The sequence below is a fragment of the Enhydra lutris genome, unplaced genomic scaffold (assembly GCF_002288905.1).
Source record: "Enhydra lutris kenyoni isolate GAN:26980312 unplaced genomic scaffold, ASM228890v2 scaffoldscaffold14, whole genome shotgun sequence".
Lineage (NCBI taxonomy): Eukaryota > Metazoa > Chordata > Mammalia > Carnivora > Mustelidae > Enhydra > Enhydra lutris.
This window is the reverse complement of record NW_019154098.1, coordinates 13149211-13221299: the sequence shown is the minus strand read 5'-3', so window position 1 is coordinate 13221299 and position 72089 is coordinate 13149211. Positions and strand designations below refer to the sequence as shown.

At 42.1% G+C, this 72089-nt stretch overlaps 1 protein-coding gene across 1 annotated transcript; it reads right to left on the bottom strand.

Moving 5' to 3' along the window:
- Nucleotides 1-33976: 33976 nt before the first annotated feature.
- LOC111146463 (general transcription factor 3C polypeptide 6-like) lies at nucleotides 33977-43613 on the bottom strand. Its single transcript, XM_022502015.1, has 2 exons — nucleotides 43597-43613; nucleotides 33977-34490 (listed from the first exon to the last, which is right to left on the bottom strand). The coding sequence occupies exons 1-2, from the start codon at nucleotides 43611-43613 to the stop codon at nucleotides 33977-33979; spliced, it is 531 nt and encodes a 176-aa protein (XP_022357723.1).
- Nucleotides 43614-72089: the final 28476 nt, after the last annotated feature.

Sequence of the window (72089 nt, the reverse complement as noted above, 5' to 3'; positions counted from 1 at the left end):
GTCACTTAAATTGTTTGCAAAAATGCAATGAATAACTTTGTGCATACATCATTTCCCCCAGTTTTGTTCTAACTTTGTTAAGAAAATGTGAGGGTGGAGGTGCTATAAGCTAGCTCAGGGAGCACAAACACCTGGAATTCCTGGAATGTTCCCCTCCAGCTTTGCTTGTCCTTCTGGGGAACTCTCACTCTCCTTAAGCCTCTCTAGACCAGCACCACCAGGGAAATTTGCTCCTACATGTTTTGGGTTTCTAGGCAGTGGCTCCCAAACTATAGCTATGGAAATCCGACCCTGAGGATTTGTTAAAACCCATATCATTGGGCTCTTCTTAGTCCCCATTTCTCATTTAGGAGGCTTCAGGTGGGCTCTAACAAATTACTGCTTTGGTGAGGGTTGCATTTGAAGAAGTACGGATTCAGTGACTTTCCTGTCCACTGCTTAGCACATTGCTTACTGACAACCCATGCCAAATGTCCCAGGCTGGTTTAGATCCTCTGAAATATTCACCTAGCATTCCTTTTGGGGCTGAAAGTTCATGAGGACAGGAAGTGGCCAAAAGTTTATTACACATTTGGTCTTCAGGGCTTGACAGAATATAATGGGTGAACAATCTTAGAACACAGTGGATGGACAGTCCATATGTGTCAAGTGAACCAATGCACTGGAATTATTAGTTTTTTGCACTTTTTCTTACAGTGCTAAATTCTCTAAGGCTATGGCTTCTAGGTCCCTAAATATCTCTCTTCTCCATCTTCACTGACACCAGCTGGTCTCAGTCATTGCTCTATTGTTCTAACTGGTCTTCCCATTTTGACTCTTACTCTTCTTCTAATCCTAGAGACAGACAGACTGATATTTTAATAATGTAGGTTGTAAAGATTAACAACTACCTTTATTTCCATCAATAGGGGTCTGGTTAAATAAATTATCATATATCCACGTGGGTACGTAAACGATTCCCTAATTTTTTCTGATAGTTACATGCACACACTCTCTCTTTTTTTAAGATTTTGTTTATTTTATTTTTAAAAATTTAATTCAATTTAATTTTTTCTCATACACTTTCTTACCATTGTCTTCAGTTACTTATGGCATTGGAGCAGCAGGAGAGTTTGTTAAAACTTCCAAATCGCTGTTGCATGAATCATATTCCTACTAAAGTTTTTTTTTTTTTTAATTAATAGCCTTTTATTGACATAAATTGTGTCTGGAAATTCAATAAAATATTTGAGGATTTTAGGGTACTCATTGGTGAGGTATTTCTTGTGGAAACTGATAAAGAGTCTGCAGAAACAGGTCAGGGAGGATTTTGCTGGCTCTGCTTTAGAGTGTGGGCCTTTTCTACAGGCAAGAGGAGATGTGAGATGTACAAAGTGAGAGAACTGTGGTTGCCTTGCATTTAGAGAAATTCCTCTGGCTAGAACGGGAGCTTGGATTTAAAGGAAGGGAAAAGAACAGTCAGGAAACTGTCAGTAGTCGGGTGAGCAATGACTAGGGACTTAGCTCAAGAACAATGGTAGCAGGGTTGGAAAGGAGGGGAGGACATGGTGGCAAAATTCACAGGGTTTGGTCTTTGCCTATGGTATATGTGTGTGTCTGTGTGTGTGTGTAAAGTGTGTAAGAGAGAAAGCAGGTATGCAGTTGTGCATCTGTGTGCACTCACATGTATGTAAGAGAGAAAGCATGTGTGTGCTGTGGGTTTGTGGTACGTGTGTATGTTATGGAGGTGATGCTTCTGAGATTTGGCATTGTGCAAAACACCTCCTTAGTTCCTGGTGTGTGTAACTGGATAATGCAGTGTGTAACTGGTTAATGCGGTGTGGTGTGTCTACTCTAAAACTATTGAAAAAGCAGCTTTTGGAGAGGTGAAGGTGCATTCAGTTTGGGCCATGTGGCGTTTGAAATACTTGTAAGAGAAGTTCTGCAAAGAGTTGGATATTCCAGTCTGAAGCTCAAAAAGAACTCAGAGCAGGACTGATACACACTTGAGATAATGGGATGCTCCGATGGGTCATCCCGAAGAGTACGGGCTGAGATCCAAAGGATTGGGAGATCACCAATGGTCAGGAGCCAGAAAAAGGGCATGGACTCCACAAGGAGACAGGGAAGGAATCATGAGAAAGGAAAACACAAGAGCGAAGGACAGAGGAGGACTATAATCCAGGGGACTGTGGATGAGGCGGTTGCTGATAATCGCTGGAGAGAAACCACAGTGAAATGGAGCAAAGCCTGAACAGAGTATAGGCAGGAAGGTGAAGCCAGGGAGGAGGTCAACCCTCTCAGTAAATTCAGACTCAGAAAGACAGAGAGCAATGAGGCTACGTACCCACACTGGGTTAATTGAACTTCACTCAGTCTTTGCTCCGAAAACTGAAGGATTATGTAAGTATTTTTATAATACCATTTTATCACTTTATTGCTGAAAAAAAATCTTGAAATCATTTTTTAAAAATACACTGGACTTTGGGGCCCCTGGGTGGCTCAGTCCGTTAAGCGATCTCAGCTTAGCTCTTGATCTCATGGTCATGAGTTCAAACACCGTGTTGGGCTCCATGTGGGCATGGAGCCTACTTGAAAGAATTAACAGAAAATAAAAAATGTAACAAACCCCAGACTTCAAAAATTAGAAGGAAATATTTCAAGGTTGTCCTTTGATTTTTGTGGGATTTTCTTCTGAGCTGCTTGGCAATCATCGTGGGGAAACAAAACCAGTGATCAGTTTTAAATACTGTTTAAAGCATCTGCTAAAACCACCTGGCAGTCAGATTCATTAAGGGTTGGTGTTGAAAGGGGCTGCATAGATTCCCTCCCTCAACCTCACTCTGCAGCTGGGTGACCTTACACAGTCATTTTACCTCTGAGGAAGCTGGTGTGGTTTTTCTTTGGTACTAAGAGGCTCTAGCATGAGGGCACCTCTAACAAGGTTTATTATGCTTTGACAGCTGGGAAGGACTCCATTAGCTTGGCCCCAGTGAGGCACAGCTCAAGAAGGAAGTGATGAGAACACGGGAAATCCTCTCCCATCCACACCTTTGCACTTAATGCAGCAGCCTGTTGTTCTGTGCCAGGCTCCAACTGCCAGCATATCACAAGCTACACGGCTGATTAGATTTCTAAAAGTCTTCTGGCATCTTACTTTTGCAATGGATTTCTTCAAGGTCAAAATAAAATTGCTTTCAAAACCATCCATAATGTAAGGCAGCAAAAATTCTAAATATGTGGATTCACAACTGGATTTCGTTCTGAACTATGAGCTATAAACATCGGTAAAGCAGTAGTTCTCAATCTTTAGCTGCCTCAGAATCACAAAAAGAGCTTGTTAAAACCCAGAATGTGGGGCCCCAACACCAGAGTTTCTGATTCAGTGAGTCTGGGGTGCAACCTGAAAAATTTGCATTTCTCATGCGTTCGCAGGTAGCTGATGCTGATGCTGCTGGTCCTGGGACCACACTTTGAAAAATGCTGGTGTAGAGGAAAGAACCCCTGGTCTTCAGATCCCAGGTGACTCATTGTCCCTGAGCCTCAGTTTCCTGGCCTTGGAAATGAAGACAAAGTGGCTTGGCTAACCCAGAGCTTAGCTTTTTTTTTTTTTTTTTTTTAAAAAACCAGAAAGAGAGAGATTAAAAAAAAAAAAAAAGGAAAAAAAAAACCAAGGTCATCCCCCCCCCCCCCCCCTTTTCCCTTTGGCATTTTCTTCCAGGCTGTGCACAGGGGTCAGGGAGGATGATCATTGTAAGCGCACGCCCAGGTGTTTGCTAAATGATCTGGTAGTCACAATTCATTCAATCTCTGTGTTAGTAGGAGCTACAGGAATCACTTCTCCAGCCTCCAAGTACAGCCAGTAGCCTTGGGCAAGTCCTTCACTCCCCTGAAAATCTTTCCTTCTGGATCTCATTGTAGGTTTCTACCCCTACAACCAGCTCCACTTAAGGTCTGTCTTCTTCCTTAAGACTTCAAGGATGGCAGCGCTGGATGTATGAATTCATTGGGACCCAGTGTATTACTGATAAGGAAGTAGGACTACTACAATGGCTGTGGGGATTCAGTGAAATCAAGGATGCTGATGCTTGGTATGCTTTTAGACACATAATAAAGAATCAATAAATGGTATATTGAATACTCAGAAATGCTTGAAACAGTGAAGTAGCTGTGCAGTGAGTCCTGAACTGAATCGTGACCAAGTGGACAGTTGAAGGTATGACAGGGATAACCTAGACCCCAAGAAAAAGAACAAAAAGGAATCACTCCACATTTCCCTAGACAAAATCCCCTGAATGTTCCTTTGTGGGCAGCACCAGGTGGGTACACGCTGCCCCAGGAAGATGAGGAGAAACAGCTGGTACATGACAGGGAGGCACCTGAAAACCCGTCCCTCCACCTGCAGCACAGCTCCCCTTTGCCAGATCCTAGAGGCAAAGAAGAGTCAGAGGGGCCAAGGAGGGAGGGGGAACAAGGAGCGAGGGAAGGAGATTTCGCAATTATCTCCCTGAGACTGTTTAGAATGTAATGTTCCTCTCCGCCCCCTTTCCTTTCCAAGTTGTAATTTTCTTCACAGAAAGAACACAATGGAGGACGTATTCGAGACTGCAGAGAGTCTGCTACTAACTCCAACAATCCCAGACACGGGAACAGATAAGGAGAAGAGAAGAAAAACAGAGGCAATTTATTATTTTTTTCCCTGCAGAGATTTCGGAGATTGAAGCTAAGAAATCCAGTTCCATTTGAACATCGCATTACCCACCCACCTAATGGTTTCGGTATGATCTGTCCTCTGTGCTCAGTGCTCAGCGAGTTTCAATCCTTGTTTTCCCTGCCAGAGGGTCAGAGTTCTACCCTGGGCTTTGTGCTTTAACCCCGATCCACTTGAGAGAATGGGGCTAGCAGTCTGGGTTGCATGGTTTGCTCTCCCTGCATTCCCACGTAAGTGTTTGTCCAATTTTCTTTTTGCTCCTCTTCAGAAAGTGGGGAGGGACTCGTGGCTCAGTCCCAGGGCACCAAGTGTCCTCAGACTGCAGAACAGAAGTATAAGAGGGACTCTCACTTCTCTGTCTTCCTCACTGCCTATTCCCTCCATCCCTGCTCCCCTACCCTGCCCCACCCCACCACCCTCTACCCTTTTATTCCCTCCCCTGCCGCTCTGTGCCTAGCCTAATTTTTCCCAACCTTTTAATCTTAAGCCCAAATGAGCAGTCAGGCTGCATTTGGACACATATCACTGAGTCACTCTCCAGAAAGCTGGTGTATTTCCTCCAGCAGACCACAAAAGCATATAGAATCAGAACATCTGTTTTCTTATCTTCTTCTTTGTATCTGTCTGAAGGAGTGGCTTTCTTAGGATATCTCTTGGTGCCATTAAATAAGTTCAATGCTGTCCTCCTAAACCATTGTTTTCCAGAGGGTCCCATCACCTCCAAGAGACTGCATGAAACAAAACATAGTCACCTTAACTGAGGGTTTCCTAGACCAGCCAGACCCCAGCGGACCCACCAGCTCACCAGCAATGCATGTGAGTCCAGTCTTGTCCAGATGAGCTGAGCCAAGCCTACTTCAGGCCATCCAACTTGCTGGCTTCAGAGAAAAAAGAGATGCTTATTGTTGAAATCATTGACATTTACTGACCATATACAATGTGCCAACAATTGCTAAATGCAGAGAACACAAAGATGAACAAAATAGGATCCCTGCCCTTGAATGTGTTGGAAGCATTCACAATGAGATTAAGATGGGAAAATATTATAGTATCTAGTTCATGGAGTTGAAAAACTGCAACACTGTGGCTGTGCTAAAGGCAGATTCCCAGGCTTTGGTTATCCCTGATCCAATCATTTCTTCAGGGGAAAATTGGTAATCAGTGGAAAACCAGAAAAAAAACAAAACAAAACAAAACAAAGCCACTTCCTTTCTGATCTCCACTTTTCCCTTCAAATTCTTTTGTTAAAGAAGCATTTGCATGTGTTTGGCAATGTGGAAGTTTTGGAGGCAGGATAGAAATGCACAAGGTATCAATAACATTGCACAGGTTCAAGGTCAGTGCTCATCAATTAAAATGCAATTATAATTTCAATTTATAGTATCCCTCCTCAGATGATAATCTGATCCACTGGACTTTAAACTCCTGAGCTTTGAGACTGTGTTCTACTCAAGATTGTATTGCAGTACCTAGCACGTAAATGAGTAGTCTACACAATTAGGTATATAATTTGCTTTTGCTTTAAGAGAACCATTTCTAAAAGGTAATCCTTTGACATTTTCTTTTGTTTTATTTGTTTGTCTTGTTTTGACTTTATTTTATTTCTTAAAATATTTTATTTATTTGAGAGAGAGAGAGAGAGAGAGAGCAAGCATGAGTGGAGTGGGGGGCAGAGGGAGAAGCAAACTCCTCACTGAGTAGGGATCCTGACATGAGGCTCGATCCTGGTACTCCAAGATCATGACCTGAGCCAAAGGCAGATGTTTCACCTACTGAGCCACCCAGGTGCCCCTTGTTTTGACTTTAATAAGTAGGGTATTCATTTCATGTCTATAAAGGGGAGAAGAACTGACATTTGTCAAATGCTTGCCATCTTATAGGCACCATACTGGGTCTGTTCTGTTCCTAGTGATACTTAATCCTCACAGTGATCATAGGAGGCAGATTTTATTACTAACATTTACAGATGTAGATACTGGGGCTCAGAGAGGTTAAGTAACCTGCCAAAAATCACACAGTGAGTAAGTGGAATAGAGTTTTCCTGTATAAAACTTATTCTTCCCCCAAATCCCAATGTTAATATTCACCTAGATCAAGCCCTCCCTCAACAACTTGTAAATCTTAAATTTGGTAATGATTTGAAAAGGCTTTCAGTTCAGGGAGAGAGGAAGAACATCATAGTCCAGAAGAGGACTCACATTTTCAGCTAGAGAACAGTTAGATTTACAGAGTTTACAGAATCCCAGTGGGACAGATTGCCGTGTGGGGAATGTAATGATAGGGTCCGCAAACATTCCTAGATTGAAGAGTTTATGCATGTCTTCCTGCTCTCACCAGCTGTACTTGCCTCTGACTTAATTATATGCTCAGGGTACAAATGCCTCTAGAATTGCAGGCCAGATCTTGCTTCCCAGGAAGGCTTATTGGTTAGATGACACTCAGCTCACGGAATGCAGGGGGAAAAAAAAATGTTGGCTTGTCCCTTAGCAGTGGAGATATAGTTGAGCCATTATGAGTCAAGATTTATTCATTCACTCATTCAGAAATATTTATTGATTGCATATGGTGGGCATTTATTATCTTTGTTCATCTTAACAGAAAGATGGCCAATCAGAGTACTCCATTCTCCTAGACGGTGTAATTAGTCCATGGTTTGGCAGATAACATAAGAGAGCAAGAGTCCAATGTCTGGAATTAGCATGGATATTCAGAGAAAGTGTCTCTCAAATCTTGAACAGAATGGATCTTGAAAGTCCAAGATTGTCAGGGTTTGTTTTACCCACCGTGCTGAGACAGTCTGCCTGAGAAGGAAGCCCACATGGAGGAAAGCAGAGTTCAGACATGGAAAGAAAGGAAATAGTTGAACACCTGGATCCTACCATGTCTGAATCCTTAGATTGGAGCTTCATTGGGCAGATACCCTTACTGCATTCAGCATTAGAGTTGGGAGCTGGCAATATGAAGAATATGAGTTCCTTTTCTTTATCTGACTTTGAACTTGTGTAGGGAAGATTCAGAGTAGTCTATGGGAGGCATAGTTGATATAATAGAGCAGGCAGAGTGCTTGGAATCAGAGCTGTGAGTTTGAATCTTATTCATGGTATTTGTGCTTTATAATCTAGTTATATGATCTCTTAATCTGGTCCCAGGAGTTGGGACAAGAGGCCATCATCCCACAATGAGCTCCCAGTCTAGTGGGACATGAGGGTTTACTAACTGGTTGCACAATTTTGGAAAATTAATTGACCTTTTTGACTTCAATTTCCTTATTTGTAAGTGGAAGCTACTGAGAATGTCTTCCTCCAGGAGCTGGAGTTGGAAGAATCAAATGAACCAGTGGGTATGAAAGCACTTTGTAGATTGTGAAGGGACCACATCCCAAAGCTCTGCAGGGGCAGAATTGGCCTAGGTCCCCACTGACCAAGCACTCATGCAATGAAGTAAATACCAAGGGCCTAATGACCACATGCTTATGGAAAGACTAAAGTAATATATTATTTAGCAAATCCTCTTCAGCTGGGTACTCAAAAATTCTTTTTCTTAATATTCTTTTTCTTTATATTCTTTTCCTTTTTCTTTCTAATTCTCTTTTCTAAATGAATCATTGGAGAGGGTCCAACTTCCTTGGCCATGAGGAATGCTGATCTTGAATCCCCCATTTCAGGTAACAGTCTAACAAACCAGCACAACAGTTAAACTGAAAGCAAAGCAAACCAAACCAACTATTTATTGATTGATTGATCCTTAGTCTATGGGCTGGACAGTTCTGCTCATCTGGGCTGCTCTTGTCCAGTCTCATCCCTTCTCATCCAGCAAAGACCAGCTAGTGAGCCAGCTGGGGAATGGCTGGTATAGGATGCCATCAGATGGGATATCTCCCATTCTTCAACAGGCTAGCCTGGGCTTCTGTTCAAGGAGGTGGCATGTTTCCTTAAGACTACAGAATTGTTCAAGGTCTCTTGAAGTCTAGGCTCAGAACTGACCCAGTTCTTCCACATTTTGTTTTCCAAAGGAAGGTATAAGGCTAGCCCAGATTCAATGGGCACCTTCGCCTCTTCATGGGAGGAGCTGTAGAGTCAGGTTGCAGGTGGAGCAGAAACAGGGAAGATAGAAATCGGAGTATGTTTGCTATCAGTCTGTCAGATAGCCTTTGCACTAGGTTGGGAAAGTCATTTAATGCTTTAAATGAAGCATTTAAAGGAAATGAAAAAGGAAAGGAAAATTTGGCTTCTTTCATCTCTTTATCTGGCCCCTGACCATGTTCTTTCTGTCCCCTGACCATGCCCTGGGTGGGTGGGGGGGCTTTCTTGATCTCTGCTGCCTAGACAGTTGTGGTAGCTGCCAAGTGATGTACCTGCCTCCAAACCAATCTGACAAAGAAGAAACAGGTGTTCTAAGGATATAGGCCTTCTCTCCTGGACCTCAGCCCAGAAGAAAGTACAGACATATTCTACCTGTAAGGCATACCAACAAATGCATCTGTGCCTTCTCGCTGCAAATCACCTTCCACCCTATCACCGAGGTTATTTTAATAAAGTTCTTCATGTTACCTATGAAATAACAACCCCACTTCCTAGTCTGGCATTCTAGGCTTTCAGAGGTTGTTCCCAATCTCTCTTTCTCGGCTCTTGTCTTGCTACTTCTGGAAGAGGAGCCATACTTCCATTTCATCAGTGTTCAGTATTTCCCCCAGCTGTATTTCTTTACTCTGTAACATTTCCTCTGTCTGTACATGCTCACTTGCACCTCTGCCTCTTGCAATCCCACTCTTACTATTAAGATCCTGCTTGGATGGGGAGATGGAGAGGAGAAGGGAGTTGAGGGAAATTGGAGGGGGAGATGAACCATGAGAGACTATGGACTCTGAAAAACAATCTGACGGTTTTGAAGGGGCGGGGGGTGGGAGGTTGGGGAAGCCTGGTAGTGGGTATTGCGGAGGGCACATATTGCGTGGAGCACTGGGTGTGGTGCATAAACAATGAATTCTGTTACACTGAAAAGAAATTAAAAAAAAAATTAAAAATTAAAAAAAAAAAGATCCTACTTGGTTGCCAACCTCCTCCACTGAGTCCCCTTCCAATTACTTAAAATCAATCTCTTCTTTTTCTCTGCTTCCCTAATCAGATTTTCCCCTCTCTCCTCTCCTCTACTCTCTCTCTCTCTCTCTCTCTTTTGACTTTACTTGTTTGCCACAGGAAGTGAAAGAGGAAGGGATAGGACAACTCCCAATCCTGGGCAGCTCCAAAAACTCACTCCCTTGTCATCCTCCAAAGGTACATCATACCACATTCTTGTGCCACATATCACACTAGACTGTAGCCCCCTGAGACAGGCCTTGGTTCTCTCACCTATGTATCCACCATGTTACCTGGACTGTCTGCTTCATGGTACATGTGCAGTCCATGTCGTTTACCTGACTTGAATCTCTTCCTGCTACCCTCTGCCTGCTGTGAAACACGGCCTCAAATCCTGGAGCTGGCCAGAGTCACGGTCACTTTCCAGGACTCTGAAAGCTGCACTTAAATTGGGATATGCTCTAGGCCACTGAATTGGTAAGAGTTACAGGCCTAAAAAAGTCCTGCTCTATAGCAGGGGGTCAGTCACTAATTCCTCCTTTGGATGCTTTTTTGAGGCTTGAACTCACATTGCTTTGCTGATTTTATTTTTAGGTGTCTGGCAGTTTAAAAGGGTGCTACAACTATCTTGGGTTTATTATTATACTGTGAACGGTCCCTGGAAACCCAGTTCCCTGATTACCGTCACGTGGCCTGTTCAGATGAGGACTCCTCTTTACTCCAAGTTTGAAACCCCTTAGTTTCGATGAGTGGCTTTCAAACAGCCGTGTGAGTAAGAATCACACGGCCTTTGGAAGCATGTGAATTTCTGGGTGTTATATGCAGAGTTCCTGGATTCCTAGATCTGGGCAGGTCCAAGGACTGTGTAATTTTCTTGAGCTCCCAGGGGATTCCGCTGCTGGCTAACCCTACCTGGAGAAAAACTATAGAATTATAAGCATCCAACAATGAAGAAATTATTGGCTGCAGCTTGTTAGCTGATGTGATGCCAGAATTTACCATCACATCCTGGAGACCAGGGAGGCCTCCAGACACCTCTCCTTTCACCATGCCACTCCTTTGCTCAAGAACATGCAATGGCTCCATCTTTCCTCATCCACATACAGTCCAGACTTGTCCCTGGGTCATTCTAACCCCTGCTCAGCTACTCCTAGATGTTCTCTCCTTCTGCTTGCATTCTGTTTGCTTTGTACCCCCATCTCTTCTTCATAAAGAATCCCCAACAGTTCACTGAATACCTTCCATGTGTCAGGCACTGTCCCATAGTTCCTTCAGTCTTCAGACCAGTCCTGGGAGGAGGGCATTAGCATCATCCCCATTCCTGCTGAAGGGGAGTTTCTGTGAGTTGCCCAATGTCACCTGCTGTTAAGTGAACTTCAAACCCAGAGTGACTGATCTAAGTGCCATTGACTACTTATGACATATTGTGAAGCCTATTTAAATCCCACCAAGCACCCTTTTCTGAACTCAGACATAAACTCCCTTTCCCTCATCTGTGAGTTGGGTGTGTGTGTCTCACTCAAGGTCACTGTAAGAATCAAGGTGATAGTCTCTGCGTGGCAAAATCTGGGCGATTAAGTGGTACTGCTAGACACCCATGCCATGTCTCATCAAGCAGGAGAGATGGAGATCATGTGGTTTTTGAAAGATGATGAGATTTAATTATTAAAGTTTGTGGCATCAAACACAATTTACCCTTTTTCCTGCATGTCACATGTATCCTTCAAGGATAAAGATATTAAGAACCATCCTTTCTGCTGGAACAATTTTTATTTCCTCTTCAAAGTGTAATCTCAAGGCAGCCACAGCCATGGAAACAGAATGTGGCAGGTGTAGCTGTGCTCTGCATTAGGGCCCAGTTTTCCCCTGGCAGGGAGGAGAAAGGCTGCGGTCAGGGAAGATGAATGGATCTGGGTGGTTTTGTCACGGTCTGCAAAGAGCACATTCTCCCAGTGCCCCCATCAATCAGGCTCCAGTATTGAAGGCCCTCTGCTATCACTTTTGAGTGACTTGCAGCCCTTTTGTGTCACCAGCAAGGGACTTCTCATCTGCTTGGGTGACCCAGAAGTGTGATGTGGCTAGCAGTGGGGTCCGACCCACAATTAAGAGTACATCTCTTTGTTTCTTTGTTCCTGCGCATGTGGCTGGAAACAGAGGATATGTGCAGATCGCTCTAAGAAGACACAATGTCGCTAGTTTGGATGAAGCTGTTGCTACCCTCTCTCATGGGGAAGGGACGGGATGTGACACTGGGGGACGTCATGGCATTTCATTAGCCATTGCCTAGGTGGGAAGTGAGGAGGTGGGTTCCAGAAAAAGCAAATGCATAAACAACCCCCTGCCTCAGTTTCCCCAAAACATCAAATGAGAGTGACTGTGACTACCTCATACAGATGTGGGAAGGATTAAAAATTGGAGCACTGGGTGTGGTGTATAAACAATGAATCTTAGAACACTGAAAAAAATAAAATTAAATTAAAAAAAAATAGTCACATAAGGTGTCTGACATGTAGCGAGATGACAGTGAGTAGCAGCAAAGAACTCAAACCAGATTCAAATTCTATCAACCTTCACAGTGTAAGGTGGCTGTCCCTTTACTTCCGATGAGCAGTGTTTATTTACTGAGAACCTCGTGTGCATTAGGACCCTAGGTTAGCCTCTGAGGACAAAAATATGATGGAGATCTGGTTCCCAGGAGAAGGTCATAGTGAATCTACAGCCAGTGTTTGTAGAACACCTGTGTGGCTGCAGGACACCTGAGTCCAGACAATTTAAGGAACTCACATGAAGTCCCAGAGCTGTTATTTCCAGAATCCATAATAAGCCTTCATAATATTACACCCAGGGCTTTTCCCATGGACTAATAGGTCTTGTTTTTTTAATTTTTAAGAATTTAAAATTTTTTTTTAAAAATTTTTTTAGAGTTTATTAATTTATTTGACACAGAGAGACACAGCAAGAGTGGGAACACAAGCAGGGGGAGTGGAAGAGGGAGAAGCAGGCTTCCCATGGAGCAAGGAGCCCGGTGTGGGGCTCGATCCCAGAACCCTGAGATCATGACCTGAGTTGAAGGCAGACACTTAACGACAGCTGAGCCACCCAGGCACTCCTGATAGCTCTTGTTTTAAGAAAACAGGGCCAATTACATCATTCAGAACAAAGGCCCTGAAGGGCTGAGCTACCCAGAGACCAGACCAGATTAGTGAATATAACTAACCAAATAAAAGTGAGCTGGAGGATTAAATGTGATCACACTGGAGAATGGAGTCATCATTTGCCAGAACCGAATTTCTCATCTGCTGGCTTAGGGAGCCTTTGGCCGCCTCCTCCTTTCCAGGTTGGGCAAACAGGTCATTCTGATCATCTAAGAGATGAACCTCTGGTGATGTCAGCCTACCCTTGGGCACCTGAGCCCATTGTCACATGTACTTGACTTTCATTCTCTAGCACCCCTGGATCTCAGCTCAGGAATGACTCAGCAAGGGTGAGACTTTGCTCCTCCTTCAGAGAAGACTCCAGTTTTCCTCAGAAAGAACGTTCTGAAATATTCCTGCTGACCCAGATGTATGTGCTTTTCAGCCATTTCAGACCCAAACTTAAACGATGCTGGCACTTTAGCAATAGGAGAACAGCTCGCTGCATTTATTTCCTTGAGATAACTTGGATGAGAATTTGTTATGTATGCTTCTGTGGATTTACTGTCCCCCCCAACTTAATTTCATTGTGAAATTGTTCAAGTTTATAGAAAAGTTGAACACAGCCACATGCTGATCACCAAGACTCTACTGTAATCGTTTCACTATAACTTATTTGCATTACTACATATTTGTCTGTGGCTCTATCCACTCGTCAATCTACCTTATTTTTTTTTTTAGTTCAAAGTAAGCTGCAGATATCAGAACACTCTCCCATCAGTATTTCAGCATTTTTATCCTTATCTAGAATTCAATATTTGTTTCTGTTTTGGGGAACTTATGCTAAGATGTACAAATCTTAGCTCCACCATAGTTGATTTTGACAGATTCATGAACTTGCATAACAAGAACCCCTTATAAGATATATAACATTACCAAAAGTTCTTTCAAGTCTGTCAATCCTTGCTCCCACCCTGATCCATATCCCAGACAAGCTCTGCTTTTATGTTCTTACTATATCGATTAAGTTGTCCTAATCCAGAGCTTTGTAGAAAGTGAATAATTTTTTGTATAAGCTTCTTTTACTCAGAAGAGTGTTTTGAGATTCCATTCCTATGTGTTTAAACAGAGCCCGTGAAGATTGCTGTAGGGCTTAAAAGAGCTATGGTAGTCCAAATAATTAAATGCAATGCCTAGCACATTATGGGCCTGCCATAGGTGTTGACTGCTGTGACTGTGATTATTTATTATTTTTATTATCATTATTTCCTTTCCGTCACGTTTGCTTATGTTGGCTGTAGGATGTTCTAGTCATCAAAGCAAGGTATTTATCTTAATTTCTTCATCTGGAAAGTTGACCTCAGAGAATATTCTAGATCTTATTCTTCTATGGTTCAGAGTTCCTTGGGGTTGTTCCCTAGCTTAAGTATACATATTCTCTATGTACTTAATTTCCCAGTTAGATCCTGAGCTGTACAGTAGCAGGACACTTCGTGCTTGCTGCATCTTTTTTCCATTCTGATGCATTGCAATGTGCTAAGCATGTAGGAGATAATTAATGCATATATTCAATATGAGGTCAAAATCAAGGTTCCACCACACAGGAGTTGCTTGCCTAGGAAATGGCAATGAGGTTCCTGAATTATTCCATCAGTCCTATTGTAGTTAACCTGCTCAAGTTCACATCACTGCTTTGGGGGGCCTAGAGTTCTGGTTGGAACCTTGGTTCTGCTGGGAGCCCATCTTTAGTGGGATGGCTCACACTCCATAAGATAGATGTTACAATCTTCTTTCTACAGACAAGGAAGACTCAGGGAAGTAGCCAATAAATGATGGAACTTAGATGTGAACCCAGCCTGTCTGACCCATAGATCCCACCTTCTATACTTGTTCTATGGTCTTTCTGACTGATTTTAGGTGCATATGGAGGAGAAAAGTAAAGGTGGAGGAGGTGAGCACTTGATGAAACCACTGGTATGAGTAGGAAATATGGTTAGTGATAAATGGCTCCAACATGTGTACCCAGGACAGCATGTGTCTAGGATTACCACACTGGGGATTTTTTTTTAGTCCTAAGGAAGTCCTGTGAGGTAGGTGAGCAAACATTATTGTTTCCACTTTACAGGGAAGAAACTGAGGGTCAGAGGGCAAGTGACTTATACAAGATCACAAAGCTAACATAAAACAAGGGTACTGTGTGGAGGGGAGGGGTGGAATGGGAATTTGTAAGCAGGTGTCATGATTTCAAAGTAAGAGCTTTCTGGGATGTCCTCTGACCATTTGGAGAAAAGATATGTTAATAAAAGATATCTGTGGGCAAATACATTTGAAATAAGAGTATGATTAATCCTTATTATTTCAAATGAGGTTGTCAACAAAAGTTCAAAGTCAACATATTTAAGGATGTTCTTCTTGAGCTTTTTCTGTCTGCAAGGCTCTGGGCCTCTTGGCCGTCCATTTCTAGCAGGATGGATGACATGAATTCTACCCATGAGTGATGCTGTACTACCACCCATCTTTCTTGGGAGCAACTTGAAAGGCCGACCGGTTTATTGTTTTTATTCTCTCAGCTCAAGGCCTGAGTCATTCCATTAAGTGAGCGTTCTCCCAGCCAACAGCTGCAAAATACCAGATTGGCATGAAGCAGGTGAGTGAAGTCAGCTTAAATTTAGCATCACAGAAATCTGTTTCTGGGGACACCTGGGGACCACTCAGCAGTCGCTCGTCCTGGGAGGAGAACTTTTCAGGTTTTAGCAAGGGAAGTGTGGTTTCGCTTTAGCTATCATCTGCCTGGTGGAACTGCATGACTCAACCCCTTGTCTAGAAAACAGCACTGTGATCAATGGGTAGACCCGGGGGGAGGTGTACTGAACAGAAGCAAATGAGAACATGTACTTTACGTGCATTTTCACAGGATCCCGTGGCCATCCTGTAAGGAAGAAGCACTTATTATCCCACTTTATTGTGTGGTAGATGACTAGGGCAACCAACTCCTGCTGGTTTGCCTTGAAATTTCCCAGGCTTCTCACTCAAAGTCTCACGTCCTAGACATCTCTCAGTCCTGGACAAGCTGGGGCAGTGGGTCACCTGAGGTGGATCCGAAGTTCTACCTTTACTGCAAAGAGCATTTCTTAAACTTTGTACTCTCCTACCTCTCATTCGTGAAGTCATCTGACAGTCTGAGCAGTTCGTAATTCGGAGATGTTATACCCATTTTACTGATGGGGACGTGGAGGCTCATTGAGATTAATGACTTGTCCAGAACCTACTGACTAAACAGTGAAAGAGGCAGGTTTGGAATCCAGCTGTCTTTGGCTCAGAGGCTTCTCTACACAGCTCTCCTAGCAGAGAGGCAGGAAAGGCAAAACCTGACAGGTGTAAGGAAGAAGCAGCCATGTATTTGGGGATGCCACCATCTGCTCTTGGGAGCTCCCTGGGCAATTCCATATTCAGCTCTTTGACCTTTTATTCCAAAAGGCCTTATGGCTTTCTGACCACAGGCAGGATGCAGAGCAGCTGGGAAGGGGCACTGGGAGGGATGGCTGTTTGGGCAGCTGGACACCAGGAAGCACTGAGAAGAACCAAGAGTGGCGGCCATTATCATTGGGTGCCTCAGGCAGCCTGGACCGGGAGTCAGGGCCTTGTGACAGTCTGCCAGCTCTGGCAGGGTAGGGGAAGGGAGTGAGGGACCCCAGGGGGACAGGGTTGGACCTCTCCTCATGTGACTCTGATGTGACAGCCCGGAACAGCTGGCAGGAATTGCATGCCTTGAGAGTGTCCTCTGTCCTAAGATTCTCCTTCATAAGCTTGTCCACTTTGCCTTTTTTCTCCCAGTGCATTTTAACACATCACGTTCAAAATGGGCTGCTAACGCCCTGGGTTTATTCATTCTCTTATCTAACACTTACTGCAGGCCCATTGTGCATCAGGGCACCAGTGCCAGGAGTGGGAGAGGAATAATGCATGGCCTTGTCTCTGAAGCGGGGACACTTCCTTTAGAGGACAGATAAAGAAGCAACTCAGTGCTATGCATAAGAGCAAGGGGTTTGGACGTTTCTCAGACCGGATCTCCCATCCTGGCTTTGTGACCTTGGTCAAGTTAACTTGCAATTTCTCCTGAGCCTGAGCCTTCTTACCTGTAAAGTGGGTTAAAAATGGTACCACACAATTGGTGTGAAGATTACGTGCGATGATAGTGTCCAGGGCTAAGTCCAGTGACTGTCACATGGTAATTACTCAATTAAGGAGAGTTATTTTTCCAGCTGTACCACTTACCAGCACTGTAAGCTTGGGTGAGTCCAAGAATCTTGCTAGGCATCAGTTTCCCTTCTATGAAAAGGGTATAATAATAGTAACTTCGTTGTAAGAATGTTGCAGTAATTAAATCAGATGATACATGTAAAGAACTTAGAATAATGCCTGGCATACAATATGACTTGAATATATAATAGCGATTGTAAGTAATACTAAGGGTGATACATACCACAGGGATGTGGACAAAAAGTAAGACGTTCTAGGAGATAATTCTAGGAAAATGTGTGGGAGGGTATGTCAGGGAGTGAGCAGCATGTGTAACATATGGGGGTGTGAAGCTGCCCAATGTTCCAGAGAAGTGGGTCAGATTGGGAGCTCAGGGTCACACCATGGGCAGAGCAGGAGATGAGTTTTCAAATGAACCCAAATCCAGGTTCTCCCACTTATTAGCAAGGTGACCTTTGGAAAGTGATTGAATCTGTCCTAATTCCATCCTCCTTCCCAGTAGCCGAGAGCTCATGCTTTCCGTTTTTTAATGTCAGTGTGAGGATGAAAGGACATAATGTCTGTAATCACTCAGCCAGTGCCTGGCGCAAAGGAAGCCCCCATAGGTGTTGGTGAGTAACCATGATATTTTACTAGAGGACATGGTGAAGGGTGTGAGGGGACCGACAGATTGAAATGGTGATTAGATCGGGAAAATCTCAACAAAGGAGTCTTCCTTTTCTAGAAGCAAAATGGGGAAGTGCAGTGCTCAGGACCCCTGAGGCTCTCTCTGGTGTTACAGTAGCTCCTCTGCTCTTGGAGCCCAGCTTCGGAGCCCACATCCCTCAGCCTCGTCAGAATCTAAATTTACCCTCGTCGTAATTATTCACACTGTGCCTCATCAGCTTGTGAGCAGAACAAGCGGAAGCCAAAACTCAGAGGGGGAGGTGGGAGGGAAGAAGACAGAAAAGAAGGAAACTTCAGGCAGCAGGGCTGCCCGCTTTGCCTGCAAGCTGTGGTATTGGCCAGTCCCCTTGAAATAACTCCTAAGGGCAGAGTTGGCTCATGTGTCTTCCAACGTTAACATTAGAGCGAACCGAGATTAAATGCTCCCGAGAAACTGACCAGCCTAACGTTTTTCTCCTCCCTCTCTCTTTTTATAACCATGACCACAGTAGTAATTCAATTGGAAACATATTCTGTCCCTGATTACTCCAGCACTGGCACTAGATCATTCCCAGGGCTTGATATTTTTATTAAATGCACACTGCTGTTATTTTCTGCTGGGGCTAAAAATACATCTGACTGCAGCAAAGGCTCAGTTGGGGCCTCCTCCCTGTTCTCTGGGAGACCAGGACCAGGCAGGACCAACAGATTGATGGCCTCCCAATTAATTTAGGCAGCACCCTATTTCCAAGGAAAACGGCCCCAGATACTAATATAACTGTAAAAATAAAGATGGAGTTCTGGTCTAAAAGGACACATAATGGGAGCCCACCTTCCTAACCTCACATACTGCCTGTCTCCCTTCCCTTGCAGCTATCACACATCACCATGTCGAAACACTTTATGTACTTTCAAGCCATGTCTTTGTGGATGCCAATCCTTCGCCCAGAAAGCTGCTCCTCCCTCTCCTTCTGTGAGTTTGTGATTGTCCCATAGTCTCAGCTCAAGCACTTAGCCCATTTTCTGAGCCCGTGCTTTGACGGAGACCCTCTTTGCCTGATTTCCCTGTGCTCCTTCTGCTTATACCTTCAGAACTCACCTTCTGCATTGTAATCATTGCAATCACTTATGTCTGTCTATGATTATCTTGCATTTCTTGAGGCCAGGGACTGTGTTTTACTGACAGTTAGAGCCCTAGCACCTAGCCCAGTGCTAAGCTCAATGGGCTGGGGCGAGTGAGTCAAGGAGGACGCAGAATTTGAGGAGGTGCTGCTTTCAGGTGCTGACCCTACACTGGAAAGACGCTGACAGTGCTTCCTCAGAGTTCATGCCAGAGGCTCCAGGCTTGTCCCATCTAAGTCCTGGTCCTGGGGCCTAAGGGGGTTCATCAACAATGATCTTGGAGGAAGACATGTCAATCACTTCTTCCTTTTGGAAGCTCTCCCCTCCATTGGCTCTTACAATGATGCATTCTTCTCATTTTCTTCCTACCTGGTCCTTCTTTCTTCTTTCTTAGATTCTTCTTCCTCTGTGTGCTCCTGAGATGATGCTGACAAGATGCTGCTTCTCTGTGGTCCCACAGGATTGTCAACGTACTACCCACCTGCTCATTCTGTCAGGCATTCAGTGTTTATGAAAGCGTTACCGGGTACCAGGTGCTGTTCTAGGTGTTTCAAATATGGCAGAGAGAAAGAGAACAATCCTGTCTTCAGAGAACTGACATTTTAATGGAACACGCAGAGATTAGAACAACACATCTAGAATAAAATGTTAGTTGTTACACTGATCTATAATTAAGTTCAAGGGCCTTGCTTTATTCATCCCTGTATCTGGAGCTTATCACAGTGCCTAGTCACAAATCATGGGCTCAATACCTGGATAAATGATCACTTGAATGAATGAAGGCCTAGGGTCAATGTAAATCTTCTATAAAGCTTTCCCTAAACAACTCAGGCAAAGTCTAATTAATTAGTCCATTCATTCATTCATTCAACAAATATTTATTCTATGCCTCCTCTCTGCCTGCCTGAAAATATTTGAGGCACGTTATAAACATCTGTCATTGTGCCTACCACAGTTTAGAGATTACTTGTTTGTTTGCCTATCTTCAGCATTCTCAAGGACAGAGACCTTGCCTAATTCATTGCTGGATCCCCCGACCTAACATGGCATCTTATAGGTGCTCAGTAGAAGTCACTTGAATAAGAGATATATTTTTAATAATTTGTAAGGGAGTGAAATTACCATACCATACTGTGGAAGATGGGTGGTCTCCACTTTTCTTCCACTTTCTGTGACTTTTGAACATATTTTTTTTTTCTGGAATTACAATGATTTTAGATGGAAACTTTGTAAAAGGCAGGATATAGCCCTGTCAATGTACAATGTCCCCAGTGCAAAAGCTCAGTGAGAAATTTTCTCTGACATCAAAGAAAGACATTTTCAAATGGAATATTTCTAACTCTTTGTCTAGATTCCTCACTTATCCCATGGTTGAGACTTAGGCTCCGGGCTTAGGGCTATCACTAACTCATTGTGTGACCTTGGACCGACCATTGTCTTTCTTTGGACTTAATTTTCCTTTTTGAATAGAGACTGTGTTGGTCAATTATGTCAAAGTCATCTACAATTCTGACTCTCAGAGGAGCCCATGAATCGCCTCTACTCTGGGGGCTGGTTCCTGAGAAACCTTCTTTTGCCTCTTACTTGATTAATGGACACAGAAGAGATATTCAGAGCTACTACTACTTCTGGATTTCACAAGATGACCAGTTCACAGACATTTACTGAGCATTTACTATGTACCCAGATCTGCTGAAAGACAATGTTATTGAAGAGATTGTCTTTCTATCCAATAAAGCTATTGTTGAAGTACTTCAGTAGCTTAACCAATTCCTGAGAATATCTTGTGATGCAGTTGGTGTCAAGTGGGTGGGGAAAAGAAGACAGGGCAGTAAGCTTTAATCACAACATCACTGTGTAATTGAGGATCAAACACCACATAGTGCAAGGACTCGAAAAAAAGGTGTAAAGAGACTCTATTTTATAAACCTTCTTTCTGAAGGACATCTAAGTCCATTATTTAGGAATTAAGAGAGGAGAAATCCCCAAGGACTTGAGTAATTGGGAGAAGGGCTCAGGGACAAGGTGACACTTGAACTGGACCTTGCAGGATAGGTGACAGTGTTGGTAAGGGGAGGGGGAAGCCTCTGAAGGAACCAGGGACTGAAGGGCCCTTCTTTCCAGTCTCCAGTCCGGTGTGCTGATTTATTTGTTCGTTAAACCTGTTGATCAAAAGCACAGATCTTCTCTGAATTCTTGGGTAGATCTGAACCGAGGATCTGGGCCCAGTATCCAGGATTGTCTGGGGGCAGAGCCAGATGTCTAATTGTGATATGTGCAGCGTCCATCAAGATTCTGTGTGGGGAGGTGAGCTGTAAGAGGTTTCTCTACCTTCCCTTTGCTTGTGAGTGAGTTTTACTGAAGCAGAGTCTATTATAAGAGAGGAAGAGAAACTTCTCTTTTCTCTCAGAGACCAGAATACTTCACAGAAAGTCTTATTTCTGCTCTGAGTCCATGATTCTCAAAGGATGTGGAAGGGGCTGAAGGAGTGAGTCCTTTGCAATGGAGGGGGACTAGAGCCTGACTGCTCGTTTGGAAGCTAACTCCTTGAGAGGACTTGGAGGTATGTTATTCTAGCTTCTATTACTAGAGTCAGCAATCTGGCTTACAAAAAAAGCCTTGCTATAAAATACTGTTGTGTGTGTTTGTGGTTGAGGTGTTTGTGTGTATGTATGTGTGTGTGGTTGTATGTTTTTTGGTGCTCATTAGTCATTTTTTTTCTAAAATTGATAAAAAGAGAGATATCTAAAATGGTAAACCTCTAGGAAGTTAGTGATTAATCAATTTTTTAAAATCTCACCTGGTGGTGGGTATTAAGGAGGCACAAATTACATGGAGCACTGGGTGTGGTGCATAAACAATGAATCTTGGAACACTGAAAAAATAAAATAAAAAAAAAATAAAGGTCTAAATAATTTGTTAAAAAATAAAATCTTGCTAATAGGTTATATATATTTATTATGGTAAAAAGCACATAACATAAAATTACCATTTTAGGTATTTTTAAGTGTGTAGTTCAAGGGCATTAAGTACATTAACATTGTTGTACAAGCATCACCATCATCCATCTCTGGAACTTTTGTCATCTTCTGAAACTGAAAGTCTGTACCATTAAACAATAACTCATTATTCTTTACTATTTCCACCCCTGACAACCTGCTTTCTGTCTCTAGGAATTTGAATACTTTGGGTACCTCAAATAAGTAGACTCATATAATACTCATCCTTTAGTGACTTCTTTAACTTAATGTAAGATCTATAAGGTTCATCCATGTTGTAGCATGTGTCAGAATTTCTTTCCTTTTTAGGGCTGAATAATATCCCATTCTATGTTTGCTTCATTTTGTTTATGCATTTATCTGTTGACCGACACTTGGGTTACTATTTCCACCTTTTGGTTATCACAAATAATGCTGCTATGAACATGTGTGCACAAATATCTCTTCCAGTTCTTATTTTCAATTCTTTTGGGTATATACCCAGGAGTGGAATTGCTGGTTCCTACGGTAATTCTATTTTTAACTTTTTGAGAAATCACCGTACTGTTTTCCACAGCAGCTATGCCATCTTATGTTCCCATTGGTAATGTACAGAGTTCTAACTTTTCTGCATCCCCACCGACACTTGTTACTTTTTGGATTTTTTTTCTTTGTGGTCTTCGTTTTTGTCTTTCTTTATAATATTCATGTTAATGATGTGAAGTCTCATTGTGATTTTTATTTGCATTTCCCTAATGACTAGTGATGTTGAGTATCATTTCATGTGCTTATTCATTTTTTATGTCTCTATTTTTACCCTTCATCTAAAACTAAACTCTTTTTTTGGGGGGCCACTAAACCAATTTGTGTTGAAAAGAAATTCATCTAAATTTGGTATTATTCCATGCAACCCCACAGGTATTTAAGGAGCGCTTACCCTGTGCAGGATAGTCTGATCTCTGCTAGGACTTTGTGACTGTTCCTTTGGGGTAATCATTGATTGGGGGGGGGGGGACTCATAGATACATAACTTGCAAACAAGCCAGCCTACGAAAAATGCTAAAAGAAAGGATGGCCAAATTACTCTTTGAGACACAGATTATTTGAATATGTAGATCAACTCTTACAAGACTCTAAGATTCATTCATTTGTTTATTTGGTGAACAGTTATCAGCAACTGCTTTGTTTTGGGCAGTGTGTCGAGAGCAAGAGTTGTATAAAGGGGCTGTCTTCAGTCCAGCCTCTCCTTTACATTGGCCTCTAAGCCATTACAAGAGAGCTTACAGTCCCTGGAAATGTTCTCCTGTTCTCCCACCCATCCTGCCTCTGTCCTAGCTTTTCTACCTCATTCCACTTCATACTTCACTTCCCTACCTTCCACATCACTTATCTTCTATATCTAGTCCTATCTTTTTCCCTCCGGATTTGCACTCCTTTTTAGAACTAACACTGATGCTGTTAGGACCTTAGTACTGCTGTGGTGACCCTCTTTAGGTCTGATGTGCATTCATCCACTTATCCTTTGTGCAGTGTCTGCTATGGCTAACTGCCACATCTGCTCCAACACCCAAAGAGCGGGGACTTCCCCAAAGCTGGATGCCCCTTGGCCTCCAGAAAAGAGAATTTGACAATTCCTACCTCCACATGAACTACAGCTTTGGGTGGGCAATGTGTTAACACATCAACACACAGTAAAACACGCAAACTATTAGAATGGAGGAGCACTTGCAGAGCAGTTTGGGAACAAAGGGGCTAGGCAGGGAAGTTCTTACCAAGAGGACATTTAAGTTGAGTTTTGAAGTAGGAGATGCACTTTGAACTAGCTTCAGTGCTTAGTGTCAGTAACAGCATCATGAGGCCTTCATAAAATGGCATTCTTTTTATGGAATAATTCCTAATTTTTATGGGCAGTTGCAAAGTCATGAGGCCAGACATAACTTCTGACTCCAAACCAAGACTAACTCATGGAGTGTTACTTTGGGCCCGTGTTTGATGACTTCAGCTAATAGGGATCGAGAGGGGAGCACCTATATGATCTATATTTAGGCATGTACTCTGCAACGTGGGGCTGTCCTTTCAGAGCAAAGTCTTCGGTGTCAGCAGGGGAAGTACTGATTTCAGGATGAGATCCCCTGACGAGGTGGCACACAGCTTGGAAATTTCTGATACAAAATTACAAAAGCTTTCTATGCTGTTTCCACACCGATTCTGGTTGTTTGATTAGAAGGTTCAGGGAAGACATTGCAAGCTGAAAAGCACCATTTCAAATATTTGCATGTGGGTTGCTGTATAAGATTTTTTGTATTTAATGCAAAAATGGAATGAAGCCATAAGAATGTGTATCTGACTCATTTGGAAAGTGAACACTACATATTTGCCACATGCCAGGAAGCACCTATGCATTCCTGTACCTCTTCAAGTGGCTGCTTCAGTACCTGTTCTCATATTAGTATCACTGCTTGGTTGGCTCATTTTAGTAGGGCTGAAAAAAGCCATTTTGTGGATGTGAGTGGACACCAGTCTGGGAAAGGGAAAACCTACATTCTAGGACCTGCTTCTTCATTGGCTGGTGGCTGTGTGACTTTGGACAAGTCTCTAAAGCAGGACATTGAGAATGAGTTGGCATTGTCTTTCTCTAACTTTTGTCACCAGGAAATGGAAACTGAGTTAAGATACGAAGAAGTAGGTTGGGCACAAATAGACCTTTGATGTCACAAAAATTTAAATCCCCACAGCATACAATTATGCATGCTCAAATACAGCAAAAATATTAATGAAAGAAACCAAATATTAATTCTGACTTTCAACGTTCCCTCAACACACGTTCTAAAATCGCACAGGAAGGGAGACTGAGGGATTAACATCTTCAAAGCTGATTCACTAATCCATTATCTTCTTACAAGAGCTATTTGAGAGGATGAGATGTCAATTGAGATTTCAAGTTTTATGTTAATAGATCAAGTTTTGACTATTTACTATGAATCAGGTAATTTGTAAACAGTTGACATTCATCATCTATTTTAATCCTGACCATCAACCTTATTCCCATTTTGCAGTGGAGGAAATTGAGGTTTGGCAAGGTTAAGTAACTTGCCCTAAATCTCACAGCTCTTAAGTGGTAGAGACTGAAAAATCAGTCTGTCTTATGTCAGAGTTGCTTCTCTCCAGCACTATCTACTCAATTTCTTGCCTGTACAGAATCCTGAAGCATTGACCTGTACCTATATTCCCGAGGACTTCTGATTTGAGAGGGGTCCTTTCATTCAATATTTAACTAATGGATATTTCCATCCTTGTGATCCATGATAAGGCAAGTTTCTTCCAAAAAACAAACCTACATCTATCACTCCTTAGGTCAAAGCTTCTTTCTGTGTTTCCTTTTACCTTCAGGATAAAATTTTGGGTCCATAACATGGCATTTAATGTTCTTCTAAATCTTTTCCCAGTGTAACTGTCCAACATGAAAGCTGTGTCCCAACCCAAACTCCATGCTCCTGTCAGACATGTCCAGTCTTTGCCCTTAAAAGCTCTCTCCTTCTGCTATCCTACTCACTTAAGCTTTCCACTTATTCTCCCCATGCCTCTAGAACATGTCCATTTGAGGGTTCCCATTTGCAAGGTCCCTCTCCATTCTCAGTTCTTCGTGTAGCCCTATCCTGCTATGTCCAGACATGAATTCACATGCTGTCCATGTTAGTCCATTGTGCATTCATTTACTAATTCACTCAACATTTATTGAGCATCTACCACATACCAGGCTTTTTAAACTGCAAGACATTCCTTGGTAGCTGTTTTTCTTTTAAATTATGATTTGTCTTTGCAGAAGAACAGTAATCTCCTTGATAGATTTTTTTTTTTTTCAGCTTCTAGAACTGGACCTTTGTACCTTCAACAACTGACACATAGGAAATGATCAGTAAATGGTTTGGGGATGAATTTCTGAATCACATTGCCTTTTTACCTTATTCATTCATATAATACCTAGGAGATTCACAGCAAGCATAAATAAAATCATTGGCAAGGATATTATGCCTACAAAAATATCATTTGTGGGAAAATTATCAGTTTCAAAAGGTGGTTTTTCTGCTCCTTATCCATACTATACTGCATGCAGATCACCCAGAAATGTGTCACACAAATGTAATGGTGAGAAGCTATTTCTGGCACCTGTTACTTACCTAGAGATGAAAAGAGTAAAAGCTAAAACTTGGCATGGCCATTTACTTAATTATTTTTAAGGAAAATATGCAAGATGTCTCTGGGTCAGAAGTCTAGATAGGTTTTGCAGAACTTCAGAAGTTTTTTATTGTGGGAGTTTTGACCTCAAAGTTGACTAGAGGTACCTTAAGTCTAATTCAACTTAACCACTCATGGTTGCACTCATAGCCCTGCTCATGGGATCTATGACTTAGCCATTGATTAACAACATACTTTCTGGTAATGGTCTCACCCTTAAGGAAGGTCTCACCCTTAAGGAAGAAGTCCCCTGAGCAGAATTTCTGAGGTTGGTAACAGAAGCATCACACATGCATGGGCGCGCACGCACGCGCGCACGCACACACACACACACACACACACACACACACACACACACACACACCGTGTTCCATGGACAAATAAGTTAGGAAGTCTATCTTTATTAGGTACTTAGTGAAAACCACCCCCTTGGATATTTACTAAGCAGATTTGCACATGGAAGACTCCAAAAAATTTATTTATAAAGAAACCTGGCTCACTTTGTTCCCCAAAAATGATTGGGCAGAATGTATAATGTCAGTGCCCACTCTTATCCTACTTGAACCTGGTTTTCCCCATAACTTTACTGCATCATCCATTCATTTGGCAAACTTGCACTGCCTGCTACTATGCTAGACACTGGTGTAGGACCTAGTCCCTGTCTTAAGTAACCTGTGGTGCCTCAGAACTGAGATACGAGCACTGATGAGGCACTTGCTGGAAGCTGTGAAATAGCGCTGTTTGCAGGGAGAAGTAATTGAAATGCATTCTTCCGAGTTGCAAGTTGACCAGGGAAATGGTCAAGAGAAGGAGATTCCAGGCCTCAAGAGGTGTGTGAGAACCATCAAATCATGTAATGGGATAATCAAGAAGTTTGGTCTGATTAGGATACAGGGTTTATGCAGGGCACTAAAGAAACATGACACGAAAGAAGCAGCAAAACAAGAGCATGAAGAACATGGTTCTTATTTCCAATCTGGTTTTGTCTCTTGCTTTTCAAGAATTGCCCATGGCAGTCCTACTTGGGGTTTTTATAACTTCTTCATGGCAGCAGGGAAAGGAGACACACTGGGATGATTCAGAATATGAAAAACAAGGTTCCAGAGTTGTAGGCGTTGGTCAGAACAGCAGGCATCTGTAGATGCCCCTGGAAACTCCCTGAAGAATGATGAGTACTCTTGATAACACCTGTTTTCTTTCTATCAATGGTTTGTGATATAACAAAACAATTCATGCATTTATTCCTACAACATCCTGTTCTCCTTCAGACGTGGGCATTATGTTCATCATGACACGGTTTGGAAATTACTATGAAAGTGATTTCCATGTCATGAACTGCCACTATTGACAAGTGACAAAATTGTACCCAAGGAACTTTCTCTCTTTAGATCCTGGCTGTATAACAACACTTCTTCCAAATAATTGTAATTTTTCCCCTCAGCTATGTATGTATGTTTGTAAGACTATAAATGTAAGATTACAAGTGAAATAAAATATTACCTGTAAATTATATTATGTCATCAATTCCAGGAAAAAAGCACCATAGCAAAATGATTTGGAAAAAAGAACTCTGCATGTTATTTTCCCCTCATCTATAAAATGATGGAGTGGACTAGTTGGTCTCTGAGGTCCTTTCTAGCATTAATGCGATGTTCTTGGATTCTATGGGAGTTGTAGACAATTGTGGACAGCAGATGTGCAATATAATTTTCTCAATAGGGTATTTGTCTCTCACTGACTCTTTGGGAAATGGTGGGTATGTATTTTGTTTGTTGTTATGACTGGAAAATCTGAGCAATAATTATAGTAACATCCACAGAATTTCCCCTGTGGTGTAAAATACAGATAAGACTCTTATAATATTATCCCTAGGTAACTAGAACTCATGATGGCTGGAAATCTCTATGTGGCTCACTGAGATTGGTACTGTGCTTCTTGTTATCTGGCTCTACTTGTCTGTGGGATGCCCAGGCCTTGGAGTTAGTTCCAGCAATCAATTCATTCATCCATGTGACAAATATTGATTGAGCACTAGCCAAGTGTTGAGTACTATGCTAAGGGCTGGGGAGATAGGATGAGTAAGAGCTTGCAGTCAAAAGGGAACACATATATGCAGTCCATTCTGTGTTGGGTGCCTAGAGTGTGCTTGGCTCTTGACCAACACAGACAGATAGGAATGAGAAAAATAAGAATGGACACATGTGTTCAAGTTCTGAGGTTAGTAATCTATGATACAGAGGGCCGAGAGGCTTCCTATAGGAGATGGCATTTATTTGAAGAGCAGAGTAAGAGGTTACCAAGTGGCTAAGAAGACAGCCATCCCAGGTAGTTAGAACAGTATTCCCCAAATTACAGGGGCATGAAGAACATGGTGTGGTGAGGGAGTTCCAAGTTGCCAGGAGCCTCAGTGTGGCTCAAGGTACAACTTAGAGGCTTGAATGAGCCTCCCCTACCCATTTAAGAAATCTGGAGGAACACAGAGAGCCACTGAAAGATTGTGGCAGGAGAATGATGAAGCTGCTGCTCTGTGACCCAACATGGATACAATTGGTATGAGCATCAATAAGAATAATAGCAAATATTGATTGAAGGCTGCCCATAGACCAGGTACTGCTTTAAACACTACATATTTGATCTCCTTTCAATGTTACAATACTCACAGAGTAGGTAGTATTATTGTCCCCAGGTTGTAGATGAGGAGATGGAGACACAGAGAAGTCAAGCAGACAGACATCACAGGGTAATTGAGCGGAAGGGTCAGGAATTGAATCTAGGCAGTCTGAATCCAGAATCCTGTCCTCTATTATAGTTAGTTTACTACATTTTAAACTTTAAAAAATTGTGCAATGAAACACATGTGGAGAAGTGCACAGATCATAAATATATAGTTCAATACACTATCATAGGGGTCATCAAACTGTGGCTCACGGGCCAATTCCAGCCTACCATCTGTTATTGTAAACAATGTTTTATTAGAATACAGCAATACCCATCATTTACGACCTGTCAGTAGTTGCTTTTGAACTTCAGTGGCAGAGCTGAGTGGTTAAGACAGATGCATATGGCTTCCAAATCTTAAATATTTCCTAGATGACCCTTTACAGAAAAAAATATCTGTGAATCCTTGTGTCATCACATTGTGAGCATGGCTATCGCCAGGTCCAGAAATAGAATGTACCCAATGCCCAGAAGACCCCCACATGTTCCTTCCCAACCACTGCTCCTTCTATCTAGTGAAAACCTCCCTCTACTTCTCACACTGTTCATTGGTTTTGCCTGTTTTTAACTTCATGTGAATGCAATTATACTGTATGTGAGTTCTGCCATCTTAATTTCTGTGCTATGCTGAGGTGCTTAGCATAAGACCACAAAAAATGGGAAGCCAGTCTTATTTTCCCTGAGTACTCAGTAGGTGAGCATATAGGAGACAAGGCACACTGACCCATGTCTTGCTTCTTCTGAGAAGAGGACATTTAGGGGTCACCATTTTTTGTTCCAAGTTGAATTGTGGTTCTTTCTGACTACCTTTACTAGTTTTCTATTGCTGCTCTAACAAATCACCACAAACTTAGTATTTCAAACAATATAGAATTTATTTTCTTATAGTTCTCAAGGCCAGAAGTTCGAAAGGATCTCACTGGGCTAAAATCAATGTTAGTAGGAACATGTTTCTCTGGAAGCTCCTTAATTCCCATTCTACACACTCTTCCTGAATGATCCTGTTACTTTAATGACTTTACTTATTATATCTGTGATGACTTGCAAATATCTACCTCTTCCACCTCTGTTCTGACCTTGAGACCTGCATCTCTAACTCCTTGACTGCTTGTCTGACATCTTTTGAATGCCCCCACACACCTTGAACCCACACATCTGCACTGACAGTCCTTCCAGGGTCTACCCAGCTCATGGACTGGCACCACTTTCTACCTAATTGCTGAAAGCTGATTTCCTAAAACTTTTTCTGGATTTGTATCTCTTATTTAACCTCTAAATTCAGTCATTTATCACATTCTGTCCATTCTGTACCCTTAAGAGCTTTCCGGGTGTATCTATGTCTCAACATCTTCACTGTGATGGCTCCAGGTCAGGCTTTCTGATTTTTATCTAGTTCACTGTGCCTATATCTCAGCCATGGTCTTGCCCCTTCCACATGGTAACCAAAATGGTTTATCTAAAGCAAAATCTAATTTTCTCTTTTCCCCATAGAGTTAACAGGCTTGTGCCTTATTCACTATCATGCTCCTGACACCTAAAAGAGAACCTGTAACAGGAAACTCTCAATAAATACATGTTAGTTAATTGGGACTCTGACCTATCCGTCTGCTGCAAGCTCTTCTTTCACATCCGCCAACCTCCTTGGGCTTTCTCTGATTCCAAAATCCTCCATCCTGACCTGGGTTTCCCTTCTCCTCTCTCTCATTTCTATAATTGAAGAACACCTTCTTTCCAAGAGAGATCACTACCTTAATCACAGTGTCTGATCTATAGCATATTTCTGATGCATGTTTGATGAATTAATGAATCCTTATATGAAAAAAGAAATGGAGTCATAAGATTGTCAGAGATCATTTCCCAGAGTCTGCAAATATGCTCAACCTATTGGTAGCATCCAGTTGAATATTCTAGGGCAGGAAATGAACAGCTAATCTGGGACAGGAGGGATGGGAAAGGTTATCTGGTCCCGTCCCCTGAGTTAAGGCAATGTTTCTCAAAGTATGGCAAATCCTTTAAGATGCTCTAGGAATCCAGTGAAGTGAGCCACAGTCCACCCTCTGTTGGAGACTGACATCGCCTCATAGCACACTGAAAAAGAAACAACTCAACAGTTAGCAGAACTCCTCAACTTTCACCCTTTAAAAGTTTTTACTTTTACCCTATTGTTTCTCAAACAGAGGTGCCATAGAGCCCTTTCTTGCTGGTAATAGTTACTGACATCCTGCAGATCCAGTGTTCCAGCTGACATACTGTGGGCAATATTAGTCTAAGCAAACCTTGACTTTTTGTGTGACTCAACTTTTACAAAGTGAAGAGAATTGATTTCAATGAATATTCTCTCTACTGCATGAGATGATTGTGTTCAGAGGAACCTGAAAATGACATTTTTTTTTTAATCTGCCAGAGCAGAAGCAGGTTTTAGTGTTCCCTTTGTCAAAGTAAGCTTTGCCTTTAGTTAGAGGGGAGGAGGAAAACCCAGGTAATTATATAGTGACGGGGACTGTTCTTTTTTCTCCCATTGAGTATCAATGTCTCTCTTCTCAAACAAAGGTGCTATTGAGATTGTGAATCATAAAATTGATTTCTCCAACTTCTGGGCACCATCTGGGCTCTGAAGTAAAGGGTCTCTCGTATAGAGGAAGGCATTTTTAGCCAGAGGTACCTTATTGTGTCCTTCAAGGACTTCATATAGCTATTCTGCATGCCATTTGTTCATTCCAATAACATACATACAGCCTCCATTCTGCTAGGTGGTGGCAATATCCAGATTAAGAAACTGACTTATGGCCACCCTGAGTGAGTAAAGTTGGAATAAACTCGTATGCCATTCTTCTCCTCCATTTTTAGGGCACTCGATGTGTACCAATGATTCTGCTAGGTGCTTTCATTGTCTTTTTTTTTTTCTTTTCAGAATATAAGACTTTAAGTAACATAACATAATAAAAAATTATAAATAAAGTTAAAAAAAGAATATAAGACTTTATTATCATATTCAATTTAAGGTAGAACTATACTAGTCTAGATCAATATCATTAGCAAGATTACAAATCTCAAGAATTTTCCATTCTACTTCCTTATACTTTTCTCTCTTTTTCAAAATGCATAATATATTAAATAGGATTAGGTGTGGCTATTACAGAGTGACTTAAACAAGAGACAAGTTATTTCTTTCACATAAAGGTCAGAGGCAGGTAGTGGCAGTGCCTTCTCTGCTTCAACAGTGGCAGTCACAGGTTTGGAAAGACGTTCACACTCACAGGACCTAGTAGGCTTTATTGGCCTATAGGACTGAACCCAGCACCAGACTCACTTAACTTCACAGGAAACAGAACAACGGTGTGCGCCTTATTTCTACAGGCGGTTTTAGTCTGGTGCCCATGTGTCAGTTCAGGTGTAAGAACAAGATTATTTGGGTGGATGCAGAAGCTGGGCTAGCTTAGAACCTTCAGACTTTGCAAGAGTCAGCATCTCTTGAAACAGCCATGAGTGTAGCTTTCAGGAATCTTTGTAATAAGTAATACAGTGCTTGGGGCACCTGGCTGGCTCAGTCAGTAGACCATGTAGCTCTTGGTCTCAGGTCTGTGAGTCCAAGCCCATCACTGGGCACAGAGCCCACTCCAAAACACAAACAAACAAATAAACAATACACAGTGCTTAAGTAAGTTCAAAGTCCATTATTTGCCAAAGGGCATTTATAGCTATTGTAGTCTTCCTGGTCTAGACACAATTTACCAATAAGGGGTCATTTTTTTTTTTTTAAGTAGGCTCCACATGGAGCCCAATGCAGGGCCTGAACTCATAACCCTGAAATCAAGACCTGAGCTGAGATCAAGAGTCAGACACTTAACCAACTAAGCCACCCAGGGGCCCCAATAAGGGGTCATTTATAATCACAAACAATATTGCCTGACTTCACAGCTGACATTCTATTATTACCCTCTCTAGCAGATTTCTGGAGAAACAGTGCCAAAAGGTAAACTTGAAGTCATTTCACCAGGGAGAAAAAGAAAGGGTTTTGTTATTAACCTTCTTTATTCTTGGCAGTCCAGGGCAGCATCGTATCAGGATCCAATCTTCTATCTTGTTGCTCTGCCACTCACAGATTCTATTTCCACAGTTTCTTTATAGTCCGAAAGCCTCCTGAAGCTCTAGCCACCACATCCATGTTCCAGCAGGAAAAAAAGTGGCTCATCTCCCTTTATGCTTTAAAGTTTAAGGAAATTTTCCAGAAGCATCCACAACTCAACACTTAGAATTCCATGTCACTGACCAGAACTTGTCATATGGCCATATACATACATATATACACCTATATGGGCCCATGGCTAACCTGAATAATTCTGTGATTGTTACAAAATAAAAAAGAAAGAACAGATACTGGGTCAGGTAATTAGCAAGATGGGTCAGAAATAGGATGTTGGGAGGAGGAAGAGATTTACTGGCTTTGAGGAGAAAAAGACCAGAAGCCAAGGAATGTAGGCAGTCTCTAGAAGCTGGAAATGGCCCTCAGATGACAGGAAGAAAATGGGACACTGATGCTTCAGTGGCAAAGAGCTGAAATCTGCCAACAAATAGATGAACAAGGGAACAGAATGTCCCTCACCCCCAACCTCCAGAAAAGAATGAAGTCCTTCCAACACCTTGATTTTGGCCCAGCCCATGTCAGATAGCTGACTTACAAAACTACAAGATAATGCACTTGTATCATTTTAAGCCACTAAGTTTGCAGTAATTTATAATGGCTCCAATAAAAAAAAACTCATACACTTACCTTAATAAAACCCTCAATTTAACGGACTTACCACAGAAGAGTCCCAATAGTCATTTATACCAGATTTTTAAAAATTTAATTCCTATTGGGTCCTTAATGACTTTGACATTAAACTGTGCTCTAATCAGAAATGCATGTATAACCAACAAATCTAGTAAAAGAGTAAACAACTGAAATCTACACAGTCAATGATTTTATATAAAAACTCCAAAAAATTTGTTACTAGTTATGAGAAATATTTCATCTAAGAGTGATTTTCAAGGCAGTATCTTGAGTTTCCATAAAAAAAATAAAAAATAACCTTCCATCTCCAAAGAAGAGATATCAGTAAGAGGGCCAGAATTCTCTTATTCCAAGTTCAGTGATTTCCCCTGTTTATAACTCAGGTTTGAATTATCTTTCCTTTGAATCTCTTGCTCTTCCAACTCCAAAGATTTATCTGAGGCTAGAGCTACAACGTCGTCATCTTCATTTTCATGCAGAAAGCTACAAATCATGTTGGGTCTATAGCAGAAATCATCGTCCTTGATTTGCGGCCATTTCACACCACCTAGGCTTTCTTCTCCTTCCTTCTTTTCTGTCAAAAGAGTGCTTGTCATGCTGAACTTCTTCATTGTACGGTGTTTATATTTTAGCATTATTTTATTACTGCCTTCTGCATCACCATGTTCAACATTTGCTTCAAATGTAACACAGGTTCCAAGAGTGTCTTCATACTCTCCAGCAAGGACACAGCTGCCCACTTGTATAATGGGACTCTCAGTGTCAATTTCCCAAACCTTGCATTTATTTTCACATTTTGATATAAAGACTGAATCAATAATTCTGGACAATTCCACCAGAACCAACTTCTCTACTTCCCTCACAGCAAATTCCCCATCCTCCTGGATGGACTCTCGGTCGCAGCCATGATTCCACAACACATTCATTGTCTTGATAAATCCTTAAAGTTACCTGGAAGATGATTATCACAACCATATTACAATTCCAGAAACTGAGGCTAAGGGACAGAGTCACATGCTGCAGTTATTAGGGGATAGTGTCAAAGTTTGAGCAGGTCATGTTCCCTCCACAGCTCATTGTTCTCACAGTTGGACAATGTGATGTCACTGGTGGAAAGTTTAAAGGTTAAACTTTTGCTAAGGATCAAAGGTGAGCTGGTATAGAAGAAACAGCCACCAATTATGGCGTGCCTGTTTTTAGGAGCTATCACTCAGCTACAGCAACAGCAGAGAAACTTTTACATCCTATCTTAGACCTCATGCAAATTCCCTCACAGCAACATTGGCTTTGTGAAGAATTACATTTCCTGCTGCAATGATTAGATAGACAGGCTCCTTTGAGTCCTATCAACCAGAACTTAGCCCTGTGTTTTGTTGAAAAGTCTTTGAATACTCTCTTCATGCCAGCTTTCTCCCTCTTTTCAGAGGGATAATAATGCAAGTCTCTGTGTCTTTCATTCACTTCCATCTACACCATTTCCTTTGAAATGTGCCTATTGCCCTGTTGTCAAGACAAATGGTACTATGACAGTTTGTGTGATAGAAATGAGGACCAGAAGAGCCCAAGGCCATGGTTAGCACCCTATAACACCTCCATCCATCCTAGCACTGACAAATGGTGTGATATACTTTTCTGTGTATCTGCCTTTTCCTCAGGACATTGAGAGTATCTCGAGGGCAGAAGCTATGTCTTTCACCTGTACTTTTCTAAGGTATGGCCAAGAGTCTGAAGGATATCAATGTGTAACACATTTAAGAAGTATGTCCTTGGGTGGAATCTGGGATTCTGATTACTCCTGAATGTTTTACCTCCAGCCCTCAACACACCCTACAACTCAAGACAAGACAAATCTAAATGCCAACTTGACATCTCTACATGCATGCTGCCAGCATCACAAGAATAATGTGACTAAAGCATAACTCTTTATTTCTCATTACAATCTTGCTTTTTCTGGGTTTCACCATCCCAGTAAGTAGCTTCATAGGCGTGCACACTAGAAACTGAGTTATTCTTGATCTTTTTATTTTTTTTTTCTTGTGTCTACTTTTTAGGAATAATTGGTCACCAAGTCCTCTGGACTTTATATTCAGATCATATCCAGAATTGTCCACTTTTTCCAGCTCCCTGGTCTTTACCCCAGTCCAAGCCACCATCTTCTCTTATCTGAACCATCGTAAATACTGTCCCCATTGGTTCCCTTGACCTCTTGCAGTCCATTCCCCCAGAAGTACTCAGGGTGATATTTTAAAAAGGAAAATAAAACCAAATCACTCTTCCACTTAAGACTATTACCTGGCCTTTCTTGTCACTGAAACAAAGAAATAAACAGACAAATTCAAACTTCTTTCCTTGGTTTGCAAAACCCTCTTTGATCTCACTGTACCACTCCTTTGACTCTATTCATTACCTCTCTCCTTGTGTCCCACATGCACCAGCTGTGCTAGCTTGCTTGGTATTCCTTGGACTTTCCAAGTTTCACTCAGGCAGAGAGGCATTTGTACTCGGTCTGGAATGACTTGTCTCTTCATCCTGTTTACGTGGCTGGTTTCTTCTTGTCATTCAAACCTCAGCCTACATGGGACCTCTTCAGAGAGGCCAGTTCCAACCACCCAGTTTTAGGTAGCCACATATCTACTCTCTACCGTATTATGTTAAGTCTCTTCTTGGACAACACCTTCAGATCAGAATAGGTTTTGTCCAAGGAGAGATTTAAGATAATTTTCTGATATGAAATTCTTCTTGCTATTTCTTTTGTCTGTTTCTCCCTCTACCTTTCCACCCTCTGGATTATAAACTCCAGCAGAACAGGAATCCTCTTGTCATTTTCAATGCTATGTCCTGTATAGAATGCCTGCAATGTAGCCTGAGTCCCATGAATATTTATGCAATGGCTCTCAGAGGTGTCACTTCACACTGTAGAGAGATTGTTGGTGCTTTCTGCAGGGTGGATGGTCAAGGATTAGAAGGCTGTCTAAATTAATTCTTGAAAGCCTGGAATAAGATACATTATTATACCCTGTCTTTCAGAGGAGGGAACTGATGCTCAAAGAGGTTAAGCAAGTTGCTTAAAGGCAATAGTTTATCGTGACTAATTAGACCTGGAAGGTGAGGGAAAGAAAGGAATCAAGGGTAATTCAGATTTCTGGTGTGAGGAAAACATGCCACTCTCTCCTAAGATGGGAAAATCTGGGTGAAAACAGATTTTCAAAGAGAAATCAAGAATTCTCTTTTGGCCATGTTATTCTTGTAGTGCCAAAGACCCCTTCTTCTTCCTAATGAGAAGGTCAAAATTTGGGCTCCTACTCTGAACCGCAAATGTCATGCTGCCTTCCCCAACAGTGTTTGGAACTTTCACAGTCTCTTTCCTTCCCTGCAACTGGGGTGTTCCATCTAAGTGATTTTTCCATCCAAATTAGAGAGGTGGTAGGCCATACATTTCTGCAGTCTGGAGATAAGGAAGATAATATTCCAACTGGGAAGTGTAAGTGATACCTCTTAAAAGGAGGCCAAGGAGGCAGTTTGCTTCGTATGTTGATGACTGATAAGTGAGGCCTTTGAAGGTTTGGGGGAAGAAGTGAAATTTCAATGTAAGAATGGGGAAGAGGGAAAGCACAGGAAGGGCAACTTTTGCCTACACCCAGGTCTCTGATAATAATGTTACCCCCTAATGTGGACAGGGCTTTACAATTTCCAAGTATTTCACATTGCTTATCATTTGTGAACCTGACAACAACCTGCAACATGCGATGTTTATCCCTGATAAACAAAAGAGGAAACTGAGCATCAATAGTATTAAGTAGTTGTCCAAGGTTATTGAGTTACAAGTGAGATGAGGCAGACCTCGAAAGCTGATCTTCCAAGTAACATCAAGGCTTCACATGCCTTGCTTCTCACAGAACCCTGAGGCCCTTCTTCTCCGCCCCTGTGCAGAGGACACTTTCCCTCTCTCCCCTCTACGTGCCTCTATATTTTGTCCACTTCAGTTCTGAAGTTCACTGTCTTGCCAAACTAGCTGAAAAGCTGACTTTATACCTATCTGGGGCCTCTGTTGAAGAATTAGCTATGAGTTGGTTTCAGGAAAGGTTATTGAGAAAGAACAAAACAGTGAAGATAGTCGGGAGGATGTGTGTTGCTTGGTGACACTGATAGATCTGTTTCTTATGCTTGAGGTCATTGGTTCTCAAACATTAATGAGCAAGAGAATCATGTGGAGAGCTTATTAAAATCCAGATTACTTAGTCCCAAGTATCAGGGATGTTGACTGAGTAGATCTCAGGGGTAGAACCCAAGAATCTGCATTTCTACAAAATGCAGATGATGCTGGTCCGAAGACCACTTTGAGTAGCACTGCTCTAAAGCAGCTGTACCTGCTTGCCCTCCTTGATGAAGTCCTGGTGATGGAGATAATCTCAGGTGGTGTTGACAGAAGTATCTACTGATATAAACTCTCTCCAATCAAATTCTGAAAAGTGTGTTTTGACCAAAAGTTCCACTTCAGGGAAATATATCTTAAGGGAGTAATTAAGAATATGAGTAAAAATTTTGGTACTATATGCCAGGCTTTTTTTTTTTTTTAGAAGTCCAGTAATTCTTTGTAGAATGAGTTGAGGTATAGGACACTCATTGCTGAAGTGTTTATAATGGAGAACAATTGGAGGCAATCTAAATGTACAAACGTCAGAAAGGATTGATTGATGACCTTAACATACCTACTCTCAATTGGAAACCAGTTTATTTTAAAATTTTAGAAAGGATGGAGACAATACAGCGATATGTGAAAACAATTAACATGGCTTCATTTTGTCACATATTTTCAAAAACAATAGTGATGATATATTAGTTAATTCTTATTGTGATGAATGGTGTTTTCTGTTTTTAGTTCATGATAAACATGTATCAATTGCATCACAAAATAAAACTTGTGTAAAATCAGCCTAAAAGGGTAACTGTTTAGGAGCTCAGTTCTCTGATTCAGGACTTTTTCCTGGATCTGCCATCTTGGAGGAAGTAGGAATTTTTAGGATGGGGAGAGGAATGTTCATTGCCTTTGAAGGGGCAAACCCAGTTGCAAACCCAGTTAATGGAAACCAAACGTGTTTGAACCTCGGCTTTCCAGCTGGGTTGCTCTTTATCTTGGAGCCCACCCTTAACTCTGGCATGAGCTGTCCTTTCCTGTGGGGCTGATGTGCAAGGCTGGTTTTTAGTGGAGGTAAGCACCTTAGGGATGTAAACATTAACTGGATTGGGCATTATTTTGAAGTCACCTTGGGCAAATTGTATACATCTCCTTTGAAACTTTTAAATTAGTTGGTCAATATTAACCAGCAATGATTGTTAGATCAACATTTCAGGGGACATGATTGACTGCTGTTTGACAATTTAAAAAGTAATAAGAACACTGGTATCTGCTTTCTGTATGAAAAGAAATGTTACCACTAATAATCTCTATAGAAGATATGATGTTATAAGCATGAAACTTTACTCATCTGGACTGTTAAAATGAATGACATTGCCTCTGCTTGGATGAATTGTGGGTTAATACCTCTTTCCATTTTGTAAGTATTTTCATGGAATAGGTATTGACTTTCTAATAACTCACTAAAAATGTAATAAAATAGGAACTGGTTAAGAAAGATGTTACTAGAGGGGAAGAGGCAATTCGATAGATGGGAAACAGAATTTAGAGATGAGCATGTAGAACCTGGCAATAATCTGTGTGATTATTGACAAATTACTTCAAGGAGATGCCTTCATTTCTAAAAGTTTGTCTTGTGTGGATTTTGAAGTCGGACATTTAAGTTAGTGTTATGTTCATCAGCTGTGTAACCTGGGGGTGGAGGGGAGGAAATCCTCCATCTTTTCGACTGAGTTATGTTGTTGCAAAAAAGACAACCTAGATCCTCACATTAAATAAGTCCTGCTCAGTACATGCTTGTTTGTGGTAATGGTGCTGAGGGTTAATACTGAATCCCAGCAATCTTCCACCTATGCACAGATTTGACCTTACTGGCTTAGCCAGAGAGTAAAAATGCATTTAGACTCATTAGTTTCATTACGAGAGTGATGACATAAAAATCTATTGGAAAAGAGTTAAAAAGAAAATGCCCTGTAATCCCACCACTTCAACACAGTCATTGATGGATACTTTTTATAGGGAAGGTCAGCCGGGTTAGAAAAATGAAAACTTTGAGTTTCAGGTTCGAGGTTGGATAAGAAGGCTCTTAATTTCTCTGACCCTGAATCCCTTGATTCCCAGGACCTAGAAAGAGATATTCTCTTTTCAAAGTAGTTTTGAGGTTTAACTGAAAAAAGTAAAATAAAATGCTGTTTAAGATATTTAGCATCAGCACTGATTTTTATGGGAAAACATTAGAGATACAATAACTTCATTCATTCAACAATTCAACAAATGTTTAATGACTTACATATATTTGGAACTATGTGCTGGGAGATACAGTGGTGACCAACAGCAGTAAAAAACACAATCTCTGTCCTGGTAGACATTGCAGGCTGATTCAGAAGACAGACTTAAAACAAGTAATCACACATATAAATACAGAGTTCCAAATTGTCATAGAGTTGTGCAAGGACAAGTAGAGAGTTCTAAGAGGGGGCATCACTGGGAGCCTAATTTCACTGGGGAGCCATCACTATCTTTTGAGGGATGCTTGCAATGGTGGATGGGTAGAAATCAATCAGTTTAAGGGATGGGATGGGTGGGCCTTGCGGAGTATGGGAGTGAGGAGTCCAAAGTGAGAAACAACTTGGTCTTATTTGAGAATATGAAAGAATAGCTTTGTAGTTAGAGCACATGGAGGGAGAGGGAGCATGGCACAAGATGAAGCTGGGGAAGTCAGCTGGGCCACACAAGGAGGGATTTCCTGCTTATGGCAAACTATATGGATTATCCAAAGTACAAAAGGGGACACTGAAGAGTTTGGAGTGGGCAAGTGGCCTAATATCCCCTCGCTGTGTAGAGACTGGGTTAAAGCAAAGGGTGGTAGCAAATGGAGAAGGAGAGGATGAATAAAAGCTGCTGGAGTGATCTAGAAAAAAGATGATGATGTCTTAACTTAGCATAAGGTCTACGAAGGGTTGAACAGTGGGTGACTTGAGTATTTTCGAAGTAAACTTCATAGGACTTGTGAAAAACTACTCAGGAGGATTAAGGAAGAGGGTCTGAAATGGCTCTCAGATTTCTCGTCTAAGAAACTTGACAGAGGGCAGGCATTCCCTGTCCCTGAGAGAGGAGAGACAAAGGGGAGAATTTAGGTTTGAAACAGGATGATTTTGAGACAGGTATATGGGAGACATTCAAATGAAGATAGCAAGTAGGCCACTGAATATACAAATTTGGCAATTGCATCAGGCTCATTTCTTTTGATGATGCTAAGAACCAAGGAGCTTCTCTACTACTTTTGTAGTTGTTAGCACTTGACTATCTCTGAGGCATCTAAGAGGTAATAGGCAATTTCTGTCTTACCTTACTTAGCCTTGTTGTGTAGTGAACTGTTGTTCTGTTCTAGCCAGCTATCTCTATCATCATCTTCATTACCTTTTATGGACTGTCTACTGAATTTAGTTTTCTATCCATCCATCCATCCATCCATCCATCCATCCATCCATCCATTTCCCCAGAAATAGACTATGCCCAAGATCAGAAGTGCACATATGAGGTCATTAAATCTATTCACTGTACAGACGAGAAAATTGAGGTCCAGTGGAGAGAAACTTCTAGTCCAGAGGCACTTGCTGCTGGTTAAAATTCCACTTCTGCTTGTTGTATCTACCCTAGTTCCTCAACCAGTATTTTTCATCACTGTGGCTCTTTGGACAATGGCCCTGCCAGAAGGTGAGAGAGAATACTGCCAGGCCTCACTAGGTAGAGTGTGCACCTCTTTCCAGTATTTCTCCCCCCCTGGTGTTTAAATGTGTTGGGCTCCCCTTTGAAGTCCTGCAGAGTGAAAGCACCAGCAGGCGGTCTCTTCCAAGGAATCTGCAGTCAGTCTGCTAACAGGCAGCTTGTCTCCCCTGCTGCTGGGACAGGACAGAGAAAGGGTTTATAGCAGGGGACAAGATAATGATCAAAGGAAAACTTAGACTGATGGTTTCAGAAAATCTTGTGTGATTGATTTAGAGGTGGAGATGGAGGGACCTGCTGGCCTCTAAAGGTTGCAGATTTGGAACCTGCCAGGAGTTAACTCTTTGGGAACTGCTGTACCTCACACCCTCAGAACAGACAGAATGAGGCATCAGCAGGGTGGCATCAAAGTCTACTTTCCTTTAACCAGCTCTGCCTGTCCCAATTCACCCCAAACTTCAATGATGGAGTGAAATTAAAAAAAAAAAAAAAGAGGAAAAGCAAAGAGAATAAATTCACTGCTTATTTCTATTCTGAATCCATTAACCCAGGAGTCAAACTGATCCTAATAAGTTCAATGGTTATGTTTCTTGGCTGATCACTGCAGTGCATATTTCTTAAGTGCTGGCCAAGTGCTAGGCACCACTGGGATGCTAGAGGTTCACAAGTAAGAAGATGGGTTTCTCTGTGTTGTGGCTCTTGGCTCCACATTCGGTCCTATTATCCCTCCATTCTTGCCATTGCTAGTCTCCCTGTGACCACAGGCCCTGGTTTCCCTTGCTAAGAATGTCCTGCTGCCCCCTGGTCTGCCCTTTGAACATCTTTCTCTTCCAAGTCTCATCTCAAGGGATGAGTCCCCAGATTTCAGAGTACGACTTCTGGGGGGTGAGGCCTGACACTGTGGAAGCCACTTGGAGACATCCCCTTGGAAAGTGACAAGAGCTATCCAGCGCTAGAAACTGCTGCCCGTTGGCTCAGCAGAAGTGGTGGTCCATGGCGGGAGGTGGGGGAGAGGGGCGGGAACCGATGTGTGAGCTGGAAGAAGGCATAGCACCAACAGAATGTAGCCTCATTGTGACCAGCCTTGTGACTGTGGGGCTAGCTGCTCATCTTTATCATGCTTAGTTTCTTCCTCTGTACAGTGGGAAGAAAACTGCCTCCTCTCCAGATTGCTAGGATAATAGAAATAGGTGATGGTTATGAGGCAAAGAGCACCCAGTGGATGCCCCACTCTGCATACCTCTGTCAGTTTCGGTTTTCTGGAAAGCAGCTGCCAAGACAGAATTAAATGGGCAAGAGGCTTGTTGTTGGGGAAAATGCTGGTGCAGGACCAAAAGGAAAGTGAGTCGGGGAAGGGGAGAGAGGCTCCTCCTGTGGGGTGGGCCTGGCCTCTGGGAAACAGAGGAGAAGTAGGAGGAGGCAGGAAGAACCTGAGATCCCTCTCCAGCACTGAGGAAGTCTCAGCCAATGGAAGGAAGCCAGAGCCTCCTGCACTGAGGGGTGAAATGGCCTGGTCCTAGTGTCCCTGCTGTGCTTAGTCATCAGCTGGGAGCTGCCCTGAGAAGGAGGCCCTGGACCCTCAGCCTGAGCATCTGCTGCATCCCCATGACTGGCACTGGAGGCTTCCTGAACTCCTTCCAGCAGGTTCTCTGTGGAGGGACATCTGAACAGCAAACCGCCACAGCAGCCACACACCCCTCTTTCTTCTTCCCTTGTCTGTGCAATTGGGCTGAACATTTCTATCATTTATTATATTAGTGTGCCAGGACTGACATAACCAGATACCACAGATTCAGGGGCTTAAACAACAGAACTTAACCTTCTCACAGTTCTGGAGGCTGTTGGCAGAGTTGGTATCTCCTGAGTGCTCTCTCCATGGCTCGTAGAAGCTGTCTCCTCCCCGTGTCCTCACGTGTTCTTTGCTGTGTGTGTACACCACTGGTGTCTCTGCTTATAGGGACCCAGTCATATTGGAGTAGGGTTCCTCCTTATGACCTCATTTAATTTTAATTTCCTCCACAAAGGCCCTGTCTCAGTAGAGTTGCCTTGGGAGTTAGGTCTCGAAAATATGAAATTTGGAGGACACAATTCAGTTCATAATACTCCTGTACTTCTCCCATTTTTTCCTTCCATCTCTCTCCCTCTTCTTTTTCCCTCTCTTCAGTCAGTTAATGTGTTTTGCCTCTCTTCTTCCCTCTCTTTCCCTCCTGCTCTCCTTCCCTATCTCATTCTTCAAATTAAGAACCTATCATATTCTACCCAGTGTGCTAGGGATGGAGAGATAAAGATGCAGTTTTCTTCCTCTGAAGATGACCGCTTACCGGGAAGAGCTAGTTGGGACTGCCAGGTGGTATGATGAGAGTGAGCCTGCTGGTTTGAAAGAACACAAAGGAGAAATCTCCGATCCAAACTAGGCTTGCTGGGAGTGATCCAATAACGCTTCCTGGAGGAGGTGGCATCCAAATGTTAAAGAATGGTTAGAATTTATTCTGGCAAAAGATGTATGCACAAATACAAAGGGTTCTATGAGATTATAATCTGTTCAGCCAAGCTTTGTCAGTCCAGCATACCTGGGGCATAGGGCAAGTGCTGGGGAAGTGTGGGAGCCAAGAATAGAGGGGGAAGCTGGTACCGGTGCTGGCACCGAGGGAGTAGAGATCACACAAATTCTGATGCCCAGCTTGGAGCTTAAGTTTATCCTGAAAGCTGTGACAATGTCTCCTTCCCTCCTTCCTTCCTTCTGGTGGTTAAATACATTAACAAACCAGCTCCCCAACATTTCAAGGTATCTGGACTCGATCTAAGGTTCACAGTGTTTTTTTTTCTCCTGTCTTTGCCAAATCACAGATGCAAAAGTTTACATGGAAGGGCACCTTTCCCTTCCCTCCTGCACCTTCCTTGACTCCACCTGCCCACTCCGAAGCAGAACCTGCAGCTCACAGAGGTGCAGCTGTCCCTGTGCTATAAACAGTGACATGCCACCATCCCCCTGTTATTAGTGTAGCTGCTGTGCACATCAAGAAAATGCCTTCCTCTTAGGAGCAGCATGCAAAATGGCCCAGAAACATCATATTGAGACCTGGAAGATGCAATTTAAATTTTCTGTGGCTGTGGAGACACCCCCGACACAGTGATTACATATGTTGACCAAAGGCAATGTAGCAGGATGCCCTGTAATTGGAGGTCCCAGACTGTGGGCCGGAGTTGAGGATGACGACCTGGTGAAAGGGGCATGCACTGCTGGACAGTGCTCCTGTGTGGCAGGTGTGCTGCACACGTCCTCGGGGTTATGCATATCCGACACAGAACTGGAGAGCAAGCCCTGAGTCCAGAGACCTTGTTGCTGCCGAGGAGGAAGATGAGACTCGGGAGAAGGGCTGGGGTAAGATCTTTGTCACACAGCTAGCTTGTGGCAGAGTCAGAACTAGGATTCAGGATACTGAAATGCAAGTCCAAACCCCACTCGCTTGTTCATAAAGCCTGTTTTCAATGCTTACAAAGTTCCAGGCTCTGTAGAAGGGAACTGGGACACACAGGGAATAAGGACAAGGAATCTTCCAGCCTGGAATTTGCAGTCTGACTACATCCTAGAAGCATGCTGGTATTTAACAGAAAATACCAAGGCCTGGCCCTAACCCCAGAAATTTTGACCTAATGGGACCTTGGAGGGGCACAGTTATCAGCATTTTCTAAAGCTCTCCATTACGTAGAACTGTTGGTCCAGGGTCACACTGTCCAGTGTGTGGCTACTGAGCACGCACAATGTGCTATGAGACTGAGTACAAGCAAAAGAATTAAAAATATCTCAGGAATAACTTATGTTGATGCTATACTGCAATGATAATACTTTGGATATGTTGGGTTCAAGAAAATATATCATTAAAAACTGGTTTCACCTGTTTCTTTTTACTGTTTAAAAATGTGGCTGCTAGGGGAGTCTGGGTGGTCCAGTCAATTTAGTGCCCAACTCTTGGTTTCAGCTCAGGTCATGATCTCAGGGTGGTGGGATCGAGTCCCCCATCGGGGTCTGTTCTCAACTCACAGTCTGCTTGAGACTCTCTTTCCCTCTGCCCCTCCCTGCCACCACCCCTAAAATAAATAAATCTTTTAAAAAAATGTGGCTGCTAGAAAGTTGGAAATACATATGTGGTTCATATTATGATTCCATTGGCAAGCCCAGTTCTAGAGACATTAACATTTTTCTTTAGCGACTGTACAATCTCTCTCTGTGGTTCCTGCACACAAGGACACAAAGTGGTATAACTAGAGGGGCCCCTGATCATATCTTGGGCAGAAGTAGAAAGAAACTTTGCCCTCAAGTCACACTGCCTGAGTTCTACTCTCAGCTTCAATGATTATTTTTGTTGAATGGTCTTGGAAAAGTCAACTCTCTGTGCTTTTATTTCTACATCTGTAAAATGAGGAGAATGGGGCTATTTAAGTTTTCATTGAAATAATATTAGCTATGATTATTACTCTCCCCTCTCTGGGTCTTTTCTGTTGAAATTTGTTTCTCAAACCTCATTCTGTGACCATCTGACACTGAACTGAAACCTTGTCTTAGTTACTTGAGGAATGCATAAATACTTCCTGCTAATTGCAGTCCGCAAGCATCAATTTAATTTCATACTATGTTACATTGTCATAACAAAAGATGTAGCCCCTTCTGGGGCACCTGGGTGGTTCAGTTGGTTAAGCGTTCAGCTCTTGATTTTGGCTCAGGTCAAGATCTCAGGGTTCAGATGGAGCCCTATGTCAGGCTCCATGCTCAGTGTGGAGTCTGCTTGAGGATTTTCTTTCTCTCTCTTTCTTCCCCTCCCCCTGCTTGTACTTTCTCTCTCTCTCTTTGTAAAATAAATAGACAAATCTTTTTTAAAAATGTAGCCTTTTTGCCTTCTCACTGTCTTTTTGTTAACTTCTAAGGAAAAGAGAAGTTAGATGAAAATAAGATGAGTCAATGTCCCCCTTTCCCTCCTCCCAGTTTCTTTACCAGCTTCACATGGCACTTTGAGCTGGGGGGCTTAACAGTGGAAGCCAGGTTAAAATATTCAGGCAGATTTCTTTCTGAATAAGTTTCATTGAGACTTAGGAGTTTATCTCTGGTGGTAGGGATGTCTGGATGAGGACTAAACGCAGGGCTGACTAGATAAATATTTGTTCAACCTGTGGGGACATTTCTTCCATCTTCAGGCTGTTGGGCTCAAAGTAGAGATAGTCTTGTCCCTTTAGAATTCTGTACTGAATGCTTTGCTTCACATTAATGGAAGTCTTGACATAGTCCTGTCCTGCGAATATCCCAGTTCCTCCAGAAGATCAAAGCATAGCAAACATTTTTGGGGGTGCAGTAGGAATGAAAACAAGTTATTATTTCATCAGAATCTTCAGAAGTTCTGGTCTGGGACTCATCCTGGGATGAAGGGGATAGACAGCCACATACCCAGGGAATGAGTTTGGAGAGAATTCTCTTGGAGTGGTTTCACTAGAAGAGAGCATGTATCTGTATTATGAATGTTTTCAGCATATTCAGAGCTAGCTAGTGCCCGACACCTGAAAACAAGTAATGCACCTTTGAGGATCAGGGAACCACTGAGAAAAGTCTTGTGGTCACCCATCGACTGGGCAACAGCCAGAGGAATCCAAAAGACACACATTTGAGACTAGAGTCTTGCACTAAACATGTGGACATAGGAAAGCCACCTACTTCTCTCAGCCTCCTTTTCCTTATCTGTAAAATGGGAGGAATCACCTCAATTTATAAGGTTGTGAAAAAGGTTAGATGAGAGGATGGGCATAAAAGTGTCCAGTGAAAAGGTTAAAGTGAGGGCTGCAAAGACAAAAGGGTGCTGATAATTCTGAACAGACAGAGGTTAATGTGATGGGGAGCCACCAGAGATCCTGGAAGGGGAGCTGTGCTAAACACAATGGATTTATTGGGTTTTTGATGATTTTAAATTTTTTAACTTATCACAATAGTAATACTTGCTTATTGCAAAAAATATGGGGGAGGGAAACATAAAAAAATTAAAATAATTTTCGATCTTATCTTAACCTACCACACAGAACGAACAAAGTCTGTTAACATTTTTGGGAACTCTTCATCACATAAAACTTAATTTGGTGAAATAAAAGAGGAAGAAAATTCCAGTCATTTATTTGAACACAGAGGCATGGCTTGAGCAAGGAGGACATCTGGGTTGGGGTGAGGAAATGTAGCAGAAGGTGAGGCAGGAGACAAATCAGATGGATTTTGTATGCAAAAGCACTAATGATCTTCCCTTTTTACTTTCTTTTTTCAAGGTAAGTCATAAACCCTTAACTTACTTTTCTTTTTAATATTTATTTATTTATTTATTTCAGAGACAGAGAGAGCCCATGCAAGTAGGGGGAAGGCTGAAGGGAGGGAATCTTCAAGCAGAACTCCCCATTGAACATAGACCCCGACTTGAGGCTCAGTCTCATGGCCCTGAGATCATGACCTGAGCCAAAATCATGAGTCGGACACTTAACTGACTGAGCCACCCAGGAGCCTCATAAAACCTGAACTTTCTCTGCCTCTCTTCTGCCTCTCTTCCTGCTCCCGCACCTTCTGATTTTCATCAACTCCTTCAAATACGTTGGCCATGATTTCCCATGGGAAATGTGTACTCTTGCCTAACGAAGAGATCAGAGGGCAGTAGGGCCCTTCCTTCTCTGGCAGAGTTGCTGTGCCACAGTGGGTAGTCATCTCATGTAACATGAATCGTGTGCCTGGGCTGAGTTCCCATGTGGTCTTCCCATTGGGTTATTAATGATTGGAACATGGTGGAACCTTCAGGCCCTCAACACTGCTGTACATATAAACCATCTAGGGTGCAATTTCCAGCTTTTGGCTCCCTAGCCCAGGTGTCCTCCACCTCTCCTTCAGCCTTTATAATGAGCTCTGTCCTTTGTGGCATGTGGCTGAGAAGTCAATGGATTTAGGTTCCTTTCTGATTCCAAAGGTGAGATGAGGTAATGGAACAGGAGAGAAGGAGGAGGAGTGTGTGTGTGTGTGTGTGTGTGTGTGTGTGTGTGTGTGTGTGTCTGCATGTGTGTGTGTGTGTGAGAGAAAGAGAAGGAAACTGAGCAAAGAAGCATGAAAGATAAAGAAAGGAAGAGGGAGCAAAAGAAATAGAAAATTGAAGGTGTGTTGAAGAATAGACAGGGAAGACAGAAGAGAGAGAGGAGGAGGAAGGGAGACAGAAAAGGATGCTTGAATGACAGAGACAGAGTGAGTGCAGGGAGACAGAGACAGTCATTACCACTTAATGATTAATACAGGATTTAAATGAAATATTCTTGAAAGAAAATTGGAGCTATAGACAAATCCAAAGGCCACCCCCCTTGATCCCACCTCCCCCTTCCTATGTGTGTTCTCTCCTGGAGATTCATGCTTTCTGCTGTTGTTGCACAGAAACAATGGATGGCTGTACTGGGAGGGAAATCTTGGTTCTTTGATGGCATTTGGCTCCATTAAAAACTTGTCTGCTCATCTGTGTGGGCAGTTCCTGAGATTCTGTGAGGGTAAGGCCCTTTAGAGAAGCCTCTTGGCACCTTGCAGGTGATGCAAACTGCTTTCCATTTCTCTGAGCTCCATCTGTGGTCAGGCTTCAAGGGTTCCTTGAGTCAAGGTCTTCCTCTCCTGCAGGAGATAGCTGGAAACATCCTTGAGGGTCGTGGTAGCATACCTCCCTGCAGAGCCCTGCGCTGGTAAGTAACAGAAACTCAATAAATCCATGTACACTGCAATTAGCCATCTCCCCAGCCCAGTAAACAAGAAAATCGCACGATCTCTTTGAGCCTCCATGTTCTCATCTCTGTGCATACAAATACCTGTTCTACTGATGGTGTTACCCATAGATGCCATCAGAGTGGAGATGAGAGTTCTCTCCCAGGGCTTGGTACAGGATGGAAGGCTTGATGCTTTCCCCTTCACTTTCTCCTTCCCTCCCTTGTTTTTCATCAGTAAGGAATGAAACTCAGACGCCTACTGAGTCTTGTTTGATTAGAAGCCATACCAAAGCCAGTGACTGGGACCTGGGGTTCTTCTCTGCTCCCACCTCATAGCCGGGGATACACCAGAAAGCTTTTGCCTTGAGGAAGTGGTGTAGGTGCTCTGTTTTTCAAACCCCCCACACCTACATTACTTGCTTGGGGAACTTACTGTTTCCATGCTAAGTTATGTATGGGTTAAATTGCTAATTTTGCCTGCTGGTTTTTTTTTTTTTTTTTCCCAAGTACTATATTTCCTCAGCTCTAGAGGAGCTGGGAGGTCAATCCTTTGATTATAAAAATAACTTGAGCTGTCAATTTCCTATTATAATGTTGCATCAGATGGTCTCCTTCCCTTCTGACTTTCCTTATTTAGTCTTGGGATGTCAGTTTCTTCATTTAAGATGGAGATGATAATGTTTATTTCCATAAGGCCATGTGAGGCTCAAGGAGGGCTTTCTGAAGTGTTAAACCTATTCAAGGGTTGAATATGGTGACAGTGTGTGTGCAATCTTGCCTCTGTTGAAAGCTCTGAGAAGATAGGAAGCCCCTCCATCTTTTCAATGCCACATAACCAGTGCCCTTGCAAAATGCCAGGTGCATACAAGGTGCTCAGTAAATGTTTCCTGAACAAATGATTGACCTCAGATCTTCAGAGGTTAATCTTTGTTATATTCTACCTATTTTCATCACCATTTAGAAACATTTTATTAGAGTTCGTTGCTGCCAACATCCCTGCTATACCCACATTCCCTCCACCCACAATCCCCAGCCCCTATCCTGCACTCTGGGGTAGAGTTGATGGATAGCTCAGCAGTTCAGAGCATACATTGGGCCGGCCAACGACAGGGATTTCAAGAGGCAAATACAAGGAAACTGGATCACTGCAGGCTGATTCAGAACAGATGAAATCCCTGTGCTGGCCTCAGAAATAGTTTTTTTTTTTAAATTACATATAATGTATTATTTGTTTTATACAGGTTTGTGATACATTAGTCTTATACAATCACAGCTCTCACCATAGCACATACCTCCCCAATGTCCATCAACCAGCCATCCCATCCCTCCCATCACCTCCCCACCAGCAACCCTCAGTTTGTTTCCTGAGATTAAGAGCCTCTTATGTTTTGTCTCCCTTCTGATTTTATCTTGTTTCATTTTTCCCTCCCTTCCTGTATGATCCTCTGTCTTGTTTCTCAAGTTCCTCATACCAGTGAGATCATATGATAATTGTCTTTCTTTGATTGACTTATTTCACTTAGCATAATACCCTCTACTTCCATCCACGTCATTGCAAATGACAAGATTTTGGGTTTTTTTGATGGCTGCATAGTATTCCATTGTATATATGTACCAAACCTCCTTTTCCATTCATCTGTGTGGACATTGCTGCTATAAACTTTGGGGTCCCCATGCCCCTTCAGATCACTACATTTGTATCTTTAGGGTAATTATCTAGTCGTGTGATTGCTGGGTCATAGGGTAGCTCTATTTTCAACTTTTTGAGGAACTTCCATACTGTTTTCCAGAGTGGCTGCACCAGCTTACATTGTTACCAACAGTGTAGGGGGGGGGTCAGGAATAGGGGAGTTTTTGTCTAGCTTCAGGGAAAAAAAATAAGAATGAGTCCCAAATCACACAGTGGTCTAAAAGTAGCAACTGTATCTACCAATGATGGCTGGCCATAATTTCACCTTTCTGGGCACAATCTCAGGTGATTCAAACAAAGTTGGGCCCATTTTACAAATAGGAGCTGTAGGCATTTCCCATATTGTTAAGCAGGACATATATTTCTGTTTAAGACAGCAGCAGGCCTGACTCCCTATGGGTATTCAGTAGAGCTGACGGATTAGATGAGGACATGCAGGAGATATCTTGCATCTTCTTTTCTCTGTAGCCCTTAATACTCTCTAATATGCTACCCGTGTTCCTAATTTATCTTGTGTATTGCATGTTTCCCCCCAATTCTGTAAGCTCCATGAGAGCGAGGTTTTATCTTTTTGTTTTCTCAGTTTTTTTTCCCCCCAGCTATACGCCCAGGCTCAGAGCACAGCCTGATACATATTAGGCATGCACTAATTATTATTTGTTTATTTACTTAACTAATTTCCTACATAAGCAGTGCTTATTCCTTTACATAACACAAAACCAAAACACAAATATTTAAATGCATCTTTTCTTTCCTGATCGAAATGCCTTAGAATATATTACTCGATCCCCTGACTTCCTAAATACAGCTGAGATAATGATAGGTGACGTTTTTAGCACTTTCAATTAGTTACACGTGCTTTATTTGTTTGACTCATTTAATCCTTATGATATGGTTTTTCTGTAGATGAGGGAAATGAAACACAGAGAGGGTAAGTAATTTACTCAAAAACCACACAGTGATTAAATTACAGACCTAGCATTTGAACCCAGGCAGTCATGGTCTGAGAGCCAGAGGGCTTAAATATCACACTATATATTCTGTCTGGATATGAATTAGGTGGTTTGCAGAGAGTCAGTGTCTCCACTCTGAAGGCCAAATCTCCTATCACAGTGAGTCCCTAAAGGTATCCTTATTTGGGAGTGCCTTCTTGCCACACAGACCACAGAATAAAATCTAGTTTTCTGATGTTCCTTCTCCTTCATCGTTAGCTGTTACTAGGTGATGTTGTCAGGAATTTTCTGAGAAGTCCTGCTGTGATGATGCTTCTGTGATATCCTATAGGAAACCAGATGGGGAGGATCTTGTTTCATGCCCCAAGGGGATTAACTTCCTAAATCCTATTAGCAAACTTCTGGAGAACTCCAGAAGTAGAAAACCCAACAACTTTTGAAGTACAACCTCTCTGCGGAATGTCCTCTCCATAGCCTTTGGGGACAGAGGTGTCCTGGCATTGGGAGAAAAGAAACCCCACCGAGCATGATGTCTGGTTGCAGCCCTTTGTCCTGCAGCCATACATTGTTTTTCTATTCTTTTTGTGTTCCAAAAGGGAAGTGATCGCTCAAAGCAGATCAATGTGACACTTGCGTCGTATTTATGAGGCACAAAGCCCTCCCCTTGCCCTTGGTGAACTAGAAGAGAATTTTCTTCTGGGAGCTAGGTCAGGTCCGAGAATGCCATGTGTGTGAGTTGTTCTGTGCTGTAGCAATAACATAGGCACCGAAGTACTTGGTATTGTTTGTTGGCATGAATTAAAGGGAATAACATGGATGAGCTCTGTGACAGCCAAAAAGTATTTGTTCTTGCACCTGAGTTTGTGATGGCGGGGGGGTGACAGAAGCCTGTTAATAGGGTATACAAGTTTATGGGAACCAGCTCACTGTCTTGACCTCATCAAGTCCATTCTCCAACCAATAAACACTTACACTAATACTTATTAAGACTTAGGTCAAAACAGATATATGTCCCCATGTTCCTTTCCTAAGCTTATTTTTTTCCTCATTAGAAACAAATATTGACATGTATGGCAAAAATTTCAGTGATGACCCATATCTTCATTAGTCAGAATCAAAGATCCATTGTATAGGTAACATGTTGAACACATTTCATCCTGGGTACAGTACTAAGTGCTTTATTGGATTGACTTATTTAACCCTCACAATGCAAATGTAAAGCATGGGTATAAAGAATGCAGAAAGCATTTAAAACAAACTTCTTCCTTGCTCAGTATCAGAGAAGCCAGCTTTGGGGAAATCTATAAGTATTCTGTCTGAATAGGAGTCTCGCTCCTGATTTCCACTTTGAAATCTTCAGTTCATCAAATACTGCCTCCTCCATGAAGTCCTTCTGATTCATTCTCAAACATGCAAATATTTCCTCCTCATTAACATCTTAAAGTCTCCTGGCTATACTTTTCAATGGCACTGATGGCACTGATCCTATTCTGCCAGACACTGTGGTTCTCTGAGGAGATGGGGTGTGCTACAAGCACGGGATTTGGAGTCAAGAGACATCTGTTTGACTTTGCCCAGGGTCCTTGGGTAAGTGCTACTTATCATAGTATTATGTTCCTCAGGGACTTTATGAGACCTAATGAAAAAAACACATAGATAGAACTTTGTTAACTGAAAGCAGAGGTTACAGCATTTATTACTATCACTGGTGTGTAAACCCATCAAAAGGAATGCTGGGCTGAGCCATCTTTGTGTGTTCTCTGACACCTTGAGCACTGCCTGGGACCTAGCAGATGTCCTAGATGCGTTATCAAAGGAATAGTTTTAGTAGACAACCACTGTCTTCTTAACAGCTAATCACATGAAACATCTCAAGAGCACCTTCCCGCAGATGCAGAAGCAGACTGGACGGACCCTTAGGTTGGGCTGGATTCTTCAAGGCCAATGAGGCACCATGTATCCTTTAGCTAGCTGAGAGGAGACAAGACTGCTGGAGATGCTTTGTCAGGAAAGGGGAAACTACTCTTTAAAAAAGTCACCTTAATGTGACCAAATCCTTCATAATGAGGTCAGAAGACAAAGTCAGAGATGCAAGAGGTATGCTCTCCATGGGTCAGAATGACAACCCTTCAAGTTTGATTCCCAAATGCAGACGTGCTTGGCTGTTCTGCACTTCTGGAAGGAAGGCTGTATTTGTGAAGTGATGGAATAATTTCCATGGCAACAGACTGTCTGGTGTCAGAAGAACAGACATGAAAGCTCCACGTGCCAAGTCTGTATTTATGTGATGCTTATCTCTCTGCCTCCTACAACCCAGAAGGGGCTTGATCTCTCAGCAGACATCCTTTACTGTCCAAATGGTGCCAAAGTGAAAATCATGCCATTTCTATCAGACTTCCACATCTAAAGGTTGAGCGTACTATTTCTGTCTTGTAGAGTTTTTAGTAGCCTGAATGGAGCTGTCAAGGTCTTTGTAAGCAGATCTTGCTGGAATCTCAGGGGGTGGTACAGGGGTGATGAAGGAAGCAGCTAGGGCCTGGGCCTTGATCTCTAGGGAATCTGGTGTTGCCACCCGCCCAGCACCTTGCTGCAGGATGAGGGGAGAGTGGGAGTGTGGTCACCTGCCCAGCACCTTGCTGCCAGATGAAGGGAGGGAGGGAGTGTAGTCGGAGGATCAGGATGGACCCTGACTCCAAAAGCCTGGTCGAGCAGGGTAGAACGGGGCAGGGACACTGCTCCCTGTTGCTGTAGGCATCTTCCTGCAATTGATAGCCCCTGTGAGAAGTTCTGCTCTTACCCTCGGCCCCTAATCTCTGATGCTTCCTAAGACTTTCTCACCATCATCTGTGCACTGGAGACCTCAAACCAAAGACTGCTCTTGGCTCCATTCCTGACCCCAGGCTTTTCCACAAACCACAAAGCCCTAGACTATTGCTCCTTAGTACTTAACCCTTCCTAACTCCTTCCCGTCTGCCCAAACCACAGGCCAAGTACATCAGGAAAAGTCCAACTACCCCTGTCTTGCTCTGTACCTCAGAGACTGGGTGTTAAGTAACATCTCCACAAGGGAAGTACTTTATTTGAGAGAGAGAGAGAGAGAGAGCGTGCACAGGAACACTGGGGAGGGGCAAAGCTAGAGGGAGAAGCAGAAGCAGACTCCCTGCTGAGCAGGGAGTTGGGCAGGGGGCTCAATCCCAGGATCCCAAGATCATGGCCAGAGCCAAAGGCAGATGATTTACTGAGCTACCCAGGAGCCCCAGGAAACTACCTTTTATCACTGCAGGTCAGCAAGATGCCCACAGGGAGCATGTACATAAGCATTTTTAAATGCTTAATAGTGATTAAAATGTTCTCAACTTAACCTGTGGTAACAGTTGTGCATATCTGTGAATATGTTAAGAACTATTCAGTTGTACATCTTACATGGGCAAATTATATGGTACATGAATCACATTTCAATAAAGCTATCTTAAAAGGTGAGTTAATAGAAAAAGTACTGTCTCCTAAAACTAGCGAGATCAAATTTTAAAAATAAATGCATTTAGATTACAACAAATTTAGAGGAAAAATATTACTGTATACATCATAGAACAGGTGGTATGTGGATATGGTAATGAACATTTAGAAAAAAACTGTATGGTAGGAAAAGCTTGAGTGTCCCCTCTGGTAAATCTTTCCTACAGTCCTTGTTAGAGTATGTGCCACTTCTAAGTGTTCTATACATTATAAACATACCCTTCATAAGTCAATTATCATATCCAATGGTTGCAATCTGTTTATATTATCCTTCTCCCTCACAAAAGCTTTTGTGTCAAGCACTGAGTAGTCCTTTGGTGGAATCCTTGGCACTTTGTATGGTATTGGTAGGCAATGTGTAGACTAGAAATCAGGGTCTCTCAACCTCAACACTACTGGCACTTGGACTGGATGGTCCTGCACATTCTAGGATACTGAGTAACAAACCTGGTCTCTACTCATGCTAGAAGGCACCAGGACCCCCCTCAAGTATGACAAAATAAAATATCTCCTGACACTGACAAATATCCCTGGTGAAAAATTAACTTCCTGTTGAGAACCACTGCTCTAAGTCAATAATCATTGAACACTGGATACATATTTATGGTTACCTTTGATGAATCAGGTACTATTCTAGGCAGTGGGGACAGAGCGGTGACCAAGATAGACTAAGCTCCTGCTCATAAGAAGTTTTTATTCTAAAGAGAAAGATATAAACCAAGTGAGCAAATTAATGAACAGCCTATTCAGATGGTGATAAACACTAAGAAGAAATTTATCAGGGTGATGGACTTGAAAGTGTTTGGTGGTCAAAGACAGTCTTTCTGAGGAGGTGATACGGAAGCGAGATCTGAGTGTCAAAAGGACCCAGTCACAGGAAAGGAAAGAGACAGCCAGAAGGAAAGTCCCAAAGGAGGGAATGAGCTCGGTGAGTTTGGGGAGCAGGAAGGAGGTCAGTATGACAGAGCTCAAGGAGAGAGGTCATGTTAGGCATTCCAGGGCAAGATGCTTGGGTTTTCTTCCAAGGGAGATGGGAAGCCACTTGGGGCGCTCAAGTTTGTGTGGAGTAATTTGCTTTTTAAAAGTTCATCTATTTGGGCTGCTGTGTGCAAATGGTCTATAGGGGTGCACAGAGAGAAGTATAAAATCAGTGAGGGGACAGCAGCTGTCATCCTGGGAAGATCTGAGGGAGCCTGAACTAGGATGGTGGTAGTAGACGTGAGAGCAGTAAAGACAGATGGTCATGACTGAGGGAGGATAATCCTAGTTGGAGAAAAGATGAGTGAAAGCTTCAAGATGTCACCAGAGCCAGAAAAAAGGAGAGACTGAGTTTCTCTCTGATTAGGAGTCCATTGGCCTTAACTGGGCCAGAGTTTATTGAGAGGAGAAACATGACTGGCTAATCAAATTAGACTCCATTCTCTTAAGATTTTCCAGTCTGTGGTTCAAGTTGGGTTTCTTTTATGCAAAGACCATTGTTTCATTCCTATAAAGGGGGTTAACAGACTGTAACACCAGCTTAATTATAACCTGCTTCCTTGACCACTTTCGCTGGTTTAATATTTACTCAGCTTAGCATTTATCATGGATCTCAGCATAAGGTGGGGCCATTGAAAAAAATCCCTGAATACAAACCTTCAATAGTTCCAACCCTGCATTAAAAATAGGGCAGTCTTTCACAGCATATCTTGGAGGCTGTGGGGGTGAGGGTGGGGGCGGGGTCACAGTGTGGACAGAGTTTCCAAGCCTTCTTGAGTCTCTGGTTATTGTTTCCCTTCAACTTTTATGAAATTGATAGTATTAATAATAACAATGTGATAACTACAACTGCCGTTACTGAACCTACTAAGCACCAGGTCATTGGTATTACATTAGGTTTAATTCCCATTACAACCTTACAGGGAGGTGTTACAGCTCTCATCTAACAGATGGGGCAACAATGACTTGGGAAAGTGAAGTAGTATCACCAAGATCACACAGCCCTGGTTTTCTAGGGCTGTTGTGACAAATGGCCACAAATTCTATCACTGCTCTGGGCACCAGAAGTCTGAAATCAAGGTGTCAGATGGCCAGACTTGCCCCAAAGGCTCTAGAGAGATCCTTCCTTGGCACCTCCAGATTCTGGGGGGTCTAGGGGCTCCCTGACTGTGACCCTGCTTAATTCCATCCTCAGTGTCCAACTCCATATGCCTTCTCCTCTTCTCCCTGTGTCTGCCCTTTTCTCTTATAGGGACACTTACCATTGAAGATAGGGTCCATCCAGACAGTCCAGGATTATCTTGTCTTGAAATATCTAACTTAATGACATCTGCAAAGACCCTTTCTCTAGATAAGTTCACAGTCATGGATTCCAGGGGTTAAGACATGGACACATCTTTTGAGGGCCACCATTCAATCCACTACAGCTGATGACTTGCAAGGGGCAGAGCCTCAAACACACTATATCTGCATCATAAAAGAAATTGGTGTGCCCAGCCTTTTCTTCCTTAGTCTTCATAACCTAGTATATTCTTACAACCTGTTTTCAGTGACTATGACCAAAGAGCCAAAGGATTTTTTTTCATCTAAAATAAACTTAGCAGCATAATACAGTAAAAGTTATAATTATAGGTTTCACAAGGATGGAAGCTTTCAAAATGGTGGCAGGTATTTAAAGAACACTCTCATGTTAAAAGATGCCGGTCTTGCTAACTCTAATTACAAAGGAGGGTAAATAATGTCAAAATACATCTTGGGAGTTTTCGGTGCAATAAAAAAGTAAGCGTTAACAGCTAAACAGCAATTGACATCTGGATGGATTGATGATACAGCTTTTCTCTTTCCCTTTTTTTTTTTCTTCTGTTAATTAAAAGTTAGTTGTACCAATAGAAAGTAACACCAGATTTTTAATCCCTAACAACTTCTCAACCTTTCCCCTTATTCGCATTAAATCTGAGGTCTAAAGAACACCCACAGCAACTGGGTTTGTGTGTCACAGAGGGAGGCAGAAAGCAAACGAGTCACCTTCTAAAGTGGTGGGCCATCCAAGCAAATCAAACATTCTTGATTCAGGAGAACATGAGGCAGTTGGTTGCATAAAGTTAGCTGGATGAGTTTGTCTGTAGATTGAGCAGTAATCTTCAATACTGTTGGCCATTTGTTGCTTGCTCTGCAGAGACCATCTCTCCCTCAGCAAAGTGAGAGGGTCTTTCTCTGGTGATTGGTGGGGCTGGAATCTCCAGGTAACGGAGAACTGTCCTCCTCACCCCCATTGTGGGAATGTCAGCAAACCCAGGACTGTGTAATGTTTTAATGAGAAAGGAAGGAAGGACAGTGAGCACAACTAAGGTGAACCTAAACTCTTGAGTTGAGTGACCTTCAAACTCAATGGTCTGAAATGATTCTTGATGGATAAACTATGTGTGTGTGTGTGTGTGTGTGTGTGTGTGTGTGTGTGTGATCATAAAACATGCAAAGAATAAGGAAGCATTTGGAAAATGTAAAAAAAAAAAACCTAGAAGAAATGTGGCTCCTTGATGATATTATTTCTTTGATTTTATAGTCTGCTTTGGACAATGTACCATGTGTTAGGATGTAGAGCAATTGGAGCCATCACACACTACTGATGTGGGAATGTACAATGGTACAGTCATTTTAGAAGAAAGTCTTGCAGGTATTCAAATAGTGAAATAGGGAGTTACCATATGACCCAGGAATTCCACTCCTAGGTAAGCACCCCCCCCGCCAAAATGAAAGCATTAAGTCCACACAAAAATTTATTCATGAATGTTCATAAGAGCATTATTCACAATAGCCAAAAAGTGCAAAAATACAAAGGTTTGTCAAGTGAAATGTGGGTTAGCAAGGTGTTCTCTACCTATCCAAGGGAATATCAGTCAGCAATAAAAGAGAAACGAAGGATCCCTGCTAAAACATGTATGAACCTTGACAACATACCACATACAAAATGTTACATGTTGCACTATTCCATTTTTATGAAATGTTCAACACTAGCAAATCCATAGGAATAGGAAGGAAATTAGTGTTTCCTGGGCCTTAGGGATTAGGAAACATCAGGATTATCTGCTGTGAGTAAGGTACTTTTGGGGGGTGGTGATTATAAGCTCTAAAATTAATCGTGGTGATACTGTACAATTCTGTGAATATACTAAAAACATGGAATTTTACATGTTAAAGTGTGAGTTGTATTGCATGTGAACTTTATCTCAGAAAAGCTGTTATAATAATTAAAAAAATAAAAATGTAACATTATAAGCCCCTTTTTAGAAATGTTGCAAGATGCATCATTTAAATTGCTCTCTCCAGTTCTGCAGAGGAGGTCTGCCACAATCTCAACTCCCTCAGCATAAAATGTTGTTTATTTGGATTGTTTGCTCTAATTTTCTCTTCTAAGTAATACCAACAAGAACATCTTCATACCTAAAGCCTTAAAAAGACTCTATTATCTGTCTACCTATCTATCATCTATCTATCATCTGTCATCTACCTACCTATCCAATCTTCCACCCATCCATCCAACACAAATCTTTTATCTTTATCATCTACTATCTATGTATCTATCTATCTCTCATCTATCCATCTCATCTATCTATCATCTATGTATCCCTTCCCTAGGGTGGATTCCTAGGTCAAAGGGGACAAATCAACCGTGTAAGACCAACTGGATAGAACTAGGGTCTCTGTCCTCCTCCTTAATTCTCTTTTTTTTTTCTTTTCTTTTCTTCCTCCCATCACTCTTCCTTTTATTCCTTTCTTTTTTCTTACTTTACAAACTTATTGAAACAATCTCTTCCTAGTAATTCTGGAGCTTTGATTGCTAAGACTAGTCTAAGAGGTAAATATAAAAGTCATGAGAAGAATTTCTCTTTTTTTGTATCAGCACCCAAGAACTTGCACATACAAATGATTCAAAGAGACTTAGGGCTGGATCTAGCAACGTCTTTGCTCATAGTCTGCAGAGTCCATCGCATTTCCTCTCCAGGTGTCTCCTTTTCTTTAGCTGTTTAGTTCCCATGTGGTTTTAGGATCTACTAAGTTGGGGTCTTGTCTTCAGGCCTTGTAGTTCTCGCTCACTTGCAGCCAGTCCAATTCATTTGTTGAGCCGATGCCGTGGGGCACCTGCTATGTACAAGATACTGTGCTCAGCCCCAGAGCTCAGTAGGGAGCGAGGCAGAGCTGGTTCCCACTACAGACATCTCGTGTCTTTCTGGACTCCTGTGATGGGCACAGCCTGCTCCATGCTCGGGAGGCTCCCTCCGACCCCGGCTGTGCCTGCTGCAGCCGTGGGTGATGGAGAAGTATAGGATGTGTGCCTAGCCTTGTTGGGGGTAATGTCTTATTTCAAGGAAATAGGACATCATACTTGGAAAAACACTTGGGAACAATACTAAAGTACAGCCAGAGACACTAGCCATTGAGTGGACACTATTATATATAGAAGCTTTGCTTCAATTTCCTCACTTAAACCTCCCAAAGACCCTCAAGCCATTTTGCAGACGAGAAGACTGAGGCTCTGATAGCTGCGGCATATAGTGTATTCACGGGAGCTCTCTCTAGCTCTACAGGAGGATGCTTCATTCTTTATTTATTCTGAAGTCTTTTTTAAAAGTTGATTTTATGTATATATTCCCGGGGCTACTGGGTGGCTCAGTCAGTTAAGCATCCAACTTTTGATTACAGCGCGGGTCTTAATCTCCTGTCCTGGGATTGATCCCTCCAGTCAGGCTTTCCCCTCAGCAGGGAGTCTGTTTCTCCAGCTCCCTCTGTCCCTCCCCCCTGCTCTCTCACTCTCTCTCCTCTCTCTCCCTCTAAAACAAATAAATCTGTAAAAAAAAAATATAGTCCTGATATCATGAAACTTATTTTCTAAGAAGACCATAAACAGATGAATCAATGCATAATTTCACAAGGGAAAATGAAGCAAAAGATGCTAAAGAGCAAGGGGATAGGGAGTGAGGACTCCTTTGATTCAGTGACACTATGAGGAAGCATCCGAAATGCTGCTGGTGAAGTGGTGTGTGCAAGACATTCTCAGATCCTGAGATTCATGAATGAATAAAATTATGGAAAGAACTGATGGGCAGACCTAGGGCTTGTAACATTTATTTTAGCAATTAGAAAATATGTCACAACATTAAAAAAAAACCTGCTATATTTCATCATCAAAAAGGACACCTTGACACTAAGTCTTGTCACTGATTGGTGAGTGTTTGATCATGGACTGGCATTTGAAAGCCATGAGTTTTGCCCAAAGGTGTTCTGTGTTCAGCTAGGTAGATGCGTGGTACCAGCCTTTTTTATTGGTGGAGAAACTGGGACTTTAAGAAGTGTAGTAAATTTCCAAAGACATATAGCTAATAAATGGGAGAACACAGTTCAAACCCAATTTAAGCCCCAACCAATTCGCTTCAACAAAGGAGGGATTTGAGTTTAGGTTTTGCTGAATGCAGGGAGGGGAAAAACATACATTTCAGCGTTATGTTGGCTCTGTAGCTTCTCGTACATTGGGGATACAACATCTGTTTCTTTTGTATTGTTCTGTAAGTGGATATCTCCTGTTTAGTGGATATGTCTCTATGCCCTGTCCCTCTATTTCCAGTGATAGTACCCTTATTGTACTTTGGGGACTACCTCATCCCACTGACTACAGTTTTGGTGGGCTACACTCATAGTGCCCTCTCTCCCCTGGCCAAGGATCCTGCAGGTGATGTGAGTGAGGCCAGAGTCTTGGCATGGAATTTGATTCTTGAGCAGAGTAACACAAATGCTGAAAACAGATGCATCTCAGTTCCAGAACCTTCCCCGAAGAAAAGGCTGTTTGTTAATCCTTCCTTCCTGGACTCAAAGGAATTGCTTTGGTGCCTGCCTGCTCCTTTTTAGTTCTTTGGGATTTTTCCCCCCTTACATTCATCTTCAATCCTTCCAATAAGTTCCTTCCTTCCTTCCTTCCTTCCTTCCTTCCTTCCTTCCTTTCTTCCTGCCTGCCTGCCTGCCTTCCTCCCTTCCTTTCTTTCATGAGCCAGAATCATTCTCCATTGCTTGCCATGGGGTGGCAGAGCCTGGAGATTACAACCTAGGTTTTATATTAGATGAACCTCTGTTCTTATCCCACATTTACTATTTACTAAGTATGTGACATTGGACAAGTCACTTAATCTCTCTAAGTATGTTTTCTTACCTATAAAGTGGGAATAATAGGGTGTTGAAAAAGTGTGCCACTGCATGTAATTTGCTTAGCAGAGAGCCTGGACTCAATCATGCAATTTGTTTAGCAGAGTGGTCTTTCTTATCAACTCCTTAATAAATATTAGCTGCTCTGATCTGTCTTGGCAAACCAGAGAGAAGTATGTTCTCCCCACTTCAAACCAGGACAAGATAGTTTGCACAACACTAAATATAGATAGATTTGCGGGGGGGGTGCGGGGAGGGGATTGCGAATGGAATTTTCAAAATTGAAGCCAAAGATAAACTGAAAACATAACAAAGCAGAAGAATCTGGACAATTTATTGGACCAGAGATTTTCGGCTTCAGAGCATAAAGAACTCACAAAATCGTAGGGTTCATTATCTTGATTTTGAGTATTTGATTTTTTTATTCCTATTTTACAGTTGAAGTAATTGTTGACCTTTCATTCCACAAATATTTACTGCATGCCTACTGTGAGTCTGTCATGGGTCCGGATCTTGGGATAAGGAGGGGGAAGATACGACTGGGGTATCCAGTATGGGTACTCCTGGTTAAGGGTGAGTGTTTTCCATCTGATGTTTCAGTGACACAGGCTTTTTTACATCTTGTGGAATCACCATCCTCAAGGGCCTCAGAATCCTCTGTCTCTAGTCAGATAATGGGATAAGGGAGACTGAAGAACATACAGCTGCTTCTTAACCTAAGATGGTTAAGGTTGCCCAAAAGCCTAGAGGTGACACTCATGGCTTGCCCTCCCAGTTGATTATTGGGATCACATGGCCTCACTGGGATGCAGAGGCACTGAGAAATGCACAGCCGCTTCCAGCAATAGCTCTGTTGTACAGAAGGGAGCAGAAACCTGACGTCCATTGTCCGCTCCTCTGAAGATGAGGCTCTCTAGGCTTTGGTTCTCTATTATTCAAAGGATGGCTTTGCTTGTTCTGTGGTTCTAAAGTCTCTGAAAATTGAAGAGGTGAGAGATCTTTACTTGACTCACCAAATCCATCAGCTTAGACATGGGCATGTGTGTGCACGTGCATGCACACACACAGAGTTGAAAACACAGAGAGCTCTGAATCATCATATTATATTACTTTGGTCATTCTTTGTAACCTTCAGCTAGAACATGTCTACATACCTAATTCAATATCATATACACCAAACCTTGAAAAGAGAATATTGCATATTTACATAGATTTGTGTATGTTGGAGGGTGTGTGAAGTTGGTCATACTTAAGGAAATTTTGGCCTTATTGATCTGGAGGGAAGGGCAAAATGTTCAGATACAGTCATTAAAATTGTAACATTTAATTGTGAGGTTAATTTTTTCCCTCTTCTTCTCATTTTCTCTCTCTCCTCTTGTTTCTCCTCCTCTTCCCCATTTTCATTTTCTTTGGTAGCCGAAGAGAGACCTACATCAACTGACTTCGTGAAGATCGGCTCACACTACGTAAATCAGGAAATGTGGATTTCAAGTGTGGGTCTTGGAGTATGCAAATCAGACAGGGCTTCGTATAATGTCAAGTATTTAGCAAGGAAACTAAAGGGAAATTAAATCTTACTTTCAAAATGTTACTTCCAACATTTCCCTGCATTTGTCCTTTTGTGCACTGGAACTGAACATTGTTTTTACTAGTGGTGTTTTTTTTTTTTTTTTCTGTGCTATGTGGACTTGACCTCTGTATCCCGCCAACATTTTCAACCACAGTTTGTATAAACATTGCATTGTCCCATGTGCCAGTCCAAATCAAACTTGAACACAAAATTGTGATGGTGAGTAGTTATTTTCTTTTATGACAACTGGTTCACGCAGTCATTGACCCAAAGGTTGAAGATAGAGGTGACAATACAGCCTCTGGGTCCCTATATCAACATCCCCACCTCTACCTCTCTATCTCTACTTATATATCTATATCTGTATCTATTTATATACCTTTGGCTAGGATTGCTTTAAATAATATATAATAAAATAATGCACCATAAATTGGTAAAAATCTTTGAAACCAACTTTCCTTTCCTTTGGTGGCCATGCTACTATGTACAAGTATGCTGTAGATGTTAAGCAATTAAACAGCAATGCCTCTATCCTTCAGTGGTGGAGACCAATATGCAAAACATAGGTACCAAAAGTTAAGTGACATCGAAGATCACATTCCTCGGGCGTCACAAAGCCAGGATTTCAAAATCTGTGTTATTAATGACTATGCTGTATTGACATTTGTGTTGAGATAGAAATGAAGAGGAGTACACTATTAACAAGGCAGAGGGATAATGAGTGTAAGTCCCTGGAGGGGTACTGCTCCGTCAGTATCACAGAACATATACATCTGATCCTGGAAGGGCTTCTGAATCCACTGCATCCATTAATAGATAGGGTGAGTGAGGTGTGTCAAGGGGCAGGTCACCCACGTTGACACTAGAATTCAGATCTCCTTTTCCCCAAGGCAGTGTATGCTCCATTATTCCAGAATCAACTCATGACACCAGAGGGAAGAGGCTCTTCCAAGCTCTAGGTTTTATTTGCTAGCTCTTTGCCTTCTTCTCAATAAATCATCAATTTGGCAATGCCTTAAACTTTCTTTGTCCCTGCTCAGGTCTTGTTTTACTCCCTGAGATGGAATCATTTTCTCATTCTGTTTTCACTGAGTACCTGTACACCTCATATCCTGAGCGTGGGGCAGAAGATGGGTTTCTAGCATGTGGGTAACAGAGCTGGCTGTGTTGCTTACTAGATATCTGGTTATGGGTGAATCATCTAGGGTTTTTTTTTTTTCTTTTGTTTTTCTCATCTCTAAAATGGGGTTGAGACAATTTATCTCATAGGGTTGTTGTAATAATAAAATGAGTTCTGTGTGGAAAGAAATTTATCCTTACTTGAGGAAGTTATAATCTAAAGGAAGAAACTGATATTACAGATATTTACAAAACTAACTAACAAGTGTTGTGTAAGAGAGAGCCCAGGGTCCTGGGAGACTGTATAAGACAGCCGTTTTCCCCAGGCTGGAGGGTGTGGGGCCTCCAGGAGTCCAGGAGGATGTCTCATCTGGACCAAATCCTGGGGGGAGCATCCTAGGCCCAGAGGGAAGGCCTGCAGACAGGAAGAGCACAACACTTTCTAGGCACAAGCAGTCCCATGCGCTGCTCCTTTAGAAGCAGAGTGATAGATGGGGAAAGGGACAGGAGTTGGATGAGCCAGGAGAAACACACAGAGGCAGATCACATGGGGCCCGTGCGTCACGCTAAGAAGTTCAGACTTGTTCTTCAAGCCAAGTCAAATTGTTTGCAAAATCACTCACAGCCACTGTTCTATGATGGGAGCATGGGAAAGAGAATCGAGATTCAGTGAATGCTGGCTATACCCTGTGTGCTTTATCTAAACTCTCTAACTTAATCCTCGTGACAGCTCTCCATAGGAAGCATTATTACAGATGCATACATTGAGGCTCAGAAAGACCAGCTTCCAGGAGGTTCCATAACTGGTGACAGAGCTGTGATCTGTATTATTCCTTCAGACTGTGAAACTTTCTTCTGCCATGCATAATGCAGTAATTCCCCCCCCAAGAAAAAACATATAAAAGCTGAATGAAGAGAACTGAAAAAACTCCAAACTTTGCATGTACTGTGGAGGAGTCATATTCCATGGCATCCAAAAGCATTACTAAAATTTTTGATTATGCAATGATTTTTTAAAACATTAAAATTGGTTTGAACATTAAATGCAAATAGTTTTACTCTTATGTAATTTCCTGCCTCAAACCCTGATTTTTTTTTCCCCCAGCTTATTTAAAGTGACATTTGGGAAGGAGAAGAGTTTTATTTTAAAATGTAGGAAAATGACTGGCTAGTGGTGATTTTGCAAGAGACGGAGTATGAAACAGTGTGAAGTTGCAGGGGTGGTTTCATAGGATTTTATAAGATTTCTTTAACTATTTGTGAGGTGAGACTTGAGTCTGGGACTATTTCTCCTCTTGACAAGGGAGCACAAAACATGCTCACCCTTACGAACTGCTCTCTGGTTCCAAGCACTTCCCTGTCTTTGGAATTCTGGAAGGGTTTTTGGTGCCAATTTTCATAATTTCCATACTTTTCAAAGATCTCTCTGTACCTTTCAATAAGGCTCATCTTTCAATACAGTCTCAGATGATCTATTTCCTGAGATTCCTATATGGTATTTAATTTGGTACCTGTTCTTCATGACTGAACAGCTTGAATCCATCAAGGATTCCAACAGAACCAGAGATTCCCTGCTATGAGCACACCGAGTGGTTTTTATCTGTGTCTCCGTTGTTTAACTGCTGGTGTGAGGGCTTTCATTTTTCCATTTCTTACTTGTTTTTATAAAATGTTAGGGAAAATTGTAGCAAAACATTGAAATCATTGCACAAACATGGTTGTAAAAGCAAGTGACATGGCTTACAATGTCTGAATTCCAAAGATGAGGTTGGTTTAAAGGTATCCATGTGAAAAGCAAATATGTAAAAATAAAGACTTGCTTTAATGAATTAATTCAACAAATGTATTATCTTAGAGAACCTTCTCTAGAAGAAGATTCACACACAAGGATGTGTATAAATGACTGGAAAAACCTTCAGGAGATTGAGAAAGTGGGACAGGAAATGAAAGGAAGCTGGTCACTGGTATCTTCCATCTATCATGGGCACAATGAAGAAAATAAGCAAGAAGGGTCTCATGGAGGGAAACTCTGCTCACTTCTGCAGGTAAGCACTGTAGACAGTGTCGATCATATCTCAGAGTTGTCCTCATCAGGGGAAAGGGAGCTGAAATGTTTATACCCACCATCCCACTCCTTGGTCATTGGTTAAGACTCTACAAATTCCCACTCTTCCGTTCCCTGTGTTTTGGTGCAGGCAACTCCAGCCGGGCTTCAGTAGCCTGGAGGCAGCCCTCCACAAAGAGAAGCAAGTACTGGCTGCTGGCAGTATGGACACTTAGGGCAGAAATATGCACAAAAATGGTAATGGGATCCAAAGGAATGTGGACAGGACTCTTCCTGGCACCCTCCTAGAACGCAATGGAGAAGAGGACAAACATTACCTCCCTCACGGAGCTTACATCTGGGTGGCAGGGAAACAGGCAATAATAAACTGATGATAGATCGTTATCCATGCAATGAAGAAAATAGGCAGGGGGCTGATATAGACAAAAAATTAGAAATCTACTGTATATAGATAAAGGGTTCTCTCTGGAGATGGCTTTGAAGCTGAGAGCTGGATGAGAAAAAGGAGTCAACTATTTGACTTTTGAGGTATAGGGCACACGTCTCTTAGGTAGGAATGACAGTGGCATGCTCCACGAACTGAGAGAAGACCAGAGAGGCTGGAACCCAAGTCTGGAGGGGGAGGGGGTGTTTTTGTTATCTGATACTGCCCAAAAAAACCACCCTAATCTCAGTGTCTCATAGTTAAGTCTTACAGCTGTAGTCATTCTGGTGGCTGGGTTGGGGCTGGCTGGTCATAGATGATTTTATTTTGGCAGCTGCTCCTGGGTTTTGGCTGAGCCACATCTCTAATAGGCTCATTTGTCCTTCTTCACTGGGAGGCAATATTTGAGAGAGTGAGGGCAGGAAGCTCCAAGGTCCCTTGAGGCTTTTTTTCAGGAGATACACAAAATCACTTCCACCAAGTTCTGCTGCTCAAAGGAAGACACAACACAGATTCAAGGGGTCAGGAGAATGTCTTCGTCTCTTGATGGGAGACACTGAAACGTATGGGTGGCCATTTTTTAATCTACCAAAGGAAAAGGCTATGATTCGAGATGTGCAAGGAATAGGATTAAGCACGTCATTGTCGGCCACATTAAAGTGTTTGGATTTGGGGATCTGAGTGTCCAGTAGCCAGTATTCATTGTCATACTTGATCGAGATCTGAACCAAGACAGAAACAAGGTGAAGGTGTAAGATGTATGGACATCAAGCTGTCCCTTTATCTTTCAGAATGTGGTTCATGTTTGTGGACAAGTGGAATATTTCATAGAGCACCAAAGAAGAAAGCAGAATCACCCATCCAGTCACAGTCACAGAATTACCCAACTGAAGTCTCTTCGATTACTAGATGCACAGTCTTGAGGAAACAGTTTGACTTTCTTGATTCACTGAGAATTAAATGAAACAGTGCCTGCCAAGTGTTTAGTCTAGCCCATGGCAGGAAATGAGTGCTCAATAAAAGTTTGCAATTGTTATTAATAAAGACAAGTAGCTCTAGGTGCCTGATTTGCATAAAGTTCATAGAGGATATCATACCCACTGGTCCTTCATTCCTTAGCCCCATTTGAAAAGACCCTACTCACCCTTTATCAAAACTTTATCCTTCCCTTTCCTCCAACCCTTTTGGCATTTCCTCACATAGCTCCTTCATCATAAGAGTGAAAGGAACTGTGGCCAAAAAGAAATTTGCGGATCTTGACAAGTAGACCTTTAGGTTTTATCTTAGTGAAGTTGCAGTTGAATTTTAATAACAATAACCAATGAATCCCTCTTATTCCATTGTGAAGATAAAACTGATGAGAAGTGCTACTTGGTGTCATCCGGTGAGACCATTTCTAAGGAGATAGACAATGAAATGGTTTCTTTTTAGAAGATTCCATTAAAACACACATATGTATATGACGGCAGGCTCTTGACACTAACACATCCAAACAACTAATTGTTTCTGTCTTTAACACTTCGCACAGAATTGCAGACAACTCACAAATTCCATGATTTATTGACTGTCACTGCTCATACAGAAAAGATGGTCATTATCTCTGATGTATTTATGGTCCTGCTTAATACTGAGTATTAAAAATGTTATTGGGGACTTAAATCTAGGCAAGTGACTTCCATCAGCACCGAGAGATCCACAATTTGCTGGCTTCCCTTCTAGAGGGAGCTTGCCAGATATGGAAATATTATTACATGGTTGAATGAAAAGGAAACTGAATCACAGAAATAACCTCCATCCCTAAAGAGCAATGACCTATGAAACAGCAAAAGGGAATAAGGAAATGAAGTTTCTCAATTAAAAAAGAGAAGGAGGGGGACGCCTGGGTGGCTCAGTTGGTTAAGCAGATGCCTTCGGCTCAGGTCATGATCCCAGCGTCCTGGGATCGAGTCCCACATCGGGCTCCTTGCTCATCAGGGAGCCTGCTTCTTCCTCTGCCTCTGCCTGCCATTCTGTCTGCCTGTGCTTGCTCTCTCTCCCTCTCTCTCTCTGACAAATAAATAAATAAAATCTTAAAAAAAAAAAAAAAAAGAGAAGGAGGAAGAAAGCCCACAAAGAGATGTAGATGGTAGATCTAGGCACCAGGAGACTGGAAGTCCATCAGGAAACTGTAACACTCTTGGAGTTCAGCTTCCTGTGGATACCTGCTATGCGTTCATCTCTTGCCTCTAACTGCTTCCTGTGAGAATAAGAGCTTACTTTAGAATATCCTTTTATACCAAACATAATACTTTTATGTTATTTGATTTGATTTTCACAGTCTCATGAGTTTGGCCTTATTTCTAGCTCCAGCTTACATCTGAGGACACTGAGGCTCTGAATAGGTAAGTGACTTGCCTCTGCTATTGGACTAACGGACACAGCTAGGAATTACACTCAGAGCATACAACTCAGGACTTGGTGTGCTCTGACATCAATGTCAGGTGATGTCTCTGACATCAATCATTCCCCTCCAACCATGGCTCATATGATCCTTGTTGGAAAAAGTATGGTGTATACCTTCACTGGTGTTCTCTAAAGAATATTTCACCTTCTGAGCTCATGGATGGAACTCTATGTGTCTATTAATGGAAAGTTTTGTTGCCTGGGTGTAAAAGGATACCCCTTTCTTGCTTTCCCACTCTTAGCTACCCAGTGTTTGGTGCCCATATCTTAATCTTAGAAAATTTCTTCTTAAAAGAATGCAAGGTCACAATTCACATCCAGGTAGTGGGGTGCAGAGCTCATGCACTCACCACTCTGCTCATGCTCTGTGTCCTTGTTCAGTTATTAAAACTCTCTGAGTCCCACTGTTCATCATCTTTCATTGGGTCTACTTTGCTTACCTCAGATAGCTGGTGTGAGGTTGAAATCCAATTATAATCTAGCCCCTTAGTAAAGTTCCCAGAATTTAGTGGGCACTGGTTGCATGGTAGCTACTCTTATTATTGTTGGACTGGTAGGAAAAAATGCTCATTCATACCATTTGAAATACCACCATCCTTAAGTTTTGCTACCAACGTGCCATAGAATCTTATACCAGTACATCCGTTGGATTTCAGTTTCCCCAGTATCTGCCTTTGCTCATAGGTTTGCTTTGAAAGCCATAAGACAAAACAAAACAGGTATCAGAGTGGTTTTTAAGCAGCTATTTATCATGTGTGTATAAGATATTAATGTTTCTATTGTAATGATCACTACTCAGTGTCACCCATGACCTACAGATTTGTTTTCAGGCAGTACTCCCATACCAATGGGGATCTCATAGCATCTTAGAATGTCAGAGCAGTAAAACAAATTACAGATCATCTACCATGAAGATGGAAAACTGCCATATATTTAGAGTCAGCCTGATATTTTTTTAACCACCCAGAGGTGGGTTGTTTTTCTTTTTAATTCAGTTGTCAGCATTTAAAAGTCAAGTTTTTTTTTTAACATCATAATACAAATTTTTGGCATCTTTTACTGAAAAAAGGGCCTATGTTCTGAATAAATTGTGCAGAGCAAATATCAGCTGGAGCTGACAAGGGGGTGTGTTCTCTACAAGGTATACATGTCCCACAGCACCTCATATCCTGGACTCCCTCCCCATTTCCTGACATCCAGTGACTTCTAGGGACAGGTAGACCTGGAGGCACTTGAACTGGCAACAGGCCTCGGCTTCTTCTCCTCCATCAAGTTTGACCTCTCATCTATAGGGGAGGACATGGAGGCCCTCAGGCCCCTCTGCCTTTTACTTTTCATATCCTCGTTGATGACATTGCTTTTTGTTAGTTTTTCTGGGCCCAAATCCTTCTTCCCAACCACACAAGAGAGACCAGGTCTTCTATTTCAGTTGAGCTTAGTTTATTCTACTTCATTTAATTTTATCTTTAAAAAAAAAGATTTATTTATTTATTTTTAGAGAGAGAGCCAGGAAGGGGGATAGGGAGTCCCAGCGTACAGTCTGACACAGGGCTTGATCCCCAGACCCTGAGATCATGACCTGAGCCAAAACCAAGAGTCAGATGTTTAACCAACTGTCCCACCCAGGCACCCCAAATTTTATCTTACTTTATTCTTAATCTAAAAAATGCAAACAGTCTATCTTTACATTTGCCTTAACCTATCTTCTAGAAAAATGTTTTTAACCGGCTTGAAAACAGGCTATTAGCAAGTCTATATAAAAATAGTATTAGCACAAAGAACAATTGATTCTTTAAATTGCTGTAATTGGTCACTATCAGAGTACTCAGTTCTTCATTAACTTACTTGATCTGCAAAAAACCTGTGAGATCAGGTGAAAAGAAGTTAATAAGAAGAGG